The sequence below is a fragment of the Ambystoma mexicanum genome, chromosome 5p, assembly GCF_040938575.1.
Source record: "Ambystoma mexicanum isolate Mex_15411 chromosome 5p, UKY_AmexF1_1, whole genome shotgun sequence".
NCBI lineage: Eukaryota > Metazoa > Chordata > Amphibia > Caudata > Ambystomatidae > Ambystoma > Ambystoma mexicanum.
In genome coordinates, this window is record NC_090930.1 from 488,649,947 (window position 1) to 488,722,035 (window position 72,089).

Here is a 72,089-nt window from a genome sequence, read left to right on the forward strand (position 1 = left end):
TTTCTTGTGGTAATGCCACTGTGTATGCCATTAACATTCCAGCTAATCATCTTCACGTGGCGATCCATGCTGGGATACTTAAGCACGGCTTTCCAGCAGACATTCGCGTGCCTCGGAATAATTATTAACATACTCAGACAGGACTGGCTCCAAATGAGGCTCCAATGTCACAATATTGGATTGGATACGAGGAAAGGCAACAACAAATTGCCAGCCCCTGAATGTCTAGCGGCACATCACGTGTGCCAGTGCTAATACAATAAAGAAAGCGAATAACAGGAGATTGTTCATGCAAAAGGAACACAGAAAAAAAGAATGCTTTGTTAAAATATCTCCCGTCTCCCCATTATGATCAAGGAAATACAGATCATTGTAGTATATTAAATGGTGTCCTCTTCTATTCTAGTAATAATGGCAGCAATACAGGCACACCAAAAAAGGAATTGTCGTTTGGTCCTGATGTTATACCTGCTGTCATTACTCAGCCAGTCTGCCAGTGATGAATGGATAAAGACCATGATACCATATCTTACATCACAGCACCATTCACACATCGGACCTGCGGACGTTTCCAATGATAGTCTTAATGGAAGACATTAAGATCACATTTTCGTACAGAGCTTCGTGGAGTATTACTCTTGCCGCACAGTGCAGTCACAGTTGTTATTTCATCTTAAGGGTATAGAGCGATCGCTTTTCGATGGGATGTAAGGCTGAGTTGGCCCTGTTTGTGGTGAAAACTACAACTGTACCACAGGCTTCACACACACACACATACACACACACACACACACACACACACATCTCTGAAACAAGCTCTTAACTCGCCGAACTAAGTTACATGGTACGCAGAAAAAAATGAGAATTGTGCATATCTTAAACACTTAAATATGTGGCTTTTCAAACACATATGCAATAGAATTTATGAAATAACTCACTAGTTTACTTACTTAAATAAGGCAGTTCAATTGCACACAACATGTGCTTTCCAGCAGTGGCAGCTCTTCTATTTGGGGCGAAATGTCTCTGTTTATCAAATTTAAAAAGCTTGCCACAACTACAGTGACCTCCTCACAAGTCCTGGCACACTACGAGCTTCATTAGGGAGCAGGTGGCCATGCTAGTGTAGAGGAGGAGCCAAATGCCTCTACCGGAAGTCCTGCCCCCCATTCTTCTTATACGTTAGGAGTCAGAAATTGCGACATGAATGATGGCAATCATTTTCGAAACAAGGTATCCAGTGAGAAAGCCCTACATGATGTACCCACGAAAAAATGACAGTCTCTTAAAGAAGGTTACTGAAGAAGTGTGAAGCGGTGAAGGCAAGAGACTGGTGATGTCACATGAAGCAGAGGTGACGCATCAAGAAGAGATGTCAAGGAAGACAGTATATAAACCTTATAGAATCTGATGATGAAGTAAAGAGTAGAGTACTATTTCATGTGTGGGAATGAAGATTGCACTTGTGAAGAGCACTGAAGAAAATGCAAAATCACTTTATAACTGTACAGATGCTGAAACGCAAGTAGGCTAAGTAACCATGAAGACTGGCTATATGTAGTGAATAGACTGCAGGAGGTGCAGCCATTCTATATATGTATATAGAATCTCCATGTTCCATGTAATATTTTTGCAAAATAGGACCCCTTGAGCAAAAAAGGCCGACAGTGTGCCGCAGTAGAAAAAGACAGCTGACGATGAATGAAGAGCCGAGAAGGCTTGTCTGGCCCAATGTCAAGGGTTGGGGCAGCCAAGAAACTAGTTATCTATTCGAGAAGATACAATGAACGTGTGAAGCGAGGCAAGCTCCTGTTGAGGTGCAATGGAAAAACACTATGAGTGCCAAGTTTTATTAATGTAATACTATTAAAGGCGAAGAAGGAGCTAAAACACGGTCTCCTGTCACATGGTGTACATGAAAATAGACTTTGGGCAAGCTGCATCGAGACTGAAGAGAAGACTGTGCTCACACTTATTCTCAGGTGCAGTGATACTTTGCAAGGCCAAGTTCAAAGAGAAATCGAATGGCAGACAACAGCAGTGATGATGGATGATGGGCTAATTGGATGGGAAGGCATGGTCAAGTCCACCCACAAGCACCTGGGGTACCAGCTTGCATGCTGCTAGCGAGTAGAATATTCCAGAAGGGTACAAGTGTGCCAACCAATTATAGAGGGCCACATAGCAAAGAGCCCTATAGCTTGAAAGCCAATGAAACATTGTGTATTTTATGACACTGAGGATCACTTACATTAGGGGTGGGCATAGTTGGCCACCTGACTCTAGACACCCAATCACAATCCTATTCCCCACAGAAAGTATACCTGGATGTTCCCCTTAGACCAACCACAATCCAAATTAGGTTTCCTTACTTTAGTATGACGTCAATGAAGAGTTTTTACTATATAACTGTGTTTTCTCATGTAACACGTTGAGAGAAATACTGTGAGATGTCATTGATGTCGGTTGTACTCCCTGTTCAAGATAATTGCAAATAAAACAGCTAAGGTTTTCCCATTTCCTGAGTCGGTCTTATTATTGGTGTAAATGTAAATTCTGCATCCCCATCCATCTGATAAATCATTACCTTGCTTAAAGGGTCTACAGGTTCACGTGGTATCAGAGATAGGATGGTTAGAGTACCCATCGACCAGTAGGTCTCCAGTGTTTCAGACGATCGGACACCCTCCGCCATATAGCAGGAAGATTGCAAGGTTTCCTGTGGAGAGCGGCCAATATAGAAAACTTGCAAGAATATCGATGTTGGTGGGACGGGTCCCTCTTTGATGAAATCCCTCCTGGTTTCCACAAGCGCTGAGTGTACGGAAGGTGATGGTGATCCATTGGAGGAGGGGAGATGAAACAGAAGGCCTTGAGCTGAAGAGCGAATGGTGACTAGACTAAGGGGACTGGCAAAATAAGGAGATGGGATTGTGGTAAAATAGAAAAGTAACGATGGGTTGTCTAATAGAAGCGAAGAGCATTTAGTATATAACGTAGAGCGTTATAGTGAAAATGAGGAGTGTTTGTTGAGCCCGGTTCCTACCTCAAGGCAGCTCTAGAAGGAGACATATCAAAACCCCAATCGGGGATAACTAGGTGGTACATAAACAGGTTTATGATAGGGAATGACACACACTCCAATCTGAGTATTTTAGGGGCTAGGTGAAAAGGAGCAGCATGGTATGTGAAAAGTCGACTAGTCTTTCTGTCTATGTTTTGTATATTATGTAAATAAGCAGAGGTGTTGAAGAGCAACAGGAATAAGTTGTGTAAAGTTGAAGTAGAGATAAAAAGTTATTACCTATTTTTTAGTCATTGTCGGCACCTACTGAAAAAGTAGTTTGAGATAATGGAGAGGCTTTGAGTAGCGAAGGTTGGAGCGCGCTCATATTTTTTGTTTTTCTGAAACGTAGCTGTGTAACCAATGGTAAGTATTGATAGTCAATTGAGACTTGTCACAATGGGAGATATTCCTGCACTGATGCACCTGTGCAAGACGCTGCCAAAATACGCACCTAAGCTCAAACAGTACAGTGCGGAATGGGTAAAGGGCACAGCAGATAAAATGTTCATGCCATGACCGCAAGGGAGATTGCTGTCAGAAGCGGTATTGCAACACATGACCACATACTTGCACGATGCGTACACAGAGAAGAAATTGGAGAAAAGGTTAGCTATTTTAGAGCTTTGGAAGATGTATCAGGAAGAGAGAGAGGATCCACCACCTGAGGATTGGATGCTTAATCAGTGTAAGGAGGAAGGTGTTGAGCCTTCTGCTCCCCTTACCTCACCAAAAGTAAATGATGGCAGTACAGAAGTTGTAGGATTGTACCCGTTAAAGGAATTAAAGGCGGCAACAGAGTATAGCAACCTGATATATTAACCACCTGCTTATAGCAGTGATGATAGTCCAGAAGAGAAAAGAAGAAAGGAGGAGATTTTTTAAGATCTTAAAGAACAAGGAGGAGAAAAGCAAACAATCAAATGTAACCACAGATATAGAATGAGAGATTAAGAGATGAAAAGGAGAAAAGGAGAAAGCTAACCCGGTAAAGCTTGTACAGAACGAATGGACGAGAGGAAAGCTATTGCTCAAGCTTGATGGGAAAAGTATGGAGAAAGTTAGGCAAAGGGAAGATCAAGACGAGCAGGATAGAAAAGACAGGTAAAGAGAAAAGCGATTGAAAGAGGATGAACCTAAGAGAAAGAGCAGGCAGAGACGAGAGCAGATGTATCAGAAAGAACAGCAAAAGAAAGAAGAAAGGGCAGAGGAGCAAAGATAGTATGACAACAGACAGAGCAATCGAAGAACGAGAATGAAAGAAAGAGAGAAGAGGAGGAAGGGCAGAAATTAAGGGATACAAGAATACACGTTTTGATGGATGAAAGGCTAGGTTGGCCCTGTTTGGGATGAAATAGCAACTGTACCATAGGGTATACACACACAGATCTCTGAAACAAGCTCTTAACTCGCTGAACTAAGTTACCTGGTATGCAGAAAAAAAATGAAACTTCAATTTCACAGTTTATTTAAATTGTGCATATCCTAAATACTTAAATATGTGGCTTTTCAAACAAGTAGGCAATATTATTTATGAGATAACTAACTAGTTTAGTTACTTAAATAAGGCAGTTCAATTGCACACTAGATGTCCTTTCCAACAGTGGCAGCTATTCTATTTGGTGCAAAAGCAAGCATGGCCAACTGCTCCCTTATGAAAATCGTAGTGTGCCAGGAATTGTGAGGTGGTCACTGGAGTTGTGGCAAGGTTTTTAAATTTGATAAACTGAGACCTTTTGCCCCAACTGGGCAACAGGGTGCGTGAAGTTAAGGTGACTTTAGCTGAATTTCAGGGGGTTTATTGTGTAAGTTCTCACCTTAACGTCCATGGAACTAAAGATTTTTCCTTGAATTTCAAGTTTTATTTTTTCTATGTATTGCTCACCTTAAAGACCCTGCAACAAAATATGTTTCCATGAATTTCAAGGGTTTTGTTATTTCATAAATAATTGACTTTCATAATGCAGACACTTTGGGTAATGAAAATGATGTATCATCAGAAAATAAAATAAAAAGAAACTGTGGAACCACATTTCCCCCAAATAAACCTCTTTTAAAAAAACTTTGTTTGCATATTTAATTTACATTTTTTAAGTGTTTACATTTATATGTACTGTTGATGTATAGAAAGTTGTTAAAGTGTTACAGTAACTGTGTACAAAGACACAAAGACTACACTCAATGGGCCTCATTAGGAGTTGGGAGGTAGCCATGCCGTTACCGGCATGGCTATCCGCAAACCGGGTACTGGGTCCTGGTCCCAAAAAAGGGAATTACCGGCCCATTCTGACTATTGCGAGCCCGGTAATTCCCTTTTCTCAGGACCCGGACCCGGTACATCCCCATTCCCATTCGAGCCCCCGTAGGGCTCAATGGGAATGGGGAGGATGCTAACAACGAACCCATTAATGATGGGTCCATGGTTAGCATCCTGGTCTGCTCACGGGTGCCGTCTGCACGTCTTGCCAGACCACACGTGCAGTCCGGCACTCGCGAGCAGACCTCGTAATGAGGCGGTAGAGTGATAAGGGTGCCGGCAGCTCTACCAGCACCGTTATCACTCTACTGCATGGGTCATATGAGGCCCAATGTCTCCTTAAATACATCTTTACAAGACTACTGCCCACATATATGTGTACATATGTTTCTTTTATGCTTTTATAGCCGTGGCTACTAAGGATGCATTTGTGGCAAAATGCAGCAACGACGGGGCGGGGGTTTACCCGCAGCTTCCATAGGGGATAACTGCGGCTATAATGAAATACATAAGGATATGTCATTTTTTTAACACATACTTTATTGAAAGGAGCAACTAAAGGTCTTTGATCCATTTATACAGTATTTGTTTTGATTGTCTATTTTTATAACTGAAAAGTTGGCCCTGAAAAGGATCGTTTTGGGGGATAAGAAAAAAGTGTTAGGAACTGGGAAGTGAAAAACACTAGGATTCATACCTATAACAAAAGGTATTTATATGTAGTATATTTATGATTTCATTTCTAAAGAATACAGTAAACAAAAATGTACACCAAAAAATATACCTAGCGTGTAGGGTGCCCCCTCTCACCTTGATCAAGCTGTAACAGGTTTTGCACATCATGATAAATTTAGAAAGATCAGGTGCATGCAGGATGGACTGAGGTTTGGTGTTAGTTGGTGGAAAATAGCTAGTGATCAAATTTGAAATCTGTGGCACAGATGATAAATACAGCTGTGCTGATCTTGCTCCATGTGCTTTGACCTTATGTTTCACATGAGCCTTCCTATATGATTCAACCACTTCATCCCAATGAACACAGCTAAGATGTTAAATTAACTTGGATTTTGCCAGCTTTGCGACGGCTTGTGAGAAGGTCCCCTCTGCAAATCCTTACCACAGAAATTATACAATATCTCCTCAATCTTTTTTTTTGCTGTTTTGGTCCTTTTTACATTGAAATATTGCCAACTGTCAGCTATTTCTTTTGTGCACATTGCTTCTTCTGTGGCGGAAAAGCTAAAGCCACCTTCACCACCTCACCATCAGTGCTTGTCGTAATCATTTTGAAATGCAGGACCGTGGAGGAAAAATAAAAAGTGTACAAATACACAACACAAAAAAGGGCTCTGCCACTTAATATCAAAACACAAGACAAAGGACAAAGGTATAGGAAGAAGAAAGGTAGAAAACGAATTGGTAAATCAAGGTACTGCTTTTAAAAGTTCCAGAAGGCTTATAAAGAAGTTCACCCACCAAGAGATCAAAAGCAATGACAGAAACAGGAAAGATGTGCTAAGAAGAGGGGTATAACCATGGTTCCGTGATATAGCATACCAATGACATGCTTGCGCCTAAATTATTGAGCAATCGCCTGAGTGAACGAGGAGACGAGCTGTTGCCGCATCGAGGGAAGGCACAATTACTTTGAAAAATGTGTTCACTTGGCTACACAGCATTGCTCCTGTTTTCCACAGCCACTCGGCTCATGGGCTGCACTCCCCGCTTAACAGTGCCAACACTGCGGGGCTACGCTCATGATGTACGACGAAATCCGAGCATGCAAAATGACTCAATGGGACGTTGAGCTTCATCGATGTGGCTAGCTGTCTTTGCATCTGTGTCACCAGCCAATCATATAATGCACTGCAGTTGCACACCTACACATGACTCCTAGCTGTGTCAACAAATGGACCAATCACACGTTGTGATGTATTGACGCAGCTACACCTATGTCGTATGATGAATTCTGCATGTGCAAAATCACCCAATAGTACGTCAAGCTTCTTCAATGTGGCTACTCATCTTCGTGCCTGATGCACCAGCCAATCATATCACGTGCTGCGGCTGAACATATACACATGATTCCTACATGCGTTAATGAATGGTCCAATCGTACGTTGTGATGTATTGATGTAGTGATGCGGCTAGGCCAACACCTATGATGGAAACCGCACATTTAAAAGTGACCAATCAGAGCAGGTGGCAGCACGTGGCCGCGAATAATCAAACCACCCACACAAAAAAAGTGCATATTGATCATTGTTACTAGTGCTTGTTAGTGAACGGTTTACCAAGTAACTACAAGAACTTTTGGTGCTTTAACCAACCAACTTTTAACCTAATTGTATTTTCCCTTGTCGTGTCATTTGTTCAGTTTGTTTATTTTTCATTTTACTCTTTTTCTTCTTTTTTTAAACATTTTCATTTTTGTTTTTGTGGCATTGACTTTTTAATGTTGTCATTATTGTGATTTTACATTTTTTGTCCTCAGTTGGACATTTCGACATGTATAACCATGACAACAGCAACAGCAATTATGCTGATGTCATCTAGGTCTCCAATCCATCGGGTCCCATGAAGAAAGTCACAGGAAAAAAAAACCTGCAGACAGTAGTTGGAGATATTTCAAGGTCACAGAACACTGCACTAAAAAGGAGGCAGAGTATGTACAGTGCACTTTGTGCATGACGACTCTAAGATATGGATCATCAAATGTCCCATTGCAAAGCTTTGGAACATCTGTGATGATCAATCATCTGGTGAGAGTGCATTGGGATGATTTGCACGAGATATATCAGAAATCGTACGAACACCACTAACTTAAAATGCATGGGGCTCATGCGTTACATGCATGAAAATCAACACCACCAGCACCTGCATCCACCAGTTGGACGTCACCAACACTAAATGAGCCTGCAACTTCTGCAACAATGTCAACTCCACCTGTTACAATGTTACCAGCTCCCAATGTCTCAGTTATGACAGTCATGTGTGAACTATGCCACGAATGGGTAGCCGTGGGAAGTGCCACAACTAAGGATTGGGAGAAGTTAATATCACAACACCTGATTATTGTCATTCTTTGTTTTTTTAAGTGCCAATTTCCCTCCTTTTTGTGTGAAAAAAATTAAAAGAATTAAAACAAAAAATATGTTCCTTTTTATTTTAATTCCCTTTGTTAAATGTTTCATCCTTATGTGTTTTCTTCCCTCTTCCACCCCCACACTTTAAGTTACAAAAATAGATGAAATTGAACACAAACTGCAAAAATATATTACAATATCTATTGTAATTTATTTTATGCAGTTTGAGTGACTAAAATCCCCCCAGACTTTCACTTATAACCGCGGTTATAATGTAACCGGATGGGTCTGTGCCTCTGATATAATCACTCCAGTCGTTGCTCACCTTAGCCATGCCTGCATATACCTGCATCTCATTGGCTCGTTCTGTAACCACGGCTTTGAATAATTATCTAAACAATATAGAAATCTGTGTGTATACTTATGTGCATTGTGCATACATACATTGTACTCTGGAGATGTCTTACCTAATTCCTTTATATGTGTCATCTTCTTTCTTGAATAACAGTAATTCTGAAACAGAATGAAATATATTTCATAATAAAATAAAAAGAAGAATATTGATGTTTTTTCATAATGGTAGTAAGTGAATACTGAATGTATTCCTAGTAAACAACCAATACAGGTTGTATTCATTAATCATGCTACAGAAGAAACAACCTTCTTGTTGGAGAGAAAGAAAACCTCTATTCACTTCTTTCAACTATTTAACTATACAAATATATATTATATACTATCTCACTTTCTACAAGTATATCTATATAAGAGGTTAAAAACATTTTAATAATTGTATAAACGAACATTATTTCGAATAAACACTTAAAAGAATAACAGTTTCATAGAGAAGGGTTATCTACTGGGTAGTATAGATAAAATAAATGCTGTATGATTACCTCAACTACACTAAACATTTAGGTAACTACAAACTTGGTTTTGTATCAGCAAATTCTAAATAGAATTGCCCTCAATGTCAATAGTTTGTGCACCTATAAAGGCATTTCACTACAATGAAGATATGTTTCAATACTGTACAAACATTATTAAATATTAAATGATGACAAATGTGCAGATTAAAATCTGTAACCTTAACCAGGAAACCAAGACATACAACCTAACTATGTCTTCAGTTATACAAATACATATATGAATACATGCGAACATTGTAACATTATTTTGAGTATAAATCAGTTTAAAGTGTAGTCATACCAATATTTCAATGAATAGGTAGACAATACAAACCTGTGTGTGTGTAAACGTATTAACACTTACTAAAAGATACACTAAGGACCTAACAAATGTAATTTCCATACTTCTAGTGAAATCTTTGTGTGTCCTTTCTTTGGCCACATGCACACATGAGAAGTGAATAATGACATTTCAAAATGTACACATCACATTTTATTTTTTTTTAAACTGGAAATTGCTATTTAAATGTTTATTTGCCTAGATAGTTTTGTGCAGCATGGACTACTTTTTAAATGAAATCAAACATCTTTTTAAAATATGATAATCATCTCTACAATGCCATTAGAATACGTCTTTTTTAATTTGGTGTGCGCCCTTTTTTTGGCCACCTACACACTAAACAAGCTAATGATAATTTTGTGTTAACTACTATAAAAAACAAAAAACGTCCACAGTGTAATGACACAATACATTGTACGCCTTTTTTTAAATCCCCACACTGAGAATAGATCTTTAAACATTGAACAAACTAACACTTAAATTGTGCTGTTTTCATTGTTTAATTGAATTGGAATAATTTTTAAAAATGTTGTATGCCCAGGGTCCTTTTTCCACATGTGGTGGACTTGCCCAAAAGCCCAACAATTCTGGAAGCAATGCCTAGCCACCATTGAAGGGATCACCCAAACAACGCTTCCACTAGAACCTGAACCCATCCTTCTGGGCACCCTTGTTCCCGGGATCTACCCAAGGTCAGGAGCCAAAGCTAAGCTTCTGTCTCAATGTGTCTCAATGCCTCCTGGCAGGAAGAATAACGATCTCCCGCTCATGGAAATCCAAGGAGGGACCTCTCCTGCCCCTTTGGTGGATACAAATATGGGACCTACTAATCGCAGAGAAGGTAACAGCGGCCAGGGCAGGTCTCCTCCACCGTTTCCAGAGAATTTGGGGCCCATTGTTTGACTAGGACTTGAAATTTCCAGCCTTAACCTATAAACCCCAACAGGCCAGGAGGGTCCTAGACAATGGTGGCACACTCAGGGAGGAGGGGGAGAGGTAAAGAAAGAGGGGAAACCCTGGACTTCTGATCTGGTCTTCAGGCAACCACAGAGAGGGTGGAGAGGGAAGGAAGAACTGAAATGTTGAGTTGATGCATAACCATATTTGTTTTGTTACCACCCTGCCTTGGTTTAAAATAAACATATTTTTAAAAATAATTTTGTGTGCGTCCTTATTTTGGCCACCTACACACATGACAAGTAAGACAGAGGGCCTTATTACGAGGTTGGCAGAATGAGAATAACGGCGCCAGTAATGGTGCCTGCGTCGTTAATCCCATTCCGCCCTATTACGAGGTTCCCTTGTGGGACCCACTCTGGACGTCTGGTTTTACCAGACATCCATAGTGGGTCCCGCGAGGGGACCAGGGAACTAACAACGGGCCCGTTATTAACGGGCCCGTTGTTAGCTCCCTCCCCATTCCCATTGAGCACTATGGGGGCTCGAATGGGAATAGTAAAGGACTGGGTCCGGGTTCCCTGAAGGAAGAAATACCGGACCCTCCAAAGTTGGAATGGCCCGGTATTTCCCCATTCAGGGAACCCGAACACGATTTTGGAGGCAGCCATGCCCTTATTAAGGGAATGGCTACTTCCAAAGTCATAATGAGGCCCAGAGTATATCTAAGTCCTTCCCTAAAACTCTTATTACTAGTTAGATGTCATTTATTTTACAAACATAGTACTTTGTTGTTTTTGTATCTACATACTACTGTTTGTTTATTTATTTAATGTGATTTATTTTTAGCATAAAACTTTACACATAAAAGAAATAATATTATAAAGAGAAATGTGCATAGAACAACAATGCAATACATTAATGTATACGTTGTTCCATAGTCATATTGAACATCAATTCATAATTGCTCACATTCATTAAATTAAAATATGTCAAAAAGTAAAATTCACAGTATCAAGCACCTAGCATAGCAAAAATCTCTTTCTCATGCTTACATTTAATTTCATTTCAGTCCACAGTTTGGTAACTTAACATTTCATGGCAGCAAACTACAAGCCTCCCATAAGTGGCAACCAATCAGACGTGTCGCTGAACCTGACACACATATCGTGATGTGGATGAAGATCATATGTGTTCAAGACTGTTCCACATTGGGAAAAGGGCATGATGTATCAGAAAGTAACACACATCACCAGTGCATGAATATCAAAGGGTCGAAAATGTGGATCCCTTAAAGTTTCATGCGTCTTTCAGTTGCAAGAGACCAACCGGTATTGTAATTACAAAGATTAAGTGAAACGACCCTGGTTTTAACTCAATGTCCACATTGATGCAATATCAGTTCCTATTCAGAGATGAAATATGCCTTTCTTCCTCCTTCCATTTCTGAATCGTGCCATATGAAGACCCCTATTATTGATATTGATACATTGTTTCCAAAAGTATGTGTCTTTAATCGTATCAAGCTGATAACAAATTTACCCACATATAAAATGTAGGCTTTCCCTAAACAAGGACATTCGCTCAGAACATGTTTTACCCTCTCAGGTTGATCTTTATTGTGACATGTACGGCAAAAACAATCCTGTTCTGGAACAGAGTGCCACACCCACTACGGCCAGCACAGCTATGTGATTGATACGCAGAAGGAGAATGAATCTTCTGAGATGGCGAGAGGGGCATATATATCTAGGTAAGGCTGAGCTTTTTTTAACATATACAAGACGTCTGGGACAAATGAATAGCTTCTTAATAGCCCCAAATGCAGTATATTTTCATTCCAGTCCCAGAGGTCAATTCGATTCCCTAAAGAGTATCTCATATTAGCATAGTCATCCCCCCAATTGGGGCACCAGCCTATGTCATGAAAGAGGATGTTCATAAAAGGAGATTTCATCTGTTGCAAAGCGGGTTAGAAGGGCCTTTCAGCATCTTGACATACAAAAATGCTCTCTTTTTTAATACCAGGGATTTCAGAGACATGATCCCAAGTTCTAGCCTGATTATAGCCATGCAGACACAGTTGGGCAACCCCAGGATCTTCCTCCAGAACCTCCTCTCAACCAGCTGAAGCCATTTCAAATCCTACTGTTTAATTGTTTCATTAGTAAATAGTCATACACTCCATAACACTCAAAGACATGTGCATGGAACCATTTATGTAACCTGGCACTTATAGGGAACACTTGTACATATTAAAATGTACACTGTTTTACACAATAAAACAGAAGTAGAAGATTGCAGAATGCTGTTTTCTCTTCTACGTTAGAAGTATAGAATATTACCTCTACATTTTTTTCACACTGATTTTAAAATACATCCTAGTAACCATCCATCTTCTACTTTACATAAAACACTTATTACCATATTGTTCCATTTCAAACTTTTATTTTGCATGCTTATATTCATAAAGAATAAGAAACATGTATTTTAAAACTTTGGGTCTAACAACATTAAGTAAGCATTCTGTTAACCCTTTAGCAATATAGTGTGTTGTGTGACTATAGAGTAATTAATAACAAGCCAATCTACTTCTGTATGCACCCATGTTGTGAAATGTCCACAGTGAATGGATTCTCGCTCATGAAAAATAATTGCACACATCTGAAAAGTGTTCTTACTAATAGAAACCTGACTATTTACAAAAATAATTATTGACCTGTTTGTTTTCCTACCGCCTACACTGTATCTTTGGAACATAATCAATACATACTTAATAAAAGCTAGATTTTGCAGTGTAGATTATAAATTACCACCGTAGTAACTGCATTGCATGTCATGGAATGCTCAGAAGATCAGAAACATTTACACTTTTCTGATCAGGGATAGGAACATATATAAATCTTTTAGAAATATCCTGAGTAGTGTAATCTTTCGTTTATTGTGGACAGAAATGATTCCACTTGTAACTAATTCCTAAATATCTATCCACTCGCTAGTTTCTGCAGTAATAACTCAAAGACATTCATTAAACATTCTTGACTATCTTCCTGTGTATTCTGGAAAAAAATTGATTTTCACTTGCAGCAGCTACTACATTTCGGATTAGCACTGTGTACTGTGTGTGTGGTTTTTCATCTGCAGACATTTTAGGAAATTAATGTTCCATACATTGCCAATTGTCTGGAGTGGGAGCTATTTCTTGCATCAATGGTGTCATTTGAAACAACATACACAAAGCTGCATTAGAATAGCATTCAACTCCTGTTTCATTACCAAATATGCAATGAGAGTATGTCATAGTTTAATGACTCTCCAACTTGTGTGTTGTTTTTTAGTTTTAAGAGGAATCATTTTGTTTGAATGCAGTTTCACTGACTCCTTATGTCTCCTGGCTAACTGCTTTGTAGGTACAGGTAAATGGTGTAAATGGTTCAGGTGAGGAGCATACAGCACACGTAACCTATTATATTCTTCAATGCTAGAAATGTCAGCTGTCACTTTCCTTTCATCAAAGTTTATTAAAAATAAACCTTCAATATTTTTCCCAGGTGAGAGAGCTACATATGACATTCCTTATATAAACACTGTATGGACAATGTCAATAAGTGCTGCTTCTAAAGTCAACCCTTGTGACTTCTGAATAGTAATTGCATATGCAGAAAGGTATCCTTAAAAAGCATGAAACGTGCAGAGGACAGAGAAATCAAATTATTTTCTTCTACACGATCAAACTTTACTTTAACATGTTCAATATTTGCAGGGAAAAGTGTGAAATGCAATTACTCTTCCCATCGCTCCATTGACTAGACCAATTCCTAAATTTAAGGTCCTCTTTAACATTACTTGTGCACTGATGCACAGTTTTAAAACTGCTTTGAGGCCTGCTGTTTTAGAAGTTGATTCTCTAGTTGAACTAATCAAGCATTTGCTCTCCTTTCCAACTCCAATTGAATAACATGACCATCTAAAGCATCACACAATTTTATCTCCACAATATGTTGCTTCTCTGACAGTTAAACTTGTTACACTCTGCAAGTATGCACATCAAAGTAACACAAGAAATGTTTCTTTCCTGAAGAGTCCACGTGACATTCAGACGGACTGCAATCTGCATGAAACATGTTACAAATCAGTCTTCCCTTTACGTCTGCTTTCACATTCTCCTCAAGAAAACCTATACAAATCTTATTAAGTGTTTCTGCATACTCAAAGTCTGCAGATTGACTCATATTATTGGTAAATTCATTGACTTCAAATAAATTCCAAAAGTTAAAATTACAAATACTTCATATAGTTTTTTGACTATCCTTAGATTGCAGCATTTTGAAAACGGGTTGACCTTTCATTTGCATCAATTGTAACAAGTCTCCAAAAACATGTACATGTTTACCTCCAAACAAAACGTTGCAGTCAGTCTTCAAAACCTCTTGCATTTGAAAGTGAATGAAAGCTAGCATCAAGTTATATATCATGCTAACTTCATCTACAATCAGGGTATTTCATTTTCTAAGAACCTTTTCTACTTCTTGTGCTGCACTTGATACAAGTTTTTGATATTCTAGTTTGTTGTCATGACCACTGGTAGCATCAATAGTCAATGCAAAGTAACACCTCCTATATTGAATGCTGCTAAACCTGTTGGAGCAGTTACAATACATGACAAAGAGCAATCAGATACATTTTTTTTATGAATGTTAACATTAGAGCCTCCCCTATGTAGTAGCTACCAGATTATGAAATCCTGCAAGCCAAATTGGAATCCTCCCCCCAGACCACCATCAACTTACTTCTCCTTTACCACCAACCTTCCCACATTGACAACCCAGAAACCGACATCCCCCTACTCATCTCTCTGCTTCTCAAGCCCAATACTCAATTCATCCTCCTATGAGATTTTAGACTAGGTTACAAAGACCCATCCGACCACAAGGCCTCCACTCTCATAGCCACCCTTGAAGAGATGAACTTCTATCAACTGGTCCTCTCACCAACCCACGAAAAAGGCAGAACACTTGATTGGATACTCCCTTGCAATACTCCACTCCAAGTATCCTCCTCCCTCCCCCTACCTTGGTTGGACCATTCCCTGATCTTATTGTCCTTTACCCCCGCCACCAAAAACATTCCTACTATTAGCGAAGAACCCCTTCACATCACTGCCAGACACACCCACAAGCTCACAGCCGAGCTTCTTATACCACCTCCAAGACTCACTCAAATCAGTCCTAGAAAAGTCCACGCCGATGTCCTCTTAGCTTACTACAACTATGCACTACTAAATGCCCTCAACGAACATGCCCCATTCAAAATCACCTCCAGAAAAAACAAAAGGTCCCCCTTTAACTGGATTACTGATGACCTAGCTTCTCTCCGAATAAAGAAATGTGCCCTTGAACATCTCTGGAGAAATAACCCTACCTCCCAAAACAAAACAGCCTTCCAGTACTCAGCTGACACTTATAAAACAGCGTTCATTACTACCAAAGCCATTCTCTTCAACACCAGAATCTCTGATGCAAGCTCAGATACCAAAGATCTCTTTTAAAATTCTCAGATAGTTTGTACCCCGTCTCCCATCCCTATAACTTCTCCAAAGACAAATGATGGTGCACACTCATCCAGCCCTCCCTAGACATCAAAACACAGAAATTAACGGAGGAAGTCATTTTCTAAAAATCCCTACTTCCACCTACCTCCCCAGTCACCTCACCCACAACTACTACCCCTCCTCTTCAGTTTCAATTCTCAGCCATTTTCCTATCTGAAGTCCTTTCTATTGTCCAGCACCTTAAAGACACATGCCCAGCCAGCATTGTCAAAATGGGTGCAGAACCATTGGCTTCCACCATAGTAAATTTCATTAATGCATCATTTGAATCTAATTCAATTCATTCTGCCATCAAAGAAGCATGGGTTACGCCCCTCTTAAAGAAACCCTCTCTAGACCTCACCATCTCCACTAACTACCGCTCTATCACCACAGTACCCTATCTCCTCAAAATCTTGGACCGCACTGCCTACACACAACTTCAATCACACCTTGAAAAGAACAATCTGCTAGGCACCTGCCAATCAAGCTTCAGATCCAAACAAAGCATGGAATCTGCCCTCCTTGACCTCAACATCCAGCTTGACCACGTCAGGGATAATGAAGAACTTGCAATCCTTCTCTTACTTGACCTCTCTGCAGGTTTCGACCTGGTAGATCATGAAATCCTCTGCAAACACCTCACCTCAACTTTCAACCTCTCCCCTGAAGCCACCTTATGGATCCAATCCTTCTTATCTGGCCAATCCACTAGGGTCTTCATAGGTTCTCAATCAGCTGACCCCATACCCGTCTCCTATGATATCCCACAAGGCTATTGCCTCTCCCCTACCCTCTACAACATGTATACCAAACCCATCTTCGACCACCTAGACAGCCTTAACTTACCCTATAGCATTTTTGCAGTTGGTAATCAAGTCCTCCTTACAATAACAGGAAACCAGCAACAAGACTCTGCCAACATCAACCGTGTCATCAGTATCAAACAGGCATGGATGGCCACTTGCCACCTCTGCCTGAATGATGAAAAAACAGAGCTCCTTATCGTGGGCTCCCCACACCGCCTCAAACACTTCAGCTCTGCCTTCTCCTACATTTGCATAAATGGCAACACGATCCCTGTCTCCACCCATGTCAAAACACTATGGCCCTCATTACGACCCTGGCGGAAATCGCGGTGCAAAATGCACCATGGAGCACGGCGGAAAGCTGCCGATAGCGCCATGGGGGTTGGCGGATTTTCCGCCCCATTCCGACCTTGGCGGGGCGGTAAATCCCCATTCCCCATTTTACCCTTCCCCATTCCCATTTTTGCCCCATAGGGTATAATGGGAGTGGGGAAGGCGTTAATTACGCCACCTCAAAATACGGTGGCGTAATTAACGACAAGGTCCCGTAGCGCCATGGATTTCTCCGCCCGGAAAAACCAGGCGGAAAACACTCCATGGCGCTACGGAAACTCGTAGTAGGGCGGACGGGTCCGCCGCGAATAACGCTGGCGTAAACCCACTCCGCCAGGGTCGTAATTTGGCCCTATGTGTTTATCTGGATGCTGAACTCAACATTCAAAAATATGTCAGAGCAATCACTTCCTCTGCAGCCTATTCAACCAAACTCGTTAACCTCGGCAGAAGATTCCTTACCCCCAACAATTGCCTCAATCGAGCCAGAGCCATCATAAGCAGCAAATTGGACTATTGAAATGCCATTTTAGCAGGGACTTCTACAAAAAATATAAAAAAACTTCAACTGCTTCAAAATAATTCTCTCAGAGCTGTCTGGGGCATGAAGTGCTCCAATCACATTTCACAAATGAGACGGGAGGCTCAATGGCTCCCCATCAAAGCTTGTATTGACTTTAAACGTATCACTATCAATCACCGCTGCCTACACAATACTGCCCCTATACCTCATGATCCGTATCCCTAAGAAACATAATACACACAATCTACGCTCCTCTTCCACTTCTGCCCTGCACATATCCAGATTTTCCAGTAAGAGAGCTGGAGGCGCCTGCTTTACCACCATCACTACCACACTTTGGAACGTTCTGCCTCAGCACATCCAGAATGAAGACAGTCGTACACTCTTCTCAAAGAAAAGAAAATCTACACTATTTAGCAAATATATCTAACTCGGACAGCCCAATTTGCACATATAATCATGACTAACTGTTTATGTAAAAATGTAACCTTACTGTTCTTAAAATACTGTAACTCACTATGTACTGCCTTTTTAGCGTTGTCATAACTCCAGGTCTGGACGCTACCAACATATGCAATAAATAAATAATGTTTAAGAAATCACATGTACCTGTAACAGTGCATCGATGCCTGTGGGCTGTTTGCACACTATACAAATGAAATACATTTAAAAACAATGCTGGATCATAGCTCTTATTGCATGAAGTAAAAAAGATGTACCTTTTCCTGCTTGTTCACTAACATACAACAATACAGGTTTGTATTAGACACAAGAACATTCATCCTTGTCATGCTGTAAACCATGTAAGAACCTATCTTTGATTTTATAATTAACTTCTTTGTGCTCTATATTAAGTTTACTAACTATTTCATAATAATTTGCAACTGCAACTTTAGTTTGTAGCATTGCACTTTTTACTTCTTCCATGGCAAGCTCAATATCAGTCTGAATAATAGGCTCACCAAGCACATTTTGACTTCCTGCTGAAGAATCTTGACTTCCCTCAGGAGTCTCTTTTGCCAATTCAGCTGCCAAAAGTTCTTCTTGACATAGTTATTTCTCCAGTAACTCCAAGTTGTGCTCCAATTTTGGATATTTAATGAAGCTTTTTATTTTTCAAAAAAATATTCTTCAAAAGTTTCAAAACTTCCAAGCAAATCACTCTATGCATGTCATGGGAAGAACAACTGCAAAAGACAAAAATGAAATAATTCCTTTTTCTCTGCGGTTTGGCAAGACAGTTTTATGTGGTTGATGAGACTTGCCTTCTCATGTCTCACTGGAAAACAAGTACATCCATGTATTTTAAACCATCCTCTGTCAATGTTTGCTTCAATATTTCGATATGAGTTGCATTCTGCTACTTCATATAAACAAAGATCCTCCAACTCTGATCAATTTGGATAATATGTATCAATTAAGTTGGTTTTCAGAATCTCTGTACTGTAAGGTACTCTTTCATCTAACTGCTGAATTTCACTCAAGGACTCCATTACCCGATTTCTAGTAATATCTAGGGCCAAGATTTCTAGGGCCAAGACTTAACCAAAGTACATTGATGCTACGTCCATACAGAGGCAAACTAGTTAGCCGATCTGTAGCTTTGTAGCTCTCTCTATGTGAGAGCATCATCAGACTAAAGCTTAGAATTTTCTGACTAAGGGCCTCATCAGGAGTTGGGCTATAGCCCTTAAATGCAGCAGTAATGCTATTACCACTGTATTTAAGGGTTGGCCCAATCATGAGCTGGGTGGAAAGTGGGACTTTTGCTTCCAGTTTTTTGCTCAAGGTAAAAATTTCCCCTTTCTACCTATTTTTGGCACTATTCGCACAGTGCTAATTGTGCCAGTTCTGATAGCGCCACCCCATAGCCGTTGGATCCAATAGACCCAATGGGGAATGAGGATTCGCCACCTTACTGCTACCCATGTTCTGGCACTAATAGCGCCAGACTGAGTAGAAGTAATAACATAACATAAGAGGCATATTTGTAAAGCGCACATTCACCCCCGAAGGCGCATCTTGTTGCTAATAACAGATGCAACTTAATAGTACTCATTTTCTGACCTCAGAAGGATGAAGGGCTGAGTGGACCTGCCGGAATTCGAACATGAGACCATGAGGTCAAACACAGGTCCCTCTAGTGGATGCATTAGTCCATGCAGCCACAGACCCAGCGTTGGTGTTGCTATTTGCGTTGGCGTCATCCCGGCTCAATTAACGCAGGGATACTGCCAACCTCACGATAGAGCCTTAAAACTTTTATTTACAGATAAGTCTGCCCATACCTCAGCTGCATTGCTCTTTTTAGCTTTTGTCATGTCTGCTGTAACATAATAAGCAACAGCTGTTGTATCATCCGTAATAAACTGTATATCAGTATTTGCATTCCAAAGCTGAGCAATGACAGGTTTGTAATTATTAATGAATTGGCATTACTTATCTCTTTTTAAATGATAGGTATTTTTTGGTGACTTACCAGTAACATGATTTCGAACAGATCACATCAACCTAGTCACTCGACCAAATGGTGTCACAGCTATTGGAATGCAAATCTGCACTGAGTGTGGTATTTGTCTTTACTTTTGTATTCTCTCTGACAGTACTTAGCACATAAGTGCCTTTGAAATATTTTCACCTTGTTCTGTAGATCAGCATTCACATGCTGAGCAGGAATGAGAACAAGTAACATATTTTTCTATGAACTCCATAACACAGCCATCACTTTCTTTACCAAACTGAGGAGCATATTTCATCCACAACATCATATGCATATGTGGGGACTCACGTGCTTGCTACTCTTTGCTCCAGAAGAAATGTTCCACAGTCCCTAGTGGACCATTTTCTTTATTACATACAAAGTGTAACATGGCTAAAAATCTATCATGAAAGAACTGCGATACACTTACAGGTCCATGGAACACAATTCTCCTGGTGGCATGTGTTCTATGTCTTCTTTCTATGGATTAGTTTCACAAATCCACTCTGCAAGATCATCCCAACCATACACAGTATAACCTAAAGTCACAAACCAAACTGGAGGTGTGGGATGTTTTAGCCCACTTCTGCTCTGCTATGCGGCATCACAGTGTTATGATGGTGCCAGAAATAGCAAAATGGCCACAAAACCCTTGTGCGTGCCAAAACCTCTGGAAATCGCGCTGTGCAAAGCACAAAAAGATGGTTGCCCAATCTGCCATCCATGTTGTTAGTGGTGGAACAGAGATCTCACTCCTGGAATATGTCACTGGGCTCCACAACAAGTGAAAATGGAGTACAGAAGGAAAAAGCAGTGTTTTGCTAATAAAACCCCAACAATCTGGCTTTAAATCCCTTTTTCTTTGTTGCTGAAACTGTAAAATGCTGGCACAAAATATCCTCTAACATCCAAAATTATTGTTGGGTGATACAATTCACTTAGTCTAAGAAATCATTGTACACTTACAAGGTCCTGAAAGGCTGAAAGCATAAAGGGATTTCCACTTTAAAAGTGGCCTGTCTGTGGACGTAAAAAAAAACTCTTTGCAGCAGAGGACTGCAGAGTTGACAGCTGTCAGGAGCCAGCCTGATTAAACTTTAAACATGTATAAACTGAAATCAAATGTTTACAATCTAAGAGGCCTGTTGCTGATAGTAACCCATATTGTAATTGTTTTGATTCCATGGTTTAAAATCTTAAATGAGAATTCTAGCTGCAATTTGAAATCACAAGTTTGTTTTAAGCTAAGGAAAAATGCAACAGAATTAACAATTAAATCAAGCCTGGCTAAAGCTAACCAAACTGGAATAACAGGTTTCCTCACAGAGGCCTTTCCCTCCAGCAGGAAATCACACCAAAGCGATAATTATAGGGTTTAGAAAGAACTTGGTCTACAGAGGCAAAGGGGAACAATGAACAGCTGCTACTAAGGAAATGCAAGGTCTGAGGACAGTTGTAAATGGCCTCTGCCAAGAGCAAACAGGGAGGAGACTGCTCCTGAACTGCAGGGAGACAGAAAGAAGCAGATCCAAACAACCATCTATGGCTGAACCTTTACAAAGAACACTTTTTTAAAAAGACTTATAATTTGCCAGTTGAAATTGTGAAAAATATAAAAGTAACAGATTTGTGAATCTAAATTTTGGCTGCACGTTTCAAGAGGCGGCAAAATCATGTGACATGTTCTGGAAAGAAACGGCAGACAATGTGATTTTACACCAAATGTATTTCTGCTAGAAGTCTGAAACTTTATACATGTATGCCCATGTTAAACGCGCACACTTGTAAAAATGTGCTTATAAATTGGACATTGTGTTCCTGATGAAAAAGGCAACATTCTGTGAAAAGCCGAGACAAGATCCCACAGCTATGGGGTTTTGAGGAATAGTTGCCATATAAAATATGTAATCCGTATATGTGATTGTTATAGAGGTTGCATTGCACATGTGTAAATGTGTGTTGTGCCAAAAGTAGATTTTGTGTTCAAGGGGCTAGGGGTGGATTCTCAGCCTCATAATATCACACCATAAAGGTGACACACTGTTTCTCTCCTCCTATCAAGGCCGAGAGGAGACTCTGACCCAATCACCTGCCAAAGGGGTGAGCTTGGGATGAACCAGCCCACACACCCCTTTATCATAGCATAAATAGAGACAGCTCTCCACTCAAAAAGACAGACAGATTACCCACTATCCTGATACTGGCAGAGCACCCTGCTGCTGAACTCTTCATCTTCCTTGCTCCAGACTCCAGAAACTTGCCAAAGCAGAAACCCATTGCATAGTTGAACCAATTTCAGCTAGGCCTCAATTCCAGAACCAGAACCCCACAAACCCAAGGGGAAGCATCAAAATACAGCCGGGCTGCGCTGTACTGCTTGCCTGCTGAAATAATTATCATCAGAACCAAGAAGGGCAGATCCAATCCAGTCCTGTGCCATGCTGTGACCAGAGTGCATTGCAGATCCAGTCCAGTCCTTGGCTGTGCTGGGACCAGAGCGCCTTGCTGATTGCAGATCCAATCTGATGTGCCCGGCCGTCTGTCCTAGAAGATCCAATCCCCTGACCAGAATCTTGATGGACCAGAATCCTGACGGTTCCATTTAAAAACATATCTAGTGAGTATCTATAGAGATAGAACTGTGTCACTAGCATATGTACCTTGCTTAGTTAATCCCTATCTTAAACCCATCCTATCTTGTATTCAGAACCTGTGTTGTTAGGAGTATTTTTGAATTGTCTGAACTCTCTATCCAATCCCTCTAGCTTCCTCTGTACTAGTATGGCTAAAACTATCTCTGCAGTGATCTTTTCTCATCTGAAGAAGGTGAGTCCTTAGCAAGCAGTCATTCTGATCAAGTGGAAGTGTTCCTGTGGGGTATTCGTTTTGTTCATAGTCATGCCTAGTGTAAGAAACCCATTTGTCATTTTAAAAGTGCATTCCTGTTTCCCATTCTTGCGCTTATCTCGAAAAAAAGACCTCCACTAAACCGTCCATAACTTCCTCAGTTGTTGTGCTAGAAAGAACTTCTGCTTGTAGCTAACATCCACAGCTTTAAATCGCATCTAAAACCGCATCCCAAATCCATACCGTTCTCCCGTTATCACGATTATCGCGCAGTGAAAAGTTTGCCACAAATTTTCATTTAGGGAAATTCTCACACATGTAAAAGAGCTTTTGATTGCTTCCAACTTGAATTTTAAGATTTCATTTCAAATTGTTTCTTGGTATTAAATAATTTCTCGTGTTTGTGTGCAACTATCCAAAGCGGCTCCCATTAGAATTCTTAGTAATTTCAGCAACTTTGACCATGTTTTTGCCCAGTCCATTCTAAGATAACCTTAAAATCCATTCTGTCAGCTTGACAGTCAACTCTGTTTTTCTCTTGTGTTTGCTGGGTGAAAGTGGGATTGATATTCTGTTTGAATTCTGCCATTCCCGAATTCCTGCTCTCTCCTCCTATCTCTTTACATTGCCTATTGGGGGGTTGAAAGGTGTGCAGGGGGAACCTATAACCATAGTGCTATCTGATCTGAACACACACCCAAAAGTATAATTTCTGTGCTGAATTGTTTTGCTCACTATTACTCCTTGTGTATTAAAGAGATTATTCAGTGTTACATCACCCCATTGGTGATTAGTGTGTACCCATTAAAACCTAGTGTGATTAATTTGTAAATACATAAATAAATATTTTAACTTTGCAAACCATCCTGATTCCTGGTTCAATGTGAACGGGGTGGTTCCAGGGGAGGGGTGTGATATGAGTGGTATATCGTTCAGAATAAAGAACTTTTAGACAAAAATAAATAGGGATTTCATTTGTGCATTACATGCTAGCCGTTGACTTGGATGTGTGCCGGATTGAAATCACTTACAGAAGGCCCAGATTTCTGATCATCTATCTAACCTCGGAGTGGCTCCTATACCAATATTCCTTGGTTCCTCTCATTGTAACAAGAATATTGGTAAGTTTACCATCAACAACCTCATTTTTATCTTTCACTTGTTGCAGCATCTCACATGCAGAAGGATTTTTAAATCTAGTTCCGGTCTGAAGCGTTTGAGCAACAGCATAACAATAACATATATATTCAACATTGGTGCAGAATAGAGACTCTTCAGAATACATTCTTGTACAACTATATTTTGAAGAAGAAATTGGAACCACCCGATTATCCAATCTGCCTCCTGTACCAGTAGTTAACAACAAGCTTCTAGTGCCTTTTCCCAGACACGGATTGGTGCACCTTTCGTAGCTTTCATTTCATACAATTCTAAACTTTCACCCATGACACCCTATGAATGTAGAGGATGAATAGTGTAATGTTCATACAAAATATCCCCTTCTGCAACAGATAGACATTGGAACTGACCTTCACTGATTTTGTTTGTTGACTCAACATCAAGCTTAGACAATTATGGTACACTTATACTGCCTTTGTATAAATCATTGTGCTCCAATAGAAACGCCAATACGTTTTAACGTTTCCAATATCTATAAGCTGTTGGGAAATGTTCTTATCTTTTGTGGCAACACCGTTTACTAAAACAAACAAAGAATCTGCAATGTCATGCTTCACTCCTAGAGTGTTGACATGTCCTTCGAAATTGAGAGGTAAATACACAACTGTTCCTGTCACAACTTGCACTAATGATTTAATAGGCAAGTTTGACATCTTTGTTTACAATCTAACAATAACCTGAAAAGGATGAACAGTTTGCTATGCAGTCACATCAAACATGTTAAATTTTGGATGCACAACAGGGATATCAGGCCCTACCATGCAGTTCAACACACTTCTTGCAGAAATACTTGTTTGATTATAAAACCCAACACAGTGTCTACAGACATAAAGTGCCTCACTTGTGTCAAATCATTCTTCTACAAACAAATACAGATAAAGTTATTTCCAAATATCTTCTAGACTCTGTTTAATTTTCTCCTCAATGTACACTATTTGCACTTGGGACTTATAAAAAGTGCATCGACAAGATACACAAACAATGTCAGGTCTTTCAGTAGAAGACAACTCAAACATAGGATCATCATTTCCACTTCCTGTAAGTGTTTCATGTATGTACACATATTCATTTAAATGCATTATATTTATAATTTGCAGTGTACAAACTAAACATTCTACAGTTCCAGTCAAAAGTGTTTGATTTAAAAGTGCATGAGACATACCTGGTGTTTTGCACTCATAGTTTAACTAGTAGGAATCTCATTTTAGTATGATGTGAAGCCAGCATCCATGTATGATGAAGCTGGCTCTTACATCTACTTTTATCAAGAAAAGCTAGAGAGTAACCCAGAAGTCCTGTTGGCTCAAGAACATCACAGTCATCTATCCTCTGTACCATCTTTATCTGTCTTTGAACATTATTTTGTGCAAAACTTGCAAAAATCTTTTTAAGACTTTACAAGAAAAAGTATCATTATTGCACCAAAAAATGCACGTCCATAACTCACTTTGCTTTTTAGGTTTAATTCAAGCCTGACTTAAACTTTCAATTTCTGTATTATCAGTTTAGGATTTCTTCTTTGTCAAAAATAACAGCGGGCTCAGTATAAGCCGGCCGGGCTGGAACCAACGGTGCGGGTAAGCTTACCAGCACCATTGTTTCCAGACTGGCATATTACAGGTCAGCCGGCCGGAGCCACTGTGTCTGGCAGATCTGACCCTGCTGGGTACAGTGGCTATGGTTGGCAGACCGTCACAGAAGCACCTGCACTGTTAACTACTGTGCCGGTGCTTCTGTGGACTCAAACCCATAGAGTCCTAAAGGGGATTTACAATTTACCATCACCTGACTTTACCGGTCCGCCGGGGTTGTGATCCCCTGGTGTTACCGGGAAGTCAGGTTCCAGTAAATATTTACGGGTCCATCGGCAACCCGCCAGTATCACCGGCATGGTTACCGCCAGACCCGTAATGAGACCCAGCATTTAGGACTTCATAGCTACGCCCACTCTCATCAACTGCAAGGGGCATGTCCTTTCCTTGAATGTAACTCTCCTCATTAAAATCGTTCTGTATCAGAAGTGTGTTTCCACTCTCCCCAAACACATCACAAAAGTTGTCACGTGTTGGTACATGAACTGTTCCTATATTTCTATGGAGTGGTGTAGTCAGCTTTAGTCATTTCTTAAGTTTATTCAATACAAAATGAACATTTTTCTTTTCATATGAAAAGCTTTTTCAATTATTACTTCAACTTTTTTCTTTTGCAAAAAACACTTTATAACCAATCTAGACTTTGGTTTCACACTTCTCCAAAGATTTGTAAAAACTCGAGAGTGCTACGTTTTCCTACATATATATCTTTATTTCTCTGTTTGAAATTGATAGCACATTTGCAGGTTAATTCATGGAATAAATGTACGCCGAAAAGGGGAGCGCAAGCGTGAAAATCGTAGCGCACGCATGCTAATGCCGCACACGCAGCCGTTCATCGATTCATGGAATGTGTAAACCCTGGGATGTGCGCCAAATCTGTGGGTGGCGCACGTGGGCGCACACGTCATCAAACGCCATGTGCGACACGCACAGGGAAAGCGCACAACGTGTAGCCCACACAAGAAAAGTAGGCGGAACACGGGGCGTAACACGTAGAATGGGGAACAACGCATGAAAATGTGGGCATAACAGGGGAAGTACGGGAGGTGGCGTTGCAACAACGCACGTGTGGGCGTGTGTTGCAACGCCCACACGTGCGCTGACAACACATATTCATGGAATGGGACAGGGGAAACACATACGCCAGCAGGAAGCATAAAAGTGCGTGCAAACAACAAACAAGCACATACGCTACGATGAATATACCGTTCCTCGCAGTCATGGTCGTGGGACACTGCAGGAGTAGGAGGCTAGTCAGGCCCCGCATTTCTTTACCCAGGACCAGCCTTTTTGGGATGCCTGATGACCAGGTCTATGGGAGGTACAGGTTTCCACCACTAATAATCATAGAACTGGTCAGGGAGTAGGAGGATGACTTCACATCACCCACCCTGTGCTCCCAAGCACTGAGCCCCTTGGAAAAGGTGCTCAATGTACTGCACTTCTTGGCAACTGGGTCATTTCAGCGGACCTATAGTTGGGGGTGTCTCACAGGCCACGCAGCCACGCTGCCTACACCAGGTGTGGGTGATCATGACTGCACGCCCCTCAGTCCGCAGGCACATATACATGCCCAGAACACCTGCACAAAGGCAGGCCGTCGTCCAGGACTTTTACGGGGTGGCACACTTCCTCAAAGTGCTAGTTGCCATTGATTGCACACATGTGTCTCTACCTCTACGCCCTCCCAGGGACACTGAGCACATCTATCGAAACCGCAAGCACTGGCATTCCATCAACGTGCAGGTTGCATGTGATGCCACAGGAACCATCACCTCAGTATATGCCAACTATCCGGGGTCCAGCCATGATAGTTTCATATTCTGAATGTCACACCTAACCCGAGGCATGGCGACACGTGGCTAATTGGTGAGTATAAATGCCTCTGCACATGCATGCATGTCAGACACTGAGAAATGGGAAAACCCCACTAATCACAACCATTATCACCTCCCCAGGGGACAGTGCCTACCCTCTGAGCACCTACATGATGATGCCGATATGGAACCCCACCACACCACCCGAGGTAAGATACAACATAGCCCATATTGCAACCCGGGCATAGTGGAGCGCACATTCGGAGTGCTGAAGTCACACTTTCGCTCCCTTGACCGCTCTGGTGGGCAGCTGCGATATGCGCCCCCAGTAGTGTGCACGATCATAGTGGCAGCATGTGTCCTGCACAACATTGCAACCCGGCGGGGCGTGCCGGTGGACATGGTGGTGCCCCCACATCCCCAACCACATGCACGGCCGCTGTGCATGGGAGGTGAAAGAGCACGTGGTGAGGCAGCACGTACCCAGCTTGTGGCTAATTTCTTCACCTAAAATCCCACCCCTGCAGAGTGCACACAGGCCTGGCACATACCAGTTGACAATTTATGATGATGACAAAAGGGACAGTCAACTGTCACAACCATACCACCCTGAGATTGTTTATCTGGACGTGCTACATTGTGTGCATCCCTAGCTACTTAAACACACCCAATGCTGTGTTAGTAAAAGGCTCACATTCATGCAGCATGAAGGATTACCCCCTTGCAAAACACTACAACCAAATAGTGGGATGTCACCCAACCCCTCCCTAACCGCATCTCAGCTACCCAACACACCATGGCATGGCATGCGATGTGAAAGCAACCAAATGAATGCACATCATATGACACAAGTGTCACAAAGTGCACCGTCTGAAATGGAAACAGGCCACAGACAATTGCCTCTCACCAATTAAAAAAAAAACAGCACACATGAACAAATACTTACCAGCAAGACAAAACATCAGTACAGGATCCAACAGTGGCAAAATATGAAAGTAAAAAATGAAAGTAGTGCAAGTGTCACAACCTGACAAAGGCAGCACATCGACCCCTTCAAACTACAGTGTGTTGCTGGTAGGCAAATGTGGCAGTGTATGACATACAACATGAACTGCATCTGCAATGGAGATGGGCTTCTTAAGACATGAAGAAGCTACATGTATATATGCAAAAAGCTCCTGTATGTAAAACCATATACAAATCCACCATGAAGTGGAGAAATGAACAACAATCCCCACTAGGGATGTATTCACAGTTTGGACTACAGACTGCCCACACAACTTATGGGGGCCCAATGCCTCTGTGTAAGTTACTGTCACTTGGTCACACCCTTTGCGAGCCCATGGAAAAGGGAAGCAGGAGGAGTGTGTGTGTCAGGAACCCAAGTTTCTAAGCCAAAGACAGGACAAGCCTGCATGTGCCCAGCTTGAATACACAGTGGATGCCTAGGGGAGCCACACAAAGCAACAAACTGTAACATGAATTCACAATCTGAAAGGAAATGGTTATGAACAAAAAAGTAAATGCAAATTAAATAAAGAAAAAGAAAAAGTAAATGTAAAGTAAACCAAATAAATCAAATAATAAAGTAAAAATCATAATCCAAATGAAATAAAAATAAATGTATGCAAATTAAAATAACAAATGTAAAAATAAAATAACATGAAAATAATAAATAGAAAAAAGAAGATGAAATAAAGATAACAAATGAATGTAATACCAATTCAATTTTGCAATTATGGAATGAAATATGAAAAAACAAAAAGGAAAAAAAAAGAAAAAAATGGCCATGTGTGTACCGGGGGGGGGGGGGCACCCAGGAGGGAGGAGGTACAGGGTGCACCCCAACACCCACATGCGTAGATGTTGAGAAAAAAAAAACCCTCCATGGGCTCATGGTCTGCACGGCTAGTGGATGAACTGCCGTCACTGTCATCACCCTCTGGTGGTACATCAGAAGGTGCGCGTGATATGGGAGGCAGACCACGCAAAGCCCTGGCATGCTCCTCCATGGTAGCAAGCATGCGGATCTGAAAGGTTTGGTTCTGCAGGATGATGGTACGGAGATCCCCATGCAGCACCTCACGGGTAGCACGCATTTCTGCCTGCAAGACCTCGCGTGATGCCCAGATCTCCTCACCGGTTGCCTGGAGCTCAGCTGAGAGTGTGCGTGTTAGCTGCTCCAGCTGCTGTTCTGACCTTGTATTCTGCGACACCTCAAGTGCACCCAGAGTAACTCTGAGGGACCTGTGTTCTAACCTCAGGGCATCCCTGTGGGCCTGTGACTCTGCAAATATGGCTGTGTGCAGAGTCTCCAGTCCAGCCCGTCGGTCCCTGTTGAATGCCAACATGTCCTCCCTGTGTGAGGGGCACATGGACTCTGTTGCCTGCTGCTGGAGCTCCACCTGCCTTTCAGAGGGGAGAATGGAAGTGGCCACGCTATCCAAGGACTGAGCCATCATCTCACACGATGCCCCCTGTTGTGCTGCAATAGTGTACATGGAGTTCTCCCACACAGTATTGCCTGGTAGCGCACGGCCACCGTGTTGGCAGGCACCACACCTGTTTGGGGCAAGGTGATGTGCACCTTGCTGTGCTGGCACTGCCTGAGGCTGCATGACTGCATTCCTCCTTTGATCTGCTGGCCCAGGAACAGGACCTGCATCCGTAACCACCACAGGCGGACTTTCCAACACTGAATGCCCCATAGAGGGGTCTACCCCCAGTGCAGGTGGGTTGGACAGAACAGCATCCCTGCCAGAAACACTCACCTGCGACGGGACATATGTCTCAATGTCAGATTCAGCACCTAATTCATAGAGGTCTCCGGAGGTGTACCCAGAGACACCCGTGGACAGGATGGTCTGTAGGAGTAATGGATTTTCACCCACCACCACCCCACGTCCTCCACTGGTGCCTGGTTGTGGCTGTGAGTACTCCTGCCTCTGCGCCATCTCCTCCTCCTCAACAGCATCTAGTGCCTCATCACCTGCAAAAACATAAAAGAAAAGTAATGAAAACAGGCATGAGCAGCATAGGCCACACACATAGGCATGACGAGGTAGACATTGAGTGCATAAATGACACATGTCACACATGACAATAACTCTGGCATGCATGCACTGGCAATTAAGTGGAAGGGAAGCCAAAAAGCAGACACTGATGACTCCAAGATGGAAAAGCAACACATGTGCTTTATGCTACAACAAAGCCTTGTTCACTAATGCAGTGATGGGAGGCACATGGATACATCAATGGTTGGTCACTTGGACTTGACAGAAGGCAATTGTCATGTTGAACATTCAAACAGGGCCCCAAAGTGATTGTGTGCAGGGCATGTGTAGGTGAACAATACTCACTCACCCTGATTGAAGAAATCATTCCCATAATAAGTAAAGAAATGTGGGGCATTGTGGGGTGTAACCTATGTCTGAAGTATGTTCAATTTGGGGCACAACGGCACAATAATGTGTGTTAAACATGCAAAGGATTCCATCAGTCAGGCAGAATGAACAGGAAAACAGTATGAACAATGTTGTGGCATGATGGCAGTTGAAGGGCAAGTGCAGTAATAAGGTGGAAATTGTTAACTGTGGTCAGAAGTGATACTGTAAAACCCAAACCCAAGGCCAGGGGATGTTTTGGAGGCACCACATGGGTGACCCATAGCAGTCATGACTAGACAGATTCACCTTGCACTCAATCAGAACACATCACCCAAGCAACATACACATGGTTTGCACACACATGCATGGCCACTCACCGGACATTGCCTCAAGATCTGGTAGGTCTCCCACGCCTTGGATCTGATCCTCTGTGATGAAGCCTCCAGCGATAGACTCATGTTCTGTGAGCACTTCCTCCTCTGGTGGAGACCCACTGCCAGTCACCAGAGTAGAGGCATGATTGGAAGCCAGCTTGTTCTTTGCTCTGCGTTTGAGGTCATTCCACTGCTTAGAGCAATCATCAGCTGTGCGCCTCACAAATCCAAGGGAACTAATCTGGTCCGCGATGCACTGCCAGTGGGCCCTACGTTGAGCAGTTGGAGTCTTGCATCCTGCAGTCCCCAGCATTTCGAGGCCATGGGATGACACATAGCCCACAAGTGCGTCTAGTTCCACATCATTGAAACTACGCTTCCTTGACATGCCAGAGGGGGGAGCTGTGTCTGGGGTCCCAGCCTGTACCTCAAGAGCACCCTTCTTCCTCTTCAGAGGTGGTGTGGACCCTGAGTGGTTTACACCACTCTGGTTGGTAGGGGCTGAAGCGCAGGTGGACTGGGCACTGGAAGTAGCAAAAGGCACGATGATCAAAGGTCTCACTGCAGGCATTGGCTGCTGGGTGATGTTTGCAGGACCAACCTCGGTATGATGGACTTTGACCAACACTGTGCCGGCTGGGTGACTCGGAGCTGCTGTGGATTGGGCTGCAGCTTCCCCTGCAGCCTCCTCACCCTGGCTACTTGGGGCAGCAGATGACATTGCTGCCCCAGATCCACGTGGCCTGGTGACAGCAACTTTCAATGCCACATGTGTCCTTGACTTGGTGACACGGAAGTCGGCTTGGGAGTCATCCTGTGCTGGTTCGGTCAACAATATGGGCTGGGTTAAGAAGGCCTGAGCAGGGATGGTGTCAGCTGCATCTCCCCGACCCATTGGGGGGGGCATAGGTGTCCCTGATTGGTCCTCCACACACTGGCCTCTTGGGACACCCTGCACATCCTGGCCACGTCCCCTACCGCGGACACCTTTTGTAGGTCGGCCAGCTTTGCCTCCCTTACCACTTGGTTGCCTCCCAACCATGGCACTGATGTTCTTGTGCGAATGGGAGCTGCAGTTAACAATTGTCCTGGGCAATTGGGGTGAAAGGGGCAGGGTACTAGATGGAATACGTACCCTAGTGCTCTAGGAAGGCTGTCTGTGACCCCTGGGGGAAGATGACAGGTCACGCAATACTCAGGCACCCCAAAAACAAAATTTAACGTGCATGCAACCCCTGGTAGCCCACGTGTGTGAAATAAAGAACCCGCACTATGCTGTGGCACCCAGAAACACAAAAATGATCATACGTGTGGTACATGCAGGATACAATGACCTCTGAATGGGAACGCAACACACAGGGGCAACCATAGTTGAAAAATATGTGCGCGACTCACCGTCTGCCTGGAAAAAGAATGTGAAAAAGATGCGTGTGTGCGCGTTGGCAACACCCCCGCCAAAAGAAGAATTGAACGCTTTCTGAGTATACAAGGAGTATGAACTGGAACCGTTGTGAAGTAATCGTGTGTGAACCGTCAAGAAGTCCAAGAATCACCTGCTCGCTCTCCACAAAAAGCACATACAAGAAAATGGCGTCCTACGTGTACCTTTTAACACAGCCCACACGTGCAACATCTTTTACGCGCGTACGCGCTATGGGCCTTTCCTCCAATTTCGTGCAGTGACACCAGGATGTGCAGTTTTTGCATGTGTACAATCAACATGCACCCGTGTGGAGGGAAATGCCCGCGCGCATTACGTCACAGATGCGATTACGCGCTAAGGGCCTTTCCTCAAATTACACGTTGACATGCAGTTTTTTCATGTGCCAAAGCACTCCGTATCAAGCTGGCCATGCGACAACACACAGAAGACCATGCTCCTGCCCAGAAGACCATTTTCCTGCCCCCCAGAGCCCCGAGCACGCTCCCACCAGCCATCTGCTGCTGCCTGCCTGCTTGCTGGACACGTGCCCTTCTATTTGGTGCCTGCAGATCAGCCAACTGCAGGGGTCCAGTTGCTGTACCCACCCCTGCTGGAACAGAAGACTCCCGACTGATATTCCATCGCTCCACAGCCCAGCCCCAGCACCCAGTTGCCCACCCAACACCATCTGGCACCAGTGGCAACCCCCCAGCAGAGAGGCAGAGGGTTGCTAACTTCACTGCCAATGAAGTTGGCATCCTGGTGGAGTAAGTCCTGGGGCATTATGATGCCCTCTTTGGAAGTTCACGTGCTGACAATGAAGGACGGAAGAGGATCTGGAAGGATATTGTGGCTGCCATCAATGTTGAGCGGGTGGCAGCCCACAACATGCATCACGTCCGGATGCGCTGGGAGGACTTCAGATCCAGGACCCTCAGCAAGGCCCGGCGCCTCTTGAAGGCAAAGCATGCAGGGGGGTGCCGGGTCCGCCTTACCAAAATCCAGATGAGGGTCCTGGAATGCATACACCCAGCACTCCACCTCCAGATCCTTCAGAGGCAGACCCGTCCGGAGTCGAGCGGTAAGTGACCATGCATACTGATTGGACGCTTTGCATGTTGAGGTGTGGCAGGAGTGTGCAGGTTGGACATATGTCTTGGAAGGCCCATGTATGGATGTGTATGTACAGGGACATGAGCCTGCCTCGTTTGAGCCCAGTCATGTGTGAGGCACATCAATGGTGTATGTGTTCAAATGCATGTGTGGGTGCGCAAATGTTTAGATTTCTGTGTATGTACTGTGGCATGGTTGTGGTGTGACACATGGATGCTGGTTCCACCTTCATGTATGTGCACAATGTACATGTGCGAGTGTGTGTATTTGACATGTGTGCCACTGTGATACACCATGGATGCATGTGACACCGACATGTAGGAGGCTGATTGGCAGATGTGACATGGATGCGAATTTTTGTGGAGACAGGTGGCGGAGATGTACAGATGCATGTATGTCTGGTGGCTTGTGTGCATGTGTTTGGCACTCCCCGTGTTGCATGTGACGTCAGGCTAACCTTTGGATGCTCATGCTGTTGTATGCCCACGGGGAAAGGGCACGGGGTGTTGGCGGCCTGCTGGTTCCACTGTCCCTGGAGGGATGCCATACTTTGGCCACGCCCTTTCACCTATTCCCACCACGGACCCCAGCCCAAACGGGTGAAGCCCGCAGGGAAAGGGCGCGGGGTGTTGGCGGCCTGCTGGTTCCACTGTCCTTGGAGGGACACCGTACTTTGGCCACGCCCCCTCACCTATTCACGCCACGGACCCCAGCCCGAACGGGTGAAGCCCGCAGGGAATGGGCGTGGGGTGTTGGTGGCCCGCTGGGGGTGTTAGCGGCTCCACGGGGGCTGATCTGTTGGACTGGACCTTGAGGTGAGCCACATACTGCTGTGGGCCTTCGGCGTGGGGGGTGTGGTGAGCCATCCTTCCGCTCTCTTCTGCCCCTGGAAACCCCCCAGAATTAGCAACTTTTTCACTTTTTGGAGTGGACCCTTTGGGCCCCCTAGTGTATAAGCCATATGATGGTGGGCCCAATTCACAGTACAACTACAGGAGCCCCAGAAGAAGGAGAGATTTCTTCCCCTTTCTCCCCTCATCACCTATCGCAATCCTCCCTTCTCGCAAAACTTCATGGCCCCCCGGTCCCAGTGGCTCATCGTAAGCCCATCATAGGAAGAAGATCGAGGAGGGAGTCCCTGAGGGGGTACCACAGAATGGGACCCTTTGCAGAAAGGGAGTGACTATGGCCACTGTTTGTGAAGAAGAGAGAGACAAAGAGCGAGTTCCCCATATTTCTAGTTTGTTGGCAGGTCCCTCTGGGTCTTGTGGCATTGGGCTGACTTCTCTCACAACAAACAGTTTGTCTAGCCCCGCTATGGAAGGTTCTGCACACCCTGCCAATCTTCTTACTCACGGTGGGGGTTTTAATAGTGAGGTTACTACTGACTTTTTGAACAAACTGTCAATCGGATGTGAAAGGATCACATCGGGCATCACAAAGTTGATTGGAGGTTATGTTTCACTGGCTCAACCCTCTGTTGTACCCAGCGCTACCCATATGGAATCAGAATTGGCCCCCACTCATCCATACCTGGGCCTAGACCCAGGCCTCGATACCCAAACCCTGCAGTCGATACTGGACCTTCCTGAAGCCCCCTCATTTCCACCCCCATACATGTGATATTGGATGTTGGAGACGTGGGCATGGTTGGGTTGGGCTTGGACCTGAGAAAAATGCCCAGTTGTCCACCCAGCAATGGGAGTCAGTTTTCGCCCGGTGTCAGCCCACCCCCTACTCTCAACCTCTGCTGCGCCTCTAATCCCATCACTAAAGGAGAACTTTGTCCATCAGTCCGACCCTCCTTAGCTTTCACCAATTCGCCAAGTTGCTCCTGTCATTTCTTGCTTTCTGAGCTGTCCGAGGTTAAAAATCTCATACTTGTCCTGATTAAGGGGGTGTTGGGCGATAAGGGGGAAGGAGGAGTGGGGAGGGGAGGAATGTGTTCATCAGGGGGTGGGCCCGGGGGACCAAATCCTGGTGTGGTGAAGGGAATGAACCCCTTGGATTCTGAACTACTCCCTGTCTCTGTGGACAGGTCCACCCCTTTTTAGAAGAGTGGACCAGAGGCGGTCATTCTCCCAGTAATATCTGAACGAAGGGAGACCATCGGGATTACAGGATCTTTAAACTCAGGGATTGAACCTCCAGCATTGCCGAACCCCAATGGGAGAGCTCAGGGAAACTGGCACCCAGTGGGGAGGGAGGTTGGTACCCTAACCCCTGGTCTATGTAGGCCTCTGTTTGGACATCATGCTTGCAAAGGTGGCAGCACCTCCAGGGTGTTTCTCCATGGTGTCCCAAAACTGTCCGCCTATTCTAGAGAACCAAGGGACGCCCTCCATAACAATTGTCTTCATTGGCTGCGGGCTGTGGGGGATTGTGGGTTTGTCTCCAGAGGCTCTTTGCTCGAATGCACCAGACAGTCCAATCCCAAAGCACATACGGACATTGTCAAACTAGTTTTGAGGGATACCCATATGGCAAGGGCCGTCTTAAAAAAATGTAATGTCCATGAGTGGTCAAGGAAAAGTGGCACTGCATTTAGCTCATTCGCCACCACTGCCCTGTGTGCCACATCGGGGTTGCCCCTAGCAACAGTCCTCTTTCAGGGGCAAACTTGACTGCCTTGGGTCTGAGGCACCACAGGAAACAGCAGGGTTCAGGGGCTGGTGAGAAATAATTTCTGGTTTAGAGGTTTTGTCTGGGGGCCTCTATGGAGGGGACAGTCATTTATAAATGCCCTGCAGTTTATCCTTTGTTGTGTACTTGTAATTATGTATTAGAATTGTATTTTTAGATTCATAACTGTATTGGTAGGATGTACTATGATGACCTTTTCCGGCCGAATAAAGTTGTTTGACTGACTGTATCTGTATGGATGGTGCTGCCTGCTGCAACATTCCTGTTAATTTGCGCATGTGCGTGGGTTCAAATGATATGTGTGTTGGGGAGTGTGATACCATGTGTGAAGTTTGGCACTGCCACTCATATGCAACTGTCATGTGTGCATCAGACCACTGTACAGTGCCCTGATGCCCGTGTTCTATCTCTCCATGTCTGCAGCGTCAACTGATAAAGAGGGCAGAGACGGTTCTGTGGAGCACAGCAGCAGGATTCCCACCCCCAGACGGAGACGCAAGGCCCAACTCCCCTCTGATGTTGTCATCTCGTCGGGGAGTGAGGAGTCTGGTGCCACATCCGCAGCTCCCGAGGGTAAGTCCAAGAGGCGGAGGTCGGAGGTGGACTCCTCGGCAGCAGAAGGGGCAGCTGAAACCTAACAGGGGCCTATGGAGGAAGATGGCACAGAGTCATCCAGGTTGTAGGGGGGTTTGGTTGAGGCGGAGGCCGTGGAAGGCCCACGCACAGGGTCTGGAGGGGGGATTCCACTGGTGCTAGTGGTGCAGTCCAGGGGCAGGGACAGGAGGCAGCACAGGTGGCCACGGAGGTGCCTGTGTGTAATCTGTCCCTGATCCTGTGACTGCATCATCCTGCACCAGCAGGGATGGCTTTGTCCAGACACGTTTTCAGGGAGGCTATGCGTGAACAACAACTGGCCTTCCTCTCCCTGCGGATGTGGCAATCCGGGACCATGTTGAGCTGTCCTGGCTGGGGTGGCGTTGCGTCAACGTGGCATCGGGGATGATGTGCAGGGTTCTCGTGAGGACACTGCACGTTATTTCAGATGCCTCGTTGACCGCTGTCATGATGCCTACCCCTGCGCATCAGTACCAAGCCCATCAGCTCCGGGAGCAGGCATCCAGACACTTATTAAAACACCAACAGCCCCGGCTGGGGGCTGTTTGGGTTCAGCCCTGGCACCTTGGCCGCCAGGCTTATCATTGAAATCAGTCCTGGCACCATAGGCGCCAGGCTCATAGACTTTACTTCCCTGATGCAGACCATGCTGCTAGTGAGTCCAAGCCAACGTGAGGCCTGGATGGGACTATTTTATTACAGGGACTATTTTTTACTCGGGTGTGGTTCTAGGGAACTTCTTACCTGGAACTACTTTGGAGGCTATTTAAACCACGCCCGAACAACAGCACACGCTTTGCGTTATTCTGCATCCAGCAGCGTAACGCTCACTGTGCCTGCAGTCTGCATCCAGTCTTCTGCCACGCCCACCTCGAATATGGAGCTCCTAAAACAAAGAGGAAAGAAAAGGACAAGGTTAGAAAACAAACTATTTTCGAATTCCTCACCTGATTCCGGATCCATCTCGCCTCCGGACCTGGAAAGAACATAATTTCTGTACGCGTCGCATCTCCAGCTGCAGCGCCGCGCCATACTCACCAGTCCTAGCAGCATCTTTCGATTCGGCGCAGCCTCCATCATTTCTTCGCCGAACTCCGGCACCTGGAGGACAAAAGAAAACAACAAGGTGAGCCGAGAAAACCAACAAATATAACTCTTATCACCATAGACTTACCTGATTTACCACCAGAGGCATTATTCTATAACTCTCCACATCTTCATGTGCCGCACATGCAAAGAGAGATAAAACAATACGTTAAACACGTGCAACATTTACCGGACAGTGTCGGGTAATACAGACTCTTACCTGAGCTCCACCAGCTGCCACAAGAGCATCTTCTCTCGATCTCAGCTGCAAGACAAGGAAGGAAGGGGGGACAAGAGTGAAACATCGGACATATTGAACTATATGAACTTGATACTTACTGGACTTTGCCAGGAACCTCAGAGTCAATACTCTCCAGAACTCTCCCACGCCTTCAAACCAGTGAAGTAACTGGCTTCAACATGCCCCTGCAATCCATGCAGGATGGAGAGCTCATCTTTCGAGAATATAAGGTGTGATTGCTGAGAGGGCACTTCGGAGGTGATTAGTTGGGAGGACTGTGGGGGGTGCCATCACTTGAATCCACGGGTGGCTAAATCCATCCCTCCACTTGCAGGAGAATACTTCTATGGGTCACGCAGACAAGATTAGGAGGGCCAGTCCAGTCAGTCATCTCTGCACTACGCATCACGTTGGTGGAGACAGCAGCCGTCCGGATCTGACCGACGTCCCTGTGGGAGCCAGGTGAGCATAACAGAACGCGAAGCCTCTCTATAAATCCCCACCCGGGCGTTATGGAAACCTCAGAAACCGACCAACTGGCCCAATTATTGGGGGAACTTAGGGCAGAAGTGCACTCCGCTCGCCAAGAGACTAATGCCCTCAGGAGAGAACTGATTGTCTCGAAGGAGCGCACTGATGATCTGGCTAGGCAACTGCTGCAAAACCAAGCAGGGCAAACACCTTTACCAGGACTCGGGGGGAATCCAACTCTTGTTTCATCGAGCAATCCGGTGCAAGTGGTTTTACCAGGGCTATTCCTTTAGCTCCACCTGAACACTTTGCTGGGGACCCAAAAAGGTTTGCTGTGTTTATGAACCAATGTTGCTTGCACTTTTTATGCAGACCTGGAGCTTTTCCAAATGACCAAGCCAAAGTAGCTTTTGTATTATCATATTTGAGTGGCAGTGCAGCTGACTGGTCGATTCCACTAGTCAATCACGATGACCCCCTTCTTCGGGACTTTCAGGGTTTTCAAATGAGCATGGAAAGACTATTCGCCAGACATTCCCATGGACAGGCCCTGGATAACAAACTTTTATCCCTACGACAAGGTACCCAGGATCTGTTAACCTATATCGCAACCTTTAATAGGTTGGTGGTGGAAACCGGTTGGCCAGAGGTAAAACGAATTACACTATTTCATCGTGGACTTCGGGGAGAACTTAAAGATGTTTTGGCCCAAGTTGTGAACCCACCCCAGAATTGTGCAGAATATATAGACTTAGTGGTCCAGTTAGACTACCGACTTCAGAATAGAAAGGCTGACCGAACTAAGTTCGAGAATCGGGTATTGGTTAAACCCAACGTCATCCCCAAAGGAACAGATGGAGCAGAACCTATGCAGATCGGGGGGGTTAAGTGACCCTTAACTCAAAAGGAAAGAGAAAGGAAATGGCAGATGCAATTGTGTCTATACTGTGGGGCCACAGGACAGTTTCTATGGGATTGCCCTATAAAACCATCCAAGAAAGTAGTCGCAGTTGCTGATGAAAATCAAACAGAACCTGATTCTGGAAACGACCAGGCCCGACAAGCATAGAGGTCCGCTTGCCGAGCTTGAAGAAGGACACTCAGACCTCACACCTAATCACACCAATGGTCCTTATTGATCCAAGGCAGCCATCACGTATGCACGCAGTAAGGGCATACATTGATAGCGGGGCCATAGGAAACTATATGGACCACGAATTGGCTTCTAGGATGAATATACCTTTCTGCAAAAAAACCTCTTCGGATGTCATCACCACAGTTGATGGAACTGAATATTGCCTCTGGGCCTGTAACTCATTCCACCACAGAGATGACACTGTTGGGTCAGGATGTGCATCGAGAGACTATTGTGTTTGATTTAATCAAAGCCCCGCAGTTCCAAATAATACTGGGGATACCTTGGTTTGAAACACATAATCCTAGTATAGATTGGCGCGAGAAGAGAATAACCTTCCTGGATTGTGCACACACCTGTAACCCGGAAAAAACCTTGAACAAAGGCCTGGCCACAGTCGCTAATCCAGTCGTGCAGCTACCTCAGGAATATCAAGAATTCCAGGATGTTTTTCAAAAAGAACAGACAAACACCTTACCACCTCACAGATCATACGATTGTTAAATCGACCTCATACCCGGTGCACAACCTCCATGCAGTAGGATCTACGCCCTTACGGAACCCGAAAACCTTCACCTACGACAATACTTGGACCAATACCTTGCTAATGGCTTCATTCGCCCATCCAAGTCCCCTGCTTCCTGAGCTTTATTATAAAAGTCTACATGGAGTTCTCCCAGACAGTATTGCCTGGTGGCGCACGGCCACCGTGTTGGCAGGCACCACACCTGTTTGGGGCAAGGTGATGTGCACCTTGCTGTGCTGGCACTGCCTGAGGCTGCATGACTGCATTCCTCCTTTGATCTGCTGGCCCAGGAACAGGACCTGCATCCGTAACCACCACAGGCAGACTTTCCAACACTGAATGCCCCATAGAGGGGTCTACCCCCAGTGCAGGTGGGTTGGACAGAACAGCATCCCTGCCAGAAACACTCACCTGTGACGGGACATATGTCTCAATGTCAGATTCAGCACCTAATTCATAGAGGTCTCCGGAGGTGTACCCAGAGACACCCGTGGACAGGATGGTCTGTAGGAGTAATGGATTTTCACCCACCACCACCCCACGTCCTCCACTGGTGCCTGGTTGTGGCTGTGAGTACTACTGCCTCTGCGCCACCTCTTCCTCCTCAACAGCATCTAGTGCCTCATCACCTGCAAAAACATAAAAGAAAAGTAATGAAAACAGGCATAAGCAGAATAGGCCACACACATAGGCATGACGAGGTAGACATTGAATGCATAAATGACACATGTCACACATGACAATAACTCTGGAATGCATGCACTGGCAATTAAGTGGAAGGGAAGCCAAAAAGCAGACACTGAGGACTCCAAGATGGAAAAGCAACACATGTGCTTCATGCTGCAACAAAGCCTTGTTCACTAATGCAGTGATGGGAGGCACATGGATACATCAATGGTTGGTCACTTGTACATGACAGAAGGCAATTGTCATGTTGAACATTCAAACAGGGCCCCAAAGTGATTGTGTGCAGGGCATGTGTAGGTGAACAATACTCACTCAGCCTGATTGAAGAAATCATCCCCATAATAAGTAAAGAAATGTGGGGCATTGTGGGGTGTAATCTATGTCTGAAGTATGTTCAATTTGGGGCACAACGGCACAAAAATGTGTGTTAAACATGCAAAGGATTCCATCAGTCAGGCAGAATGAACAGGAAAACAGTATGAACAATGTTGTGGCATGATGGCAGTTGAAGGGCAAGTGCAGTAATCAGGTGGAAATTGTTAACTGTGGTCAGAAGTGATACTGTAAAACCCAAACCCAAGGCCAGGGGATGTTTTGGAGGCACCACATGGGTGACCCATGGCAGTCATGACTAGACAGATTCACCTTGCACTCAATCAGAACACATCACCCAAGCAACATACACATGGTTTGCACACACATGCATGGCCACTCACCGGACATTGCCTCAAGATCTGGTATGTCTCCCACGCCTTGGATCTGATCCTCTGTGATGAAGCCTCCAGCGATAGACTCATGTTCTGTGAGCACTTCCTCCTCTGGTGGAGACCCACTGCCAGTCACCAGAGTAGAGGCATGATTGGAAGCCAGCTTGTTCTTTGCTCTGCGTTTGAGGTCATTCCATTGCTTAGAGCAATCATCAGCTGTTCGCCTCACAAATCCAAGGGAACTAATCTGGTCCGCGATGCACTGCCAGTGGGCCCTACGTTGAGCAGTTGTAGTCTTGCATCCTGCAGTCCCCAGCATTCCGAGGCCATGCGATGACACATAGGCCACAAGTGCGTCTAGTTCCACATCATTGAAACTACGCTTCCTTGACATGCCAGAGGGGGGAGCTGTGTCTGGGGTCCCAGCCTGTACCTCAAGAGCACCCTTCTTCCTCTTCAGAGGTGGTGTGGACCCTGAGTGGTTTACGCCACTCTGGTTGGTAGGGGCTGAAGCGCAGGTGGACTGGGCACTGGAAGTAGCAAAAGGCACGATGATCAAAGGTCTCACTGCAGGCATTGGCTTCTGGTGATGTTTGCAGGACCAACCTCGGTATGATGGACTTTGACCAACACTGTCCCGGCTGGGTGACTCGGAGCTGCTGTGGATTGGGCTGCAGCTTCCCCTGCAGCCTCCTCACCCTGGCTACTTGGGGCAGCAGATGACATTGCTGCCCCAGATCCACGTGGCCTGGTGACAGCAACTTTCAATGCCACATGTGTCCTTGACTTGGTGACACGGAAGTCGGCTTGGGAGTCATCCTGTGCTGGTTCGGTCAACAATATGGGCCGGGTTAAGAAGGCCTGAGCAGGGATGGTGTCAGCTGCATCTCCCCGACCCATTGGGGGGGCATAGGTGTCCCTGATTGGTCCTCCACACACTGGCCTCTTGGGACACCCTGCACATCCTGGCCACGTCCCCTACCGCGGACACCTTTTGTAGGTCGGCCACCTTTGCCTCCCTTACCACTTGGTTGCCTCCCAACCATGGCACTGATGTTCTTGTGCAAATGGGAGGTGCAATTAACAATTGTCCTGGGCAATTGGGGTGAAAGGGGCAGGGTACTAGATGGAATACGTACCTAGTGCTCTAGCAAGGCTGTCTGTGACCCCTGGGGGAAGATGACAGGTCACGCAATACTCAGGCACCCCAAAAACAAAATTTAACGTGCATGCAACCCCTGGTAGCCCACGTGTGTGGAATAAAGAACCCGCACTATGCTGTGGCACCCAGAAACACAAAAATGATCATACGTGTGGTACACGCAGGCTACAATGACCTCTGAATGGGAACGCAACACACGGGTCAACCACAGTTGAAAAATACGTGCGCGACTCACCGTCTGCCTGGAAAAAGAATGTGAAAAAGATGCGTGTGTGCGCGTTGGCAACACCCCCGCCAAAAGAAGAATTGAACGCTTTCTGAGTATACAAGGAGTACGAACTGGAACCGTTGTGAAGTAATCGTGTGTGAACCGTCAAGAAGTCCAAGAATCACTTGCTCGCTCTCCACAAAAAGCACATACAAGAAAATGGCGTCCTACGTGTACCTTTTAACACAGCCCACACGTGCAACATCACTTACGCACGTACGCGCTATGGGCCTTTCCTCCAATTTCGTGCAGTGACACCAGGATGTGCAGTTTTTGCATGTGTACAATCAACATGCACCCGTGTGGAGGGAAATGCCCGCGCGCATTACGTCACAGATGCGATTACGCGCTAAGGGCCTTTCCTCAAATTACATGTTGACATGCAGTTTTTTCACGTGCCAAATCACTCCGTATCAAGCTGGCCATGCGACAACACACTGAAGACCATGCTCCTGCCCAGAAGACCATTTTCCTGCCCCCCAGAGCCCCGAGCACGCTCCCACCGGCCATCTGCTGCTGCCTGCCTGCTTGCTGGACACGTGCCCTGCTATTTGGTGCCTGCACATCAGCCAACTGCAGGGGTCCAGTTGCTGTACCCACCCCTGCTGGAACAGAAGACTCCCGACTGATATTCCTTCGCTCCACAGACCAGCCCCAGCACCCAGTTGCCCACCCAGCACCATCGGGCACCAGTGGCAACCCCCCAGCAGAAAGGCAGAGGGTTGCTATCTTCACTGCCAATGAAGTTGGCATCCTGGTGGAGTAAGTCCTGGGGCATTATGATGCCTTCTTTGGAAGTTCACGTGCTGACAATGAAGGACGGAAGAGGATCTGGAAGGATATTGTGGCTGCCATCAATGTTGAGCGGGTGGCAGCCCACGACATGCATCACGTCCGGATGCGCTGGGAGGACTTCAGATCCAGGACCCTCAGCAAGGCCCGGCGCCTCTTGAAGGCAAAGCATGCAGGGGGGTGCCGGGTCCGCCTTACCAAAATCCAGATGAGGGTCCTGGAATGCATACACCCAGCACTCCACCTCCAGATCCTTCAGAGGCAGACCCGTCCGGAGTCGAGCGGTAAGTGACCATGCGTACTGATTGGACGCTTTGCATGTTGAGGTGTGGCAGGAGTGTGCAGGTTGGACATATGTCTTGGAAGGCCCATGTATGGATGTGTATGTACAGGGACATGAGCCTGCCGCGTTTGAGCCCAGTCATGTGTGAGGCACATCAATGGTGTATGTGTTCAAATGCATGTGTGGGTGCGCACATGTTTAGATTTCTGTGTATGTACTGTGGCATGGTTGTGGTGTGACACATGGATGCTGGTTCCACCTTCATGTATGTGCACAATGTACATGTGCGAGTGTGTGTATTTGACATGTGTGCCACTGTGATACACCATGGATCCATGTGACACCGACATGTAGGAGGCTGATTGGCAGATGTGACATGGATGCAAATGATTGTGGAGACAGGTGGCGGAGATGTACAGATGCATGTATGTCTGGTGGCTTGTGTGCATGTGTTTGGCACTCCCCGTGTTGCATGTGACGTCAGGCTAACCTTCGGATGCTCATGCTGTTGTATGCCCACGGGGAAAGGGCACGGGGTGTTGGCGGCCTGCTGGTTCCACTGTCCCTGGAGGGATGCCATACTTTGCCACGCCCCTTCACCTATTCCCGCCACGGACCCCAGCCCAAACGGGTGAAGCCCGCAGGGAAAGGGCGCAATGGTGGGCCCAATTCAGAGTACAACTACAGGAGCCCCAGAAGAAGGAGAGATTTCTTCCCCTTTCTCCCCTCATCACCTATCGCAATCCTCCCTTCTCGCAAAACTTCATGGCCCCCCGGTCCCAGTGGCTCATCGTAAGCCCATCATAGGAAGAAGATCGAGGAGGGAGTTCCTGAGGGGGTACCACGGAATGGGACCCTTTGCAGAAAGGGAGTGACTATGGCCACTGTTTGTGAAGAAGAGAGGACAAAGAGCGAGTTCCCCATATTTCTAGTTTGTTGGAAGGTCCCTCTGGGTCTTGTGGCATTGGGCTGACTTCTCTCACAACAAACAGTTTGTCTAGCCCCGCTATGGAAGGTTCTGCACACCCTGCCAATCTTCTTACTCACGGTGGGGGTTTTAATAGTGAGGTTACTACTGACTTTTTGAACAAACTGTCAATCGGATGTGAAAGGATCACATCGGGCATCAGAAAGTTGATTGGAGGTTCTGTTTCACTAGCTCAACCCTCTGTTGTACCCAGCGCTACCCATATGGAATCAGCATTGGCCCCCACTCATCCATACCTGGGCCTAGACCCAGGCCTCGATACCCAAACCCTGCAATCAATACTGGACCTTCCTGAAGCCCCCTCATTTCCACCCCCATACATGTGATATTGGATGTTGGAGATGTGGGCATGGTTGGGTTGGGTTTGGACCTGAGAGAAAGGCCCAGTTGTCCACCCAGCAATGGGAGTCAGTTTTCGCCCGGTGTCAGCCCACCCCCTACTCTCAACCTCTGCTGGGCCTCTAATCCCATCACTAAAGGAGAACTTTGTCCATCAGTCCGACCCTCCTTAGCTTTCACCAATTCGCCAAGTTGCTCCTGTCATTTCTTGCTTTCTGAGCTGTCCGAAGTTAAAAATCTCATACTTGTCCTGATTAAGGGGGTGTTGGGCGGTAAGGGGGAAGGAGGAGTGGGGAGGGGAGGAATGTGTTCATCAGGGGGTGGGCCCGGGGGACCAAATCCTGGTGTGGTGAAGGGAATGAACCCCTTGGATTCTGAACTACCCCCTGTCTCTGTGGACAGGTCCACCCCTTTTTTGAAGAGTGGACCAGAGGCGGTCATTCTCCCAGTAATATCTGAACGAAGGGAGACCATCGGGATTACAGGATCTTTAAACTCAGGGATTGAACCTCCAGCATTGCCGAACCCCAATGGGAGAGCTCAGGGAAACTGGCACCCAGTGGGGAGGGAGGTTGGTACCCTAACCCCTGGTCTATGTAGGCCTCTGTTTGGACATCATGCTTGCGAAGGTGGCAGCACCTCCAGGGTGTTTCTACATGGTGTCCCAAAACTGTCCGCCTATTCTAGAGAACCAAGGGACGCCCTCCATAACAATTGTCTTCATTGGCTGCAGGCTGTGGGGGATTGTGGGTTTGTCTCCAGAGGCTCTTTGCTCGAATGCACCAGACAGCCCAATCCCATAGCACATACGGACATTGTCAAACTAGTTTTGAGGGATACCCATATGGCAAGGGCCGTCTTAGAAAAATGCAATGTCCATGAGTGGTCAAGGAAAAGTGGCACTGCATTTAGCTCATTCGCCACCACTGCCCCTGTGTGCCAGATCGGGGTTGCCCCTAGCAACAGTCCTCTTTCAGGGGCAAACATGACTGCCTTGGGTCTGAGGCACCACAGGAAACAGCAGGGTTCAGGGGCTGGTGAGAAATAATTTCTGGTTTAGAGGTTTTGTCTGGGGGCCTCTATGGAGGGGACAGTCATTTATAAATGCCCTGCGGTTTATCCTTTGTTGTGTACTTGTAATTATGTATTAGTATTGTATTTTTAAATTCATAACTGTATTGGTAGGATGTACTTTGATGACCTTTTCCGGCCGAATAAAGTTGTTTGACTGACTGTATCTGTATGGATGGTGCTGCCTGCTGCAACATTCCTGTTAATTTGCGCATGTGTGTGGGTTCAAATGATATGTGTGTTGGGGAGTGTGATACCATGTGTGAAGTTTGGCACTGCCACTCATGTGCAACTGTCATGTGTGCATCAGACCACTGTACAGTGCCCTGATGCCCGTGTTCTATCTCTCCATGTCTGCAGCGTCAACTGATAAAGAGGGCAGAGACGGTTCTGTGGAGCACAGCAGCAGGATTCCCACCCCCAGACGGAGACGCAAGGCCCAGCTCCCCTCCGATGTTGTCATCTCGTCGGGGAGTGAGGAGTCTGGTGCCACGTCCGCAGCTCCCGAGGGTAAGTCCAAGAGGCGGAGGTCCGAGGTGGACTCCTCGGCAGCAGAAGGGGCAGCTGAAACCCCACAGGGGCCTATGGAGGAAGATGGCACAGAGTCATCCAGGTTGTAGGGGGGTTTGGTTGAGGAGGAGGCCGTGGAAGGCCCACGCACAGGGTCTGGAGGGGGGATTCCACTGGTGCTAGTGGTGCAGTCCAGGGGCAGGGACAGGAGGCAGCACAGGTGGCCACGGAGGTGCCTGTGTGTAATCTGTCCCTGATCCTGTGACTGCATCATCCTGCACCAGCAGGGATGGCTTTGTCCAGACACGTTTTCAGGGAGGCGATGCGTGAACAACAACTGGCCTTCCTCTCCCTGCGGATGTGGCAATCCGGGACCATGTTGAGCTGTCCTGACTGGGGTGGCGTTGCATCAACGTGGCATCCGGGATGATGTGCAGGGTTCTCGTGAGGACACTGCACGTTATTTCAGATGCCTCGTTGACCGCTGTCATGATGCCTACCCCTGCGCATCAGTACCAAGCCCATCAGCTCCGGGAGCAGGCATCCAGACACTTATTAAAACACCAACAGCCCCGGCTGGGGGCTGTTTGGGTTCAGCCCTGGCACCTTAGGCGCCAGGCTTATCATAGTAATCAGTCCTGGCACCATAGGCGCCAGGCTCATAGACTTTACTTACCTGATGCAGACCATGCTGCTAGTGAGTCCAAGCCAATGTGAGGCCTGGATGGGACTATTTTATTACAGGGACTATTTTTTACTCGGGTGTGGTTCTAGGGAACTTCTTACCTGGAACTACTTTGGAGGCTATTTAAACCACGCCCGAACAACAGCACACGCTTTGCGTTATTCTGCATACAGCAGCGTAACGCTCACCGTGCCTGCAGTCTGCATCCATTCTTCTGCCACGCCCACCTCGAATATGGAGCTCCTAAAACAAAGAGGAAAGAAAAGGACAAGGTTAGAAAACAAACTATTTTCGAATTCCTCACCTGATTCCGGATCCATCTCGCCTCCGGATCTGGAAAGAACATCATTTCTGTACGCGTCGCATCTCCAGCTGCAGCGCTGCGCCATACTCACCAGTCCTAGCAGCATCTTTCGATTCGGCGCAGCCTCCATCATTTCTTCGCCGAACTCCGGCACCTGGGGGACAAAAGAAAACAACAAGGTGAGCCGAGAAAACCAACAAATATAACTCTTATTACCATAGACTTACCTGATTTACCACCAGAGACATTATTCTATAACTCTCCACATCTTCATGTGCCGCACATGCAAAGAGAGAGAAAACAACACGTTAAACACGTGCAACATTTACCGGACAGCGTCGGGTAATACAGACTCTTACCTGAGCTCCACCAGCTGCACCGAGAGCATCTTCTCACGATCTCAGCTGCAAGACAAGGAAGGAAGGGGGGACAAGAGTGAAACATCGGACATATTGAACTCTATGAACTTGATACTTACTGGACCTTGCCAGGAACCTCAAAGTCAATACTCTCCAGAACTCTCCCACGCCTTCAAACCAGTGAAGTAACTGGCATCAACCTCTGCAATCCATACAGGATGGAGAGCTCATCTTTCAAGAATATAAGGTGAGATTGCTGAGAGGGCACTTCGGAGGTGATTAGTTGGGAGGACTGTGGGGGGTGCCATCACTTGAATCCACGGGTGGCTAAATCCATCTCTCCACTTGCAGGAGAATACTTCTATGGGTCACGCAGACAAGATTAGGAGAGCCAGTCCAGTCAGTCATCTCTGCACTATGCATCACGTTGGTGGAGACCGCAGCCATCCGGATCTGACCGACGCCCCTGTGGGAGCCAGGTGAGCGTAACAACCACGTCGACCTACTAGGATGGGTCACCAGTGCTGGGTTCCTCCGTGTGCTGGACCTTCTACCGATCCCCTCCTCAATTGAACCCCCTATGCGCCAGTCATCCTCTGTGCCATCTACCTGCCCAAGTATCACCTGGGCACCCTGTGGAGCACCCTGTGCAGCTGCCTATGACCCAGCGGCCAGGCTGGTGGAGGACACATCCCTGCCACAGTCGGGAGTCGGAGGTCCAGCAGGGGTGGCCACCCCAACAACTGGACCCCAGCAGGATAAGGACGTGCAGCCATCAACAGGCAGGGCACATGCACGGCAGCAGCAGGCTCAAGGTGGGAGCGATGATGGCTCGGACCCATCAACATCAGAGGGGCAGGCATCGGCCGGAGGGCAGGAGGACCCTGGATTGGGAGTGTATTCCATGTGGCAGCAGTTGGGCCAGCAAATAGATTCGGAGCGGCGGTGGGCGGAAGAGGCACGGCTCACTATGGTCTTAGCGGAGAACTCCATGCGCAGGGCGTTGAGGCGGGCTGAATGCCTCGAGGAAATTCGAGTTGGAGGTGGACATGGTTTTATCCCTGCGAGACCTCGGGGCCAGGGAACAGGCCTGGCTCCAGGACGTTGAAGAGGAGTTCGATGATGCCCTGGCCCGGGACATCAACAAGTGAGCCGTTGGACTTGCCCACCGCCTTTGTAAATAGTTCTGTAGGTGTAAGTTTCCTTTCTATTTTTTTTCCTTTGGGGCGCATGGACTATGCCCCGCCTTTTTGTATATAGTTATTTATTAGGTAGGCTTTTTGGTAGGTTTCCTTTGAATTGCCCTGTTCATGGACCCTAGATTTTTACATTGTATATAGTTCTGGACTGGATTTGACTTCAATGAATTTTATTTTTTTGCCATGGAGCAATGGTTTTCTTATTTTTTAAACTTTGGATTTGTTTTAATGGACGAATGCTTTGGGGCCATTTTAATTTGGATTTAATTGGATTCCGCATTCAAATTTTTTCATTCATTTTGGACATCCACGCTTTTGTTTATTATTTCTTTTCTTGTGTGATTTTCTTTCATTCCTTCAATTTTGTACATAATACACTTTTATTTCATACTTAATTTGTGTGGTATTCTCTTGTTGGTTTAGTGCATGTCACGATGTGGGTTTTCTCATTCACGTGCCCCATTGTGTGTGTCTGACGGACATGTATTGATGTGCAATTCTTGTCATTTGGGATCTATCATGACATGGGGATTTCAATAGGGAAACGACGGAATGCTTGGTTGGGTGTTTGGACTGGGGTGGTGTGGGGTGGGTTTTGGGTGGCCATAAGGGCCATGAGTGTGGATCGTGATGACGTGTTGGGTGGGGGGACATGAGTCGGGGCCTGCTGGCAGGTGCCCGTCATGGTGTTGGGTGACATGAGTCGGGGCCTGCTGGCAGGTGTCCGTCTTTGGGTGGGGGACATGAGTCGGGGCCTGCTGGCAGGTGTCCGTCAATGGTGGGTGGGTGGGCGGGGGACATGAGTCGGGGCCTGCTGGTAGGTGTCCTTCCATGGTAGGTGGGTGGGCGGGGGACATGAGTCGGGGCCTGCTGGCAGGTGCCCATCAATGGTGAATGGGTGGGGGACATGAGTGGGGGCCTGCTGGCAGGTGCCCGTCAATGGGGAACATGAGTCGGGGCTCACAAGTGCGCTCACAAGTGAATGGTGCCATGTGGGCTGCCTGCAGGGCATGGTGAGGGTTGTAGGGTAGTCCCCTATGGTGTGGGCTGCCTGCAGGGCATGAGGAGGGGGGAAACGGCACACCCGGAACAGCCCATAATGCCAAATTGCGTGTAAAACGTCCCGCGCACCCCTGAAATACATGTACCCCGCTCGCCCAAGGCCTATCGTGTGTGAAACTCCCCGCGCACCCCAGAAATACACGTATCCCGCTCTCACCTGGAGTATCACATGTGAAACTTCCCCCGTACCCCCAAATACACGTAACCCCGCTTGTCCAAGGCCTACCGCATGTAAAACTCCCTGCGCACCCCTGAAATACACACAGGCACCCCATCCACCCTGTGCATGCCCCACAGGCAGCCCACTCACCCTCCCCATGCCCCGCAGGCAGCCCATCCACCCTGGGCATGCCCCACAGGCATGCCCATGGTGGATGGTACCCCACTCGTGCCTACGCAATTTACCTGGCATGAGTGGGGTACGTGTATTCCGAGGGGTGCGCCAGTACATTTTCACGCTTTGGCTGACGTGAGCGGGGTACGCGTAGTATTTTCAAACGATTACAGTGTACCGGCCCTGTAAGCTGGTGCAGGGTTAGCACAGCCTTTTGCGCTGCATTGGGGATTTCAATGCCTTTTCCTTGCGCAAGGGGCGTTCTTGGGGGTGTAACTGGCGCTGCGGGATGTTCTCTGCATCAGCGCTCAAAATGGCTAGGAAATTCCATGAATACGCAGTGCGCCAGAATGCTGTTTAGCGCACATGGCTGGCGCACACTGGCGCATGCTCCCTCTCTGCGCTGCTCGTGTGCGCTGCCTCTGCGCTGAAATCTATGAATTACCCCCTTGATATATTTTCTTCTAAAAATCTTTTTTCACTAACTACTAACAGATTTCATACATTTTTCTTTTATGACTTTCACTAAAAACATTCTGTGTTCCATTAATTTGTTCTGTTGGCACATCTCTTATTTGAAATTGCAAATTTTCAAAAGTATTGTCGATAACATGTATTGTAGAGTATTTTTATGTACAGATTTGAGAGCACGACTTTTAAAAATATTATATTGTAAACGTTGACTTCCCTGCACAAGATTCTTGGTGACTTCCTTCTAGCACATTGATTTTGCTTGCTTTATGGCATCTTAGAAAAAAGGTGTAAACAAAAAAATGTGGGATGGTGAAGGTCAATGATTGTGTTTTTTAAAATGTTCGAGATTACACTGCCACAGTAATGGCTGTGTAGTTATGGTTAAGTTGCTATTCACATAGGAAGAGCACTTTTTGGGTGGCTTATAACTTCGCTCCCCCTGGACAAATCCACACCAAACTTTGCAAAAAAACTGTATGGCCCACTCTGAATATTTTTACAAAGTCTGGTGAGGTTTGGTCCAGGGGGGGCAAAGTTATAGGGGTGATCCCAAAACTTATTTTTTCCCATAGAGTGAATGGGGGAAAAAACTTTGCTCACGCCTACAGCCCAAGCCACTGGACGGATTTTCACCAAATTTTTGGCAGGAGCAGCAGGTTGGTCCCAAAAGCATTCTTTTGTAAATTTGGTGAAAATCCATCCAGTAGTTTTTTAAAACTGCCCAAAAAGTAGGTCACAAAAAATTAGTGATATCTATGTCTGCTCCGTGGACACACTTCCCTGTTTGCTCCGTGGACAGTGTCCTGATTGGCCAATCGGCTTGCGTAATGTCCGCGGACATGCAACGTGTCAGTTTATTGGATGGTGAAGGGAGTGGAGTGCGTCTGATTTTTTGGAAACGCCCGCCATCTTGGATCTGCGGACATCAATGGACAGCGCAGTGACAAATGGTGGAGAAATGCAACTTTGGCAAGTGTGTTGGTGTGTAAGAGTGTTTGGGGAGGGTAGGGGAGTAAGAGATGGGTCAAATGCTGGATTTATTTAGGTGGCAGGCAACCCTGTTGTGTTCATCATGTCCGCGGACAGCTGCGCTGTCTGGGATGTGCGTAATTGGGCAAACGGGGTGTCCTAAGGACACTATTCCTGTCCGTACTGTCCACAGGCAAATTGAAACTGTTCTAAGAACGGCCCTGGTGTCCGGGATGTCCGTACTTACCGAAAATGGGGGTATCCTAAGGACATTGTTCCTGTCCGTAGTGTCCGCATGCAAGTTGAAAGTGTTCTAAGAACAGGTGCGGTGTCCAGGTTGTCCGCAATTAACCAACATGGAGGTGTCCTAAGGACACTAAACCTGTCCGTAGTGTCCGCAGGCAAGTTGAAACTGTTCTAAGAACAGGAGTAGTGTCTGGGATGTCCTTAAGCAATCAAAATGGAGGTGTACTAAGGACACTATATCTGTCTGTGCTGTACGTAAGCAAAATAAAATGTTCTTAGAACGTGTTAGGTGTCCGCGGACATAAAAATGCCCATACTGTATGGTTAAAATGTTTGATTCTATGGGTGTGATCTATGGGTGTGATATGCTGCGGTGGTTGTGGCCAGGGCCTAGAGTCTTGGGTGCATGGCCACAACCACCACAGCATATCACACCCATAGATCACACCCATAGAATTGAATATGTATGAAATATTTGCAAATCTACAGTTTATGTACTGTTTGATTTGTATAGTTTGTATGTGAAGTTTTGGATACATCATCCCATTAAGATTGTAGAGTTTGGTAACAAGCACTGCAGTATAACATATCCATGGAAGTAAACATTTTGCATTGTGGTTTACGGTTACATGTTTGTTTCAATGGTTGTGTTATGGAGCAGTATTTATGAGTTGTACTTATTATAATATACTTACTGTTTGGTTTGGTAACTGGAGCACATATATTCTTAGTCAATTTCTGTGATAAAAGAAAAGATCATGTTAGTGTCGGTAGTTTGTAAGGACTTATAACATTGAATAATAGACATTTTTGATTCATTTCGACCCTCATATTTAGTAGATTACAAACCAATGCACTGTGCAATTTGCTCAGTTTCTGTGTTTGTTCTTAAATCATTGGGTCTGTGGGGAAAAAAATCCATGTTGGATTAAAAAAAAATCTTTTTTTTCTTTTGGTACAGTACATTTATTGTTGTGTTTTCATTGTTTACTTGTTGTTTCTGGCTAATGTTGGCTTGTTGCAGATTGTTAGATACTTGTTGAATTGTAACTGATTATACTTTTTTATTTATATTCTCAAATTGTTAATCTATCTGTTGGGTTGTTGCAAAATCTTGGGGCAGTTAGACACCTGTTGGCTTACTCTAACTGTTTATTTCTTGTTATAATTTAGTGGCATTGATTTATCTGTTTGGTTGTTGCAGAATCTTGGGGCATCCCCCACCCTTTGCTCCCAAGCATTGAGCCCCTTGGAGAAGCTGCTCAATGTCCTGCATTTTTTGGCCACTGGGTCATTTCAGCGGACTACTGCCATAGTGGGGGGGTTCTCACAGGCCACCCAGTCACGCTGCCTACACCAGGTACTGGCAATCATGACAGCATGCCCCTCAGTCCGCAGGCACAAATACATGCCCAGAACACCCGCAGAAAGGCAGGCCGTTGTCCTGGATTTTTTCAGGGTGGCACACTTCCCCAAAGTGCTCGGTGCCATAGATTGCACCCATGTGGCCCTACGTCCACCTAGGGCCACTGAGCACATCTACCGAAACCGCAAGCACTGGCATTCCATCAATGTACAGGTGGTATGCGATGCAAAGGGAATCATCACCTCTGTCTATGCAAACTACCCTGGCTCCACCCATGACAGTTTCATATACAGAATGTCTGCCCTGAGACGGGCCCTGGAAGCTGGGCAGCATGGCGACACCTGGCTCCTAGGTGAGTACAAATCCCCTTGCACATGCATGCATGTCACACACACACACACAAATACACAAACCCCAATAATCACAACCATTTACACCTCCCCAGGGGACAGTGCCTACCCTCTGAGCAACCACATGATGATGCCAATCCGGAACCCCACCACACCACCCCAGGTAAGATACAACGCCGCCCATATTGCAACCAGGGCCATAGTGGAGCGCACATTCGGAGTGCTCAAGTCACGTTTCCGCTCCCTTGACCGCTCTGGCGGGCAGCTACTCTATGCACCACCAGTAGTGTGCAGGATCATTGTGGCAGCATGTGTCCTGCACAATGTTGCAACACGGCAGTGCGTCCCGGTGGACATGGTGGTGCCCCCACATCCCCAACCACAGGCACAGGCGCTGCCCATGGGAGGGGACAGGGCACGTGGCGAGGAAGCCCGGACCCAGCTTGTGGCCACATTTTGCACCTAAACTCCCACCCCTGCGGAGTGCACACAGGCCTGGCACATACCAGATGACAATCCATGATGACAAAGAGACAGTCAACTGTCACAACCCTACCACCCTGAGATAGTTGCCATGGAAGTGCCACATTGTCTGCATCCCTAGCTACTTAAACACAAGCTATCCTGTGTGACCAAAAGGCACACATATGACATGACATGATATGGCCTATACACAAGTATTTCAAGGTGCGATGAGGCAGGGAGGGGGGAACAAGGGAAGACAGACAACGGTACTACTAGGCCAGGTGTCATTTAGATTGTGCAAGTGCAGGGGTATGGGGAAGGGAAAAGTGCAAGGGGAAGGGGAGGGGGGAGTGCAGTACAGGGTAGGTAGACTAAAAAACAAATACATAGGCCAGCTGGTGGCAACTGCAAAGGTAAGTGCAGACAAGTGCTGGGAAGGGGGGGCTGTAGGGATAGAGAGACAGTCCCCCAGTGCAGGGGTTGCCAGGGAGGCAGTGCAAGTGGAGAGTGGCTGGGCCAGGGACTGAGGTCGGTGAGAGTGGCCCAGTTGCAGATCCAGTGCAGTTCCAGTGAAGAATTTAGCAAGGGAGAGGCAGAGAGAAAGCAGAAGCAAAGAGGAAGGTCTTGAGGTGCTTCCCGAACCGGAGATGGTTCTCCTCAAGTTCCAGTGAGGCAGGAAGGCTGTTCCAGAGGGAGGGCCCTGCCGCGGAGAGAGATCTACCCCCAGCTAGTTGCTTTGAGAAGCGGATGACCCTGACATGCAAGGTGTGAATCACACACACCTGCAAAACAGGCCATGGCCATCACTCTTATGTCACTGAAACCCTCCCAAACCACAACATGACATGGCAAGCAATACCCATACACCAACACAGTAACAATAAGGTACACATTGCCATGTCCAAAATGTACAGTGGCATCAGACAATGATGCCTGACCTGGAATCAGATGAAATGACTGACCAACAACCTCCCACCCAAAATAAGTCATTTCCAAATGCATTACAAGAGTTGTAGACGTAACATAACAATGAATGCCTATCTACATGCACATTGTGCATTGCAAAATCAACACTGCAGCTTCTGTGTGCTGTGTCCAACTCCTGCAACAGACTGCTCAGCGCACAGCACAGTGAACAGCCATTGTGTGTGATGCACACCCTGAGCATCACATCTAAGCGACAGACCACATCAAAAAGCAAATTAGGCATGTACAGGATCCATAATTGGTCACAGAACATGTGCTGCAGGGACACAGTGGGCACCAGAAGGCAAACAGTGTACACGTGGATATGCAAGGGTGGTTGTACATGTAGTGCATCAGAGTGCAAGTGTGTGGATCAGTAAGGACATGCACTCAACATATGCATGTGCAATCAAGTGACCATCAGTGTTCTCTACACATCACATGTGAACATTCACCATGTGTACACCCCAGCATGTCAAACCACAACTATCCCCTTGCACCTGAAAGGTAAACACAACACATGAACAGGCATTGATCAGCAGAACACAACGTGTACATAGGATACCACCATTACAATGTCAGGGTTCCCATCACACTGCAGGGCAAGGCAACTATCAACAACAACCCCCCCCTCCCTCACAAATGACCATGACCCACTGAACAACTACACCTGGGTCATAGAGCCTTCAACCCTCAATTCCACCTGGCCACAGGATCACCTTTCCCCTTCGTCACCATCTCCCACCTTGTGTGTAAAAAGGTGCCTGCACCCTCAGAATCCACACTAATTTCCAAAATCACAAAATCCAAGCCAGAAAAATGAACCAGAACACCCTCCAGTAGATGACTTGACATAGCAGTACCTCACAAAGGCCAGGTACTACCACAATGATGTAAAAACCAAGGTAGCACAGTAAAACAATGTCACAACAGGATGTGAACCATGTGTGGTACATAACATATAATGATGCACCATAAACGGATGTGTACTGTCACAGGTCCCTTGTACAGGCGCGGGAGTGTCACGAAACAACCACCCCCACCGTGTCCCGGGTGCCTGCAAGGTCAAACTCACACAGGCCTCTGAGACCCTGGTGGGGAAGGAGGGTCAGGGATATGCAGTCGGGACAGGTGTTGGCACACTGGATAACTGGAATGAGTGGCAGGAGAGGGGAGGAGGAATGACACATGAAAGTAGGGAATGCACGGAAATGTACTACCTGCATGAACACATACACAATCCAAACAAACTTGGACATCATTGTCATGGCCTTCTGTAGTCCAGGCTTAGGAGTGGCACGAACCATCCACCCCCACTAGGGTTTTGGCGCCTGCAAGTTTGGGGCTTACACAGGCATCCGCAACCCCAGCGGGGAAAGAGGGTCAGGGAACGTTGCTTGGATAGGTACGGGAAGCAGGAACACCGGGTAGAGGGTACAGGGTTCAAAATTGCATAGGATTCCGGGTGATTAGGGGAAAAAAACATACCAATTGATTTACACATTCATCCATGCATTAGTGCACCCCCCAGCAAGCCTATGCAGAGCAGTTTGAAAGAAAAACAACAAGACACTTAGCTCAGGTTTTGAGTGTTGACCTCCTGCCTGCGCAATCTCAGGTCCGGTTACAGGAGCACTGCAATGCTGCAAAGAGAGCCACAGTCAACAACCTGTACGTGCCCATTACACAAAAACACACCACCAAACATGCCCCATAGCAACAAACTACTCTACAAACAGACAATCTGGTGTAGATGCTTCGTACCCATATATAACATTACCCCTGTGATGGGTCATACACAGTCAATGCAGTAAGTCAGCCGCCGGTGGGTGCGTGGCAAATGGAACACCAATGTGTCAAAATTCACACAACATGCAATGTTTCCTGGGTAAGCAGACAGACCCATATAGTAAGCCATGACTTCAGAGCAAGTTGTGTACCACCATGACCGAAACAAAGTTGGCAGTGCATTTATCAAAATGTACATGGAAATTAAATGCACTGCACCCGAGTATGTCCCTTGCTGTATGTCCCTGTAAGCTGCCCCTTTCCATGTCTGGGAAGGCTCGATGGTTGATACAAGTGCCTCAATGGACCTTGGTGTACCGGAGGGTATGTGCCACTGCCCCTGCAGGTGTCCCAGACAACCTTACAATCAACAGCCATCAGTCCACCAACACATCTGAGCTGCATTGTGTGCTTCAACACCAATATTCGTCCAAGCTCACCCTCAGTGCTGTGACTAAGCCTGCATGTACAACTCGCCTGGTTCAAGCTTTGCTGTGTTGTGGCCCCCCTGTGCTGCTCACCTTGCCTGGAGTTCCTTAGAACACGTCAGCAGTTCTAGGATGTAGGTCTGCAATCCCTGTGCCTCTGCTTGTGCACACATGTGCATGTGGGCACCAACAAACGTGTCCAGAATTCTGACGTCCAATGGGCCATGTCTGCTGGCAAAGGTGCTCTGAAGGCTCATCCCCCTGCAGAAAGGGCATGAAACACATGATTAATGCTTCAAAGTCATCTGTGTGTGTCTCTTCAGGCATCTCATTACTTGACCATGTCAGAGAGTCACATCAGAAATCACACCATCAGTCCGTCTTTCACATCCAAAGTGTGGAACACTATCTACGGCATGAATTGCAACAAGCACGTGTACAGTAAAGATAAGAAACATACTACACAATGCATAGCAATGAATGTACACATTAATCATGAAACACCCCATCTAGCAGAAGCTGAACAGTGGACAATAACACCGAAATCATCCCCACTAGGGGTGTAAACACAAGTCACACAGCACCAGACATGCCACAGATTTGACAGTCCAAAGCCCTTGTGTAAAAGGTTGTGACACCGAACCATCCTTGCGAGCCCATGGATAAGGGAGGCAGGAGTGGCATATGTGAGTCAAGGACCCCAAGCAGCAAACACATACACAAGACAAGCCTGAAGGGCCCAGCTGGAACAGACAGTGGATGCCTTCAAAAGCCACAAAGCACCGCACCGTCACATGAAAGCACAATAGACAAGCAATTTTAAACTATATTAACTAATTACACTAACTATGGAAAACCTACATTACCTAATTAAACTAACTATCAAACAGAAACTTAACTAACTAAACTAAAAGAAAAATCAAAAATGGCCACATACAACCCGGGGGGGAGGGGAGGCACCCAGGAGGGGGGAGGTACAGGGTGCTGCTCAACATCCACATGCGATGATGCTGAGCCAAAAAAAAACCTCCATGGGCTCAACGCCTGCACAGCCCGACCTATGTGGGAGATAGATGGTCGTCCGAGTGTGGCTCATCCTGTAAAGGAGGACGTGGTACAGTAGCCTGGCCACGCCTAGCCGCAGCTTGCCCCTCGTCGGCAGCAAGTCTGCCGGACGGGTGAGCCTAGTTCTGTGTGGCGATGTGACGTAGGTCTGCATGCAGAACCTCACGTGATACACGTGCTTCCTCTTGCAAGGTAGCACGTGTAACACAGAGTTCCTCCTGCAAGGCCTGGCTGGACAACCGCTGCACCTCCCGGCAAGCCTGTAGCTCAGCCGAGATGGTACGCTCAAGCTGTGCAAACCTCTCCTCTGCCCGCTGCCTCTGGGACATCATAAGGACACCAGAGTGGATTTGAGGGAAGCATACTCCTCCCTCAGGGCATCCATGTGCGCCTCTGCGTGAGCAGCAATTGCTTGACGCAGAGACAACATTTCAGCCTGGCTGCCCTGTCTGAGGCCGCCATGCCCAGCCTGAGCGAGCGGGCCGTGGACCGTGCTGCCTGCTGCTGGAGAAGCATCTGCCTAGCAGGGGGGAGCACAGATCGGGCCACACGATCCATGCTCTCAGCAATGTTCTCCATTGCTGCTCCCTGCCGTTCGGAATTGGCAGTCATGTCTTGCTCCCACTCAGTATACTGCGGTTGTGTGTGGCAACCGCGTTGCCGGGCTTGACCCCTGCGGGACCCAAGGACCGGGGGTCCTCGCTGTGTTGGCACCGCCCGCGGCTGCACGACTACATGCCCCCGTCGACGTGATGTCCCAGGCACATCAGTGACTGGTGTGGAGGGTGACCCTGCGTCCAAATCCACCACGGGCGGAGGAACCAAGACTGTCTGATCCCTCAGTGCAGGTGTCACGGACAGAGGAGTGTCCACATCAGAATCACTCACCCCTGACACATGGACTTGATGCTCATCCAACTCAACATGGACGTCAGAGTCGTCATCAAGGCTGGACTCATAGGCAGCCAGAGACAAGATGGACTGTAGCACTTGGGGGTTTTCGTGGCCTACCACCCCACGACCCCCACTATGCCGGGTTGATGTAGTGGTAACAACCCTGTGTCTGGCATGACAACACCATCCTCTGCCTCCATTGCGTCCTCAACTGAAAAATAGAGAGAAAAAAGGTCACTACACATGTCAGAAGCACACAACACACACACACACCGACAGCAAACGCATCAGGCAGACTTGTGACACACAACATATAACCTGGCATGCATGCTGGGTCAACTTTGAATTGCTTCTGTGATCAGACCTGTTGAAAGGTGGCAGTTTCCATGGAAGTGGGTCTATGCAGTGCAGAAAATGTGTACGCCACTCACTACCTACATGTACAAGGACTCCATGGTGTGTGCCAGGAAATGTGAAGGCAGTGCAATGTCAAATTCTGACATCACGTGCATTGTGCATTCAATGTGTACCATATCTAGAAGCCAAGCACCCCTCCACCCCAGTACCAAAGCAGGGATGCCTAGCATGGTATCAAAAGGCTGACCATACACCTGTGTATTGACAGGCAGTGTTGACTGGCATCAACAGCTTAATGTGATTCAAGTGACAACACTGCAAATGATGATGGGACAGTAAGCAGGACACATGATGAAAACTCTGGATGCCGCCCATGTGTGAAGTAGACACAACAACAGTTGGACAGAGTCATTGGCCATTGAACAGGCTGAGGCCTGTGAGCCACACAGATTGTCAGACCCTAAACATGTGTGCTACGCAGTACTGAGCCACAGTTGACATGGGAAGGCTGATGAGATGCCATGCAATGTATGTAATCAAGGACTTGTATTACAGTGATCATCCAGTCAAGGACACATAGGGGCATGCGGGCAATGCACATGGAGCATGAATGGGCACTCATGTCCCTGTGGGACATCTGACCTATGCACAATACAAGTGAGATACCCTGCATCAAGTACTAAGGCTGTACCACACGGCATATGTCTGGCAGAATCTACGCTGGAAGTTAGCATCTACACAGGACACATGAACAAGAAAGTACACATTGGCAAGATTGAAGCAGACCAGTCTAAAGGTGGAACTGGGGTGCAGAGTGGCGGAGGAGGTGCAAGGGAGCATGCCTACACCGAGTCCCTGCATGCAGGCAGAGGAGACATGCATCACGGAAGCATTGCATTACTTACACATCAGAATCATGTACACGTCACATGTAGTGGCAATCATACACAACACATCCCACAAGTGAAACACACACGTCCTCAACAAACACGCATCAACACTCACTGGACTGGGCATCAAAGTCCAGCATCTCTCCCACTCCTTCGACCAATTCAGGTGGTATGAACTCCGCAACGAGTGCCTCATGCGGAGTGAGCACTTCCTCCTCTGGTGCAGGCCCACCGCCAGTCACCAGAGTCAAGTTGTAATTAGAGGCACGCTTAGCCTTAGTGCTGCGTTTGATGTCATTCACGCTTTTTGCACTCTTGCGCCGTGCGCACCTCATGGCCGAATGAACTGACATGTTCCGCAACATGCTTCCAGTGGGTGTCACGTTGGGCAGCCGTAGTCTGACTATTGGCACCCACTAGCATGTCACGGCTGTGGCCCCGCACGTAGTCCACGAGGAAGTCCAGTTCCTGCTTGCAGAAAGGCTTCTTCCTCGACGTGCAGGAGGTCGTGGCTGTGTGTGGGGTCCCAGCCTGTGCTGCAGGTGCAACCTTCCTCCTCTTGGACTGTGGCGCAGACCCTGGCTGGCTAATGCCACCCTGACCAGTATGGCCAGTGGGTTCGGTGGATTGAGCCAAGGGAGTGGCAGGTGGAGGGACGACCAAAGGCCTGACTTGTGTCAGTGGCAGCTGGGTGCCCTCTAATGGACCCTGCGCAGCAACATCAGCTGTGGCAGGGTCATTGACCGCACTTGCCAACACCCGGCTGTTCAGGGCAGCAGATGACATGACTGCCCCAGGGACACGTGTCTTGGTCTGAGCAGCCCAGCCTGCCCCTATGGTTTCCCTCCTGGCCTGTTGGAGATCTACCAAGGGCTCCTCAAGTGCCAATGCAGCCTGCGCTGGCAGACCCTGAGCCTGGGTGGCTGTGTCCACAGCTGCACCTGCAGCTACCACTACCCTTGGGCCCGTGGCAGTCGATGGAACAGACTGCCGGGTCACACGGGCGCCAGTGCCAGATGCAGAAGCTGCATCCCCCGGAACCACAGGGGGTGGTGGCATGACTGCACCGACACATGGCACAACATTGTGCTCAAGTGGCACACCCCTGCCTCTTCCCCCTCTGTGGCCGCCCTGGACACCCTGGAGTCCCCCTACTCCCTGGTCACCACGGCCACGTCCCCGACCATGGCCGCCACGAGGAGTACGCCCAGCTGAGGCGCCCCTCACCTTTGGTGGCCTCCCAACCATGGCACAGATGTAGTAGTGCTGGCACAGATGGAGTGGTGCCAATGGGAGGTGTACACTACAATTGACCTGGGCAATTGGGGTGAAGGGGGTGGGAAGCAAAATGTTAACAGCCCCCCTGCACCTGCAAGGCTGTATGTGACCCCGGTGATGTAGTGACGGGTCACGCAACGCTCAGGCACCCCAAAACTGCAGTAAAACCGTGCACGCAACCCTGCAGCCCACGTGCGTGGATTCAACCTCCCGCAGTACGCAGTGGCACCCAGTAACACGAATAACGCGTACGCGTGGGACACGCAGGCTACTATGACATTGAAAAGGGGTGCGATACACAGGGGCACCCGCAGTGGGAAAAAGAGCGTGCGCGACTCACCGTCTGACTAGCGCGATGCAGAAAAACACACGTAGCCAATACCCCCGCCAAAAGAAGAGATACGTCCTTGATAGCTGTGAAGATGTGATGGCGCGCGAAACAACAGGAAGCAGCAACACACGTCGGTCTCCACGAAAGGCACGTACAGCGAACTGCTGGGCCCGCTCACCTTTAACCCGTGCTGAGGGAAAAGCCAGCGCGTGTCACGTCACTTATGCGCATGGGCCCTTTCCTCGGATTACACGCGGACGTGCAGTTTTTCACGCGTGCTGAAATGCCCATGCACGCCTGCGCGCGTCACGTCACAGGGGCGCTTGTGCTTCAGGGGCCTTCTGTCCAATGAAATTGCGTATGCGTGCAGTCGCGCTTAAGCGCTAAGGGCCTTTCCTCGAATTACACGCTGACGTGCAGAATTTTCACGTGCCAAATCACTACGTATCAAGCTGGCCACGCGTAAGCACATGGAAGACCACGCTCCTGCCCAGAAGGCCGAATTACTGCCCCCCAGAGCCCCGAGCACACTCCCATCTGCTGCTGCTGACTGCCTGCTGCCCACGTGCCCTGCCATTTGCTGCCTGCACATCAGCCAGGGGTGCTGTTGCTGTGACCACCCCTGCTGGAACCGAAGACTCCGACTGGGATTCCATCGCTCCACAGCCCAGCCCCAGGACCCAGTTGCCCACCCACTCCTGCCTCTGGGGTTGTCATGTTGGGCACTGCAACATCTGGCACCACTGACAACCCCCGGCCAGAGAGGCAGAGGGGCACCAGCTTCAGTGCCAGGGAAGTTGGTGTCCTGGTGGAGCAAGTCCTAGGGCAGTATGATGCCCTCTTCGGAAGTTCCCGCGCCGACAAGGAAGGACGGACTCGGATCTGGACGGACATCGTGACTGCCATCAACGCGGAGGGGGTGGCAGTCCGCGACTCACAACATGTCAAGAAGCGCTGGGAGGACTTCAGGTCCAGGACCCTGAACAAGGCCCGGTGCCTCTTGAAGGCAGCGGATGCTAAGGGGCGCCGGGGCCACTTGTCGGAAGATCAGATGAGGGTCCTGGAACGCATATCCCCAGCGCTCCACGTCCAGGTCCTTGAGAGGCAGACCCGTCTGGAGTCGAACGGTAAGTGTACATGCATCCTGATTGCGAGCTGTGCGTGTGGTGATGTTTCAGTAGTGTGCAGGTTGCACATCTGTTTGTATGGGGTCGAGTATGGGTGGGGGTGTACAGGGCCGTGAGGCTAACACATGCGAGGGCTGTAATGTGTGAGACATGGATGGTGCATGTGTGTAGGCTTGCATGCCAAATGCAGTTGTGTGGGCACACATGTTTGGATGAATGTGTATGTAAGTAGGCATGTTCGTGATGTCACGCATGTATGTTGTTTTCAGCTGCATGTATCAGAACTGTGTACATGTGCATGTGTGTGTATTTGACAAGGGTGCAACAGTGCTGCAACATGGATGCATGTGACAGTGGGATGTGGAAGCCTGATTGGCAGATGTGACATGGATGCCCATCTGACAACTGCGACACTTGGCAGAGGTGTACACATGCATGCAAGTGTGGTGGTGTGTGTACATGTGTAGTGCACTCCCTGTGTTGCATGTGATGTCTGGCTCAGCTTTGCCTGCTCATGCTGTTGTATGTGTATGGATGGTGCTGGCAGTTGTGATATGGCTGTGGTATGGCTCATGTGTGCGAGTTGAAATGACATGTGTGTTGGGGATTGTGATGGCATGTCTGAGGTTTGCCAATGCCACTCATATACAACTGTCATGTGTGTATGTGTCCATTGTACAGTGCCCTGATGCCTGTGTTTTATTTCTCCCTGTCTGCAGCGTCAACTGATGAAGAGGGCGGAGAAGGTGCTGTGGAGCACAGTGGCGGGGATCCCACCGCCAGCCGGAGATGCAAGGCCCGGCTCCCCTCCCAGGTTGTGATCTCGTCGGGGAGTGAGGAGTCCAGTGCTGCGTCCCAGGCCGCAGCTGCCGGGGGGAGGTCCAAGAGGCGGAGGTTGGAGTTGGACTCCTCGGCAGAAGAAGGGGCAGCTGGGACCCCACAGGGCCCAACGGGGGAAGATGGCACGGAGTCATCCAGGTTGGTGGGGGGTTTGGTGGAGGAGGAGGCCGTGCAAGCAACAGAGACGGGGTCTGGAGGTGGGGATTCCACTGGTGCTAGTGGTGCAGTGCAGGACCAGGGACAGGAGGCAGCACAGGCCGCCGCGGAGGTGCCTGTGTGCAATCCTGTCCCTGATCCTGTCCCTGCATCATCTTGCACCAGCAGGGATGTCAACGTCCAGACCCGTTTTCAGGCAGGGGATGAGCTCACAACAACTGGCCTTCCTCTGCCTGTGGACGTGGCTATCCGGGTCCGGGTTGAGCCTGTCCTGACTGGTGTGGCGTTGCGTCAACGGGCCATGCGAGGTGACCTGCAGTCTTTTCATGAAGAGACTGCACGTCATCTCGAATGGCTCGTTGACCACGTTGGCCTACTGGGACAGGTCACCCAGGCCGGATTCCTCTGTTTGATGGGGCTTGCTGCGACCCCCTCCTCAACTGAACCCCCTATGCGCCAGTCGTCCTCCGTGCCATCTTCCCACCCATCAGTCATCTGGGTGCCCTGTGGAGCTGCCTCTGACGGTGCAGCCAGGCTGGTGGAGGAGGCATCCCTGCCACAGTCGGGAGTCGGACGTCCAGCAGGTGTGGCCACATCAACGACTGCACCCCAGCCAGCGGAGGATGTGCAGGCAGCAGGAGGCAGTGCACGGGCAGAGGCACAGCAGCAGCAGCAACGTGGTGGGAGCCATAAAGGTTTGGGGCCTTTGACATCGGAGGGGCAGGCATCGGCCGGAGGGCAGGAGGACCCAGGACAGAAAGTGTCTTCCGTGTGGCAGCGGTTGGGCCACGCCATAGATGCGGAGCGGCAGCGGGTGGAAGAGGCACGGCTCACGATGGTCAGGGCGGAGAACTCCATGCGGAGGGCCCTGAGGCGGGCCGAGTGCCTCGAGGCAATCCGCAGGGGGTTGGAGGTGGACACGTCGACGGCCCTGCAGACCCTCAGGGCCATGGAGGAGGACCGCCTCCGGGACATTGAGCAGGAGTTCAATGATGCCCTGGCCCGGGACATCCAAAAGTGAGCCGTCGGACTAGCCCGCTGCCATTGTAAATAGTTCTGTAGTTAGTGTTAGGTTTCCTTTGGTTTTGCATTTTTTTGGACCTGTTGGACAATGGGCCACATTTTTGTATATAGTTTATTTTTAATTAGGTAGTGTTATTAGATACGTTTCATTTCTTCTGTTGGGATCATGGACCCTGGCTTGTTCATCTGTACATAGTTGACTGTTGGATTTTCTTTTTTTTTTACAATTTACCCATGGAGCAATGGCTTTCAATTATAATTTTCCATTGGATTTTATTTTGTGAACTGTGACTTTGGACACCATTCCTTTGGATTATGATTTTTGGTTTTGCATTTTTTCATGGACATGCTTCTTTTTATTTTTTTAAATTCCCATTTCTGTTTGTTTATTTTTGATTCAATTTATGTTTCCTTTAATACATATTTTTTGTTCAAACTTCAATGTGTAGTATCATCTCATTGGTTTCATGCATATCATGATATGGGTTTTGAGATTCACTGACACCCATTGGGTGTATGTGAGGGAAATGTGTTCGTCTCCAAACTTGCAATTGGGGTTCTATCATGTTATTGCCATTTCTAAGTGGGTGGATTCAATACTCGGGTGGGTGCCCCACAGTGCTGGGGGGTGGGGGTGCAGGGGAACATGAGTTGGGGCCTGGTGGAGGGTGCCCCACAGTGCTGGGGGGTGGGTGTGATGGGAGACATGAGTGGGGGCCTGGTGGAGGGTGCACCACAGTGCTGGGGGGTGGGGGTGCAGGGGAACATGAGTTGGACATGAGTGGGGGCCTGCTGGCAGGTGCCCACAGTGTTGGGGGTGGGGGTGATGGGAGACATGAGTGGGGGCCTGGTGGAGGGTGCACCACAGTGCTGGGGGGTGGAGGTGATGGGAGACAAGAGTGGGGGCCTGGTGGAGGGTGCCCTGCACTGCTGGGGGGTGGGGGTGATGGGAGACATGAGTGGGGGCCTGGTGGAGGGTGCACCACAGTGCTGGGGGGTGGGGGTGATGGGAGACATGAGTTGGGGCCTGGTGGAGGGTGCCCCACAGTGCTGTGGGGGTGGGGGTGCAGGGGAACATGAGTTGGACATGTGTGGGGGCCTGCTGGCAGGTGCCCCACAGTGCTGGGGGGTGGGGTGCAGGGGAACATGATTGGGGGCCTGGTGGAGGGTGCCCCACAGTGCTGGGGGGTGGGGGTGATGGGAGACATGAGTGGGGGCCTGGTGGAGGGTGCCCCACAGTGCTGGGGGGTGGGGGTGATGGGAGACATGAGTTGGGGCCTGGTGGAGGGTGCCCCACAGTGCTGGGGGGTGGGGGTGATGGGAGACATGAGTGGGGGCCTGGTGGAGGGTGCACCACAGTGCTGGGGGGTGGGGGTGATGGGAGACATGAATGGGGGCCTGGTGGAGGGTGCCCTGCACTGCTGGGGGGTGGGGGTGATGGGAGAGATGAGTTGGACATGAGTGGGGGCCTGGTGGAGGGTGCCCCACAGTGCTGGGGGGTGGGGGTGCAGGGGAACATGAGTTGGGGCCTGGTGGAGGGTGCACCACAGTGCTGGGGGGTGGGGGTGCAGGGGAACATGAGTTGGGGCCTGGTGGAGGGTGCCCCACAGTGCTGGGGGGTGGGGGTGCAGGGGAACATGAGTTGGGGCCTGGTGGAGGGTGCCCCACAGTGCTGGGGGGTGGGGGTGCAGGGGAACATGAGTTGGACATGAGTGGGGGCCTGCTGGCAGGTGCCCCACAGTGCTGGGGGGTGGGGATGCAGGGGAACATGAGTTGGGGCCTGGTGGAGGGTGCCCCACAGTGCTGGGGGGTGGGGGTGCATGGGAACATGAGTTGGGGCCTGCTGGCAGGTGCCCCACAGTGCTGGGGGGTGGGGGTGCAGGGGAACATGAGTTGGGGCCTGGTGGAGGGTGCCCCACAGTGCTGGGGGGTGGGGGTGCAGGGGAACATGAGTTGGGGCCTGGTGGAGGGTGCCCCACAGTGCTGGGGCGTGGGGGTGCAGGGGAACATGAGTGGGGGTGCAGGCTAGTCCCCCGTGGTGTGGGCTGCCTGCAGGGGCCGTGGAGGTTGTGGAGCGAACACCTGGGAGGACCCACATGGCCAATTCACGTGTAGTACTCCACGGAACCCCTGAAATACACGTACCCTGCTGATATTGCGTGTGAAACTTCCCGCGCACCCCAAGATGCACGTACCCAGGACATTCGCATGTGGAACTACCAGCGCACCCCTGAAATACACGTACCCTGCTGATATCGCGTGTGAAACTTCCCGCGCACCCCAGGATACACGTACCCAGGACATTCGCGTGTGGAACTTCCAGCGCACCCCAGTGATACACGTACCCTGCTGATATCGTGTGTGGAACTTCCCGCGCACCCCAAGATACACGTACCCAGGACATTCGCGTGTGGAACTTCCAGCGCACCCCTGAAATACACGTACCCTGCTGAATTCACATGTGAAACTTCCCGCGCACCCCTGATGTACACGTACCCTGATGGAATCGCGTGTGGAACTTCCAGCGCACCCCTGAAATACACGTACCCAGCTGAAATAACGTGAGGTACTTCCCGCGCACCCCAGTGATACACGTAGCCCGCTTGCCGTGCTGGCACAGGGTTAGCGCAGCCCATTGCACTGGATTGGGGATTTTGATGGCTTTTCCCTGCGAAAGGGGCGTTCTTGGGGCATAACTGGCGCTGCTGCAGGGTCGCTGCGCCACTGTGCACCACGGCTGGTTTTGGTAGCTGGAATCCATGAATACGCTGTGCGCAGAAATGTATTTTGGCGCACGCGGATGGCGCAGGGATTTGCAAGCGCACACTGTGCGCCAGCCGCGTGCGCCACTTGTGCGCTGAATTCTATGAATTACCCCCTTAGTCTTATTGTGGCTTGTTGACACATGGGTAGTGTCATACCATGTACGTCCAGTTTGTCTGTTGCGGAAATTTCAATTATTGGCTGCATTTCTTTTTTCAGCATTGTTTCATTGAATTTGAAACAGCTTGCAAGAGTTGGCATCAAGGACATTCAATTGACATTTTTGTGTGCTAATTGTTCCATGATATCAGTAGAACATGAGTAATGGCCATAAAGTGCATGGATGTGCCAGGTTTTTAATATTGCTTGTGCCTCTTGAGATAGCACGCCAACTCTAATACTTTTAAAAATGTTGGCATAGGTGAGGTCTGCAGACTGTTGCATGTTTTCTGTTAATTCTCTGTATTGGAAATGCTGCCAAAGGTTGACATTTCCTATGCTGCCAACAGTTTTACGGCAGAGTTTGTGTCCTAAGGTTTTAAAAATAGGTTCACCTTTCACTGGTGTCAATTGAAGAAGATCTCTGAAAACAATAATGGGGTTTCCTCCAAAGAGCTCTTCGTAGTTTGTTTTAAGTACTTCTTGTAATCTGAGGTGAATCAAAGCCAACATTAGGTTAGAAACCATGCTCACTTAATCTATTAGTAGAATTTTCATTTGTTTTAACACTCTGCGTAGTTCCATTGCAGCTTCTGTAGAAAGTTTGTAATATTCTAATTTGTTTTGGTGTTCTACTGGCAGGAGTAGTAATCGTTGTAAAGTGATACCGCCAATGTTGTAGGCAGCTAAAATTGTGGGGGCAGTTACAACATCTGACAGTTTGTTGTTTGTCAGTTGTTGAAGGAACTTGCTGATGATTTTGATTTAGAATGTTTTGCCTGAACCAGCTTCACCGCTGACGTATAGTAGTATAGGTTTCTAATTTTGGCAGGTACATTCTTTATTTTCATGTTGTACACCATGTGCAATTTCTTTTGTTACTTCTTGAAAAATGCTACGCTGCTCATTGTTCAGTTTTGATGGTAGTACAGTTAAGTCTTCTGTATCTTCATAGTGTCACATGGTGTTTTCTACTTCTGTCATAGCTAATTCTGCCTCATTTGCTATTAGTGGCTGTCCCAGTGGTTCTTAGCTTCCTGTTACAGAAGGTTGACCACTGTCAGTGATATCCTTATCTAGTTGGGCCTGGAGTTCTTCTTCGTGTTGCTGTTCGTTGTGCAACATTGTTTTGTACTGTGTAAAGTTTACATCGGTTATAGTGCTTTCATTTGCGTCATAGTTATCTAGTATCTCTTCTTCTTGTCTACATGGTTTAAAGAGTTGTAGCAGGGACATGTAAAATAGTTCTTTATGTTGAGGAGTTTTTAATGACAATTTGATATGATTAATTAAACTTGGTTTGGTAAGTTTTACTAAGCTGCCTTCACAATTTGTCACTCTGTATCTACCTTTTTTTTCAGCGGGTTTTATATTATTTTTGTATGTGAAGTTTTGGGCTATGTGGTATAGACACATGGTTTCCAAAGTGGTACTTCTATTTGGGTAGTATGTGTCTAGTAAATTGTTTTTCAAAATGTCTTGACTGTTGGGATAATTTTTGACTATTGTTTCTTTGTCGTTGTATGATTTGAGAACTCTTTTTCAAGACTTAGCCATACTATATTTTCAGATTTTCCATACAAAGCAGTACCGGTTAAAAGATCTGAAGCTTCATAGCAGCCACATTCTCTATGGGAGAGCATTTGTATGCCCAAGCTGTACAATTTCTGAGACATTGTTTTGTCTGATGATAGGTCATTCCAGAGGTCTTGAAGCTCTCTTTTATCTGCTTTGGTTAAGTAGGCTGTAACATATCGTGCAACTGCAGTTGAATTGTCTGCAATGTACTGCACATCTATGTTTGCATTCCATAATAGGGCAATGCTTGGATTGTAATCATTGATATATTTTGCTTCTTCTGTTCTTTTTATGTAATATGTCTTTTTAGGTGATTTACTTTTAACACTATGTCTAACTGAAGACAAAGTTGTTCACTTCACCTGTTTCTGGAACTGGTCTAGGGAAACCAAAGCGGCATTTGGAGTAGTATTTCCCTTTGTTTTAGTATTTTTTTGTATTTGCGACAACAATATTTTCCACATTTGCCACATTTGTGTCTTTGAAATTGTACAATTTGTGCATGAAGATCACTATGTGTTGCTTCTGATGGAATTTCACAAGTGACATATTTTTCGATAAACTGTAATACAGTGGCATCACTGTCTTGACCAAATTTAGGAGCATCTTTAATCCATAAAAGCATGTGGATATGTGGTTCTCCTCTGGCTTGGTATTCTTTTCTCCAAAAGAAGTGTTGCACTTCTCCTAGGGGAGGAACAGTTTTATTACAAATTAAGTGTCGCATAGCAGTGAAGCGATGATGGAAATATCTTGAAACATTACCAGGATCTAGAGAGCAAAGTTCTCCAGGTGTTAGTATATCTATGTTTGTTTTGTTTTTGTTTGATATGCATAGGAAATCATGTAAATCTTCCCATGCATATTCTGCACAATTTAATGTAACAAACCGAGTGGGTGGGCCAAGTTTTCTTATCATACAACGTACATCTCCGTGACGTTGGAACTAGTACTCTTTAGTAACACGCATGTTTGCTAACAGATTTGTAATGCTTGATTGTAAAACCTCATCTTTTTCTTGCACTTTTTGTAGTAATTGCGTAGCTGACATATTTTGAAAGTGGGTTCCTGATTTTGATGTGTGTGAAACTC